Raw genomic sequence first — 72,089 nt, forward strand, 5'->3', positions numbered from 1 at the left:
TGGTGCTCAGTGACCTTGTTAACAGATTTATTCGAGTCATAGTTATGTATCATCGATTATATGGTCTTCAATACATGACTCATGTTTGATGTTTTTTCCATGATCGATTTCTGCTGTAGTTTCACAACAGAAATCTCCTGAGATAAGAAGTCCAAAGGCTTCTTAATGTCGTTGCCCTCTTCGGCTGTCATTGCCTTCTTCGGACCCATGTTATTAGGTGAAGAAAAATAGTGTCTGTTGCTAGCCTAATACCCGATTAGCTAGTTAGCCAACTAGCCACCTCGCCCCATTCCTTCAGTCTGTCAGTTCAAAAACTGTCACCAAACTTGTCCTCCAAACCTCCAAACTTTACCTCCAAACGTCTGTAAAACTCACAATTTAGCCTCCGATTCCAGCATTCATCAAATATTTAAAACTCAGTTTTAAATAGCAAGTAATGAAATCCACAGTAAACATTCTCAACATTAGCATTGCTCCCAGGTTTGCTGGGTGAGGCTGACAGATAAAATTATTGCATGATGCACTGCAGCTCAGGAAACACAAAATAATTAATTAAATGCTGTTTCCATTTTTTATAAATCAATGGCACAATTAATTATTGGATGTTGTATGTATGTATTTAATTTCTCCTTCCATAATTCTCTAGAACATATTAAAGACCCATTACTGAACTTTGGCAGATTTTCTCACTTTGGAGCCCCCTAAAGATAGTTTAATCAGTATTTGTCTGCATCCCGTCTCTTGTCTGAGCTCTCTCCAGTCAGTAAAGTGTTGACTCTTGGCTTTTCTCTTGTTTTTTTCTCTGTTTCTTTTCCTAATGTCCATTTGGGTTTCTTTGCTGAATCAGCCACATTGTGTGTTCATGTGGCATGATTTTGATTATTCACTCTCCATGGTGACCTGTGTGTTTGCTGTTTTTTTTTTTTTTTTTTTTTTTTTTATGTGATCATTGATTGTCATTGATTGCCACTGACAGAGTGCCTGAATGTTTACGTTTATGGTTGTGATTGTTTTTGATGTTACCCGTCTGGTAGACTGTAAACTGAATTGCCCTTTGGGGATATATTAAGTTATTTCAATGTTGAATCTTGTTCACAATGGCAATCCATTTGCCAGCATGTTGTGTGGTGCCATAAAGCAAAATGTTCCACAGTTTGACACCAGGGACAGATATACAATTAATCTTAACATCTGTCTGTACCTTGGGTTTGCTAAACATTTAATTTCCTCTAAGTTCATAACATTTCACCCTCTCTTTAAACAGCCTCTGGATACAAAATGGCAGATATTTCTTTGTACTATAATTTACTGTAATACTAATATACTTTTTTGTATATGTAATAATTCAAGTTTAATTTCTGTCTATTCCCATAATATGGGCTTCCCTGTGAAAACAAATGAAAAGGCATATTATTGGAGAAATTTTAGTTCTGAAGACATTTCATGGGCTTAGGAAGTTCTATAAAAATGTAAATGAATAATATTTTCTATTGATATGAAGACATAAAGCCTTCATCTTGTCACTGATTTATTTCTCAGTTACTCCTGATGATTCTCAGTTTTCAGTTTTCTCTCCCAGTTTCTGTTGTACATAAAAAAATTAAATGGCTGTAGAGAAAACTGATATGGAGATGGGATAAAAGTTGAATCTAACATGATGGGATTGAAAAGACGAACATGCTTTTCTCCTTACAAATATATGAATAATAGAAGATGATTGGTCGAACTTGGACTGACCTCAGCGTCTGGGTTTGGCTTCTGGCGGTTAAATGAACGCTGCATGAAGATGCAAGCTGTTAAAGCTGAAATGAGATTGTATGAATTTTTAAACTGTTTGATTTGATGTATTATGAATGGATAAAACTACTGTGTGTTGAACAGATTCACTGTCAGACCTTTTCTGTGTTGGTCACTTATAGAAAAATTGTGATGCGAGGCAGAAAATGCACTCTGCATGACAAAATGGACTACCTATGTTCTCTTACATGCTGCTCCCACTCAGCACAAATCCATTGAAAAAACACGGAAAAGATGGCTTTGCCCAACGTCTAATCAACATTGCGATTTGGATGAAAATTGAAAAGATGCATTTTTCATGATGTACAAAAGACATTTTTTCCTCTTTGTCTTCCTTCTCTCTCTCTCTTAACTTCTGAGTTATTTGTCTGAATTTTAGAACTCGCAGAGATGTGCATACAGGGAGGCATGGCTTACTGTAGAGATCTGCAATGGGCAGGAATTCCCACGTGTCACATGGGACCCCCCACAAACATCGCGGGATGGGGCAGGATTCACACAATCTCGGGTCCTGCCTCCCTCAAATGTCTTGACGCAGATTAAGGTTAAGAAGGAGTTGGAAGGTAAGGTTAAGTTGGTTGAAAGTAAAATAATACATGCGCATTTGCACCAGAATTTGCACTAAAAAGAAACATCGGACTACTTGGGTCCCCTGGGAATCACTCGGACACCTGGGTGAAGAGAGTCCTGTGGGAGCGTCTTCTGCAGGTCTCTAGCTTATTGTTGCTAGCCAATAGGAGCAAACTGCATGTTGCTGCTTTGACGAAGGAAAGACATAGCTTGGATTTCATATCTGCATAAAAGCTATTATGTTCCAAAAGTTTCTTTATATTATATTTATATTATATATATATTTATCTTGTTTAGAATATCAGATTTAAAGTATGTGAATGTGTGTAAATTATACTGGTTTAAACCATTAGCAGTGATGAGCATGTGAAAACATTGATCAGTTATTTAGACAGGATGAATAAATGCAAAAATGATTATAAAACGAAGTTATAAAGCATGATAAAAAGAAAGAAATGCTCTAGATAACAAATCAACTAAATTGCTTTAACACTGTACAAATCTTGATGATTTGAACTGTCTTACTACAGTCTTATATTGTATGTGCGCATTTTCATCAGGTCTTCATGAATAGGCTGGAATATACATTTAGGGAAAATTCATCAAATTTTTTAAGCTTAATGAGTCATATCAAAAGAAGGTCTGATTCTAGAGATTAACATTAACTCACTGATAAAAAATGTGAAGCATCTTTTTTTGACATTATAGGCCACAGGAACTGTTAAAGATTGACAGTGGTCTACAGCCAGTCAGAATGCAGAACACAATGCGATGTAAAAAAAAAAAAAAAAAAGTGAAACTGCGAGGCTGCGGAAAGTGAACCACATTATAGCGAGGGACCACTGTGTACATATATATGTAATATGTACTGGGCAATGATTAAAATTTTTAATCCCCGATTAATTGCATGACATGTTGCGATTAATCGTGATTAATCGCATTGTTAAGCATAAATTGTCTCCGGCTATATAAAGAAAATGCAGTAAATTTTGGTTTACAAACACTACATCAGGGGTCTCCAACCTCTGGACCTTCCACAGTGCCACTAAATATATGGCTAAAATATTTTTTAAACCTATCTTTCTTGTCATTAGGTTGGAAACCAGGGACTTTTTTTTTCTTTTACTTTACATCATTTTCCACAAATATCTACATCCCTTAGAAGGAAGTCTGTCTATCATCTTCTTTTTATAAAGGTTTTATGTTTTCCTTTATTTTAAAACCTAAAAATGGAAATAAAAATGTGGTTCTTCAAAAATAACAAATATCTTATGGTGGCTCTTCATTAAAAATTTACATTAAGTTGCCTTTCTGAAAAGGTCATATATTGCAGCTCTAAACGAGTTTTGTTTAGCTGGCTGGGGTAAAAATGGCTCTTTAGATTGGAAAGGCTGCAAACCCCTGCACTAAACACAGACAGGTTTAGCAGCAGTTTTCTCTTTAAACAGCAACAGTTAAAATATTTCTTCATATATATTTATAAAATCAAATATTTATGTCAAAGAAGGATTAGATGTTCAGGATTTACTAAATAAAAGGTAAACATTCAGCAGGATGAATTTAAAGTTGTGAAGCTGGTTCCTTCTAAACACAGAAGGAACAATATGTGATGAATATCAGCCATCAGGTGAACAGACAGAAATCAGGATTAGAAACTCACAGCTTCACAATATGCACAATAACTTCCATCCATGCACCTTCAGTGCTTCATTATCCAGATTTCTGGCCTATAAATTATCTAATCTTTTATTCTTAGATTGACTGTTTAGCTTCACCTCTACACCTGCAGCCTCGCTACCAGGAGTTAAGGGGTTAACATCTCATTTCCGGGTGTAGTGTCAGATGTGCAATTGAACACAGAAAGTCCAGAATCTCAGCTACCAGCTCAGCAAAACCATTTCTATGACAACCAAACACAGTTACAACAACAAAGTCCCAAAAATATGTAAACACAGATGATGTCTCCCCATGAACACAAACCAACGACTCCTCTACTGAAAGCTCACATCTCACAGATTCCACAGCTGGAAGTTTCATCTCGCAATGACCAAGACTCACCAAACCAGAGGCAGAAGAAGACCCGATTTATGCTTTACATTTGTAAAAGTCAGAAAGCATGTCTTACCTTTGCTGTCTTGCATAAATTAAAACCGCATTTATAATCGTTAACGCGTGATTAATGCGTTAGTGCTGGGCACGTTAACGCAACGCTAAATTAACGCCGTTAATATTTTTAATCGCACGTTAATGAGTCCAATGCGTCCTTCCCTGCTGCAGTGGTGCGTCTGATGTAATCAGGAGAGAGCGGGTTTATTAAAATGAAGAGTTTTCTGTCTGGAACTTAAGAGAGAAGAAAAAGAACCGATGTTTCTCTTTGTGAAAACCCATGCAGATGGCAGAACATTGTGATTTTTGGACGGGAAACTTTTTATTTAATTTTTTTTTTTTTTTAATAAATGCGGTTAGCTAAAGACAGTTTGGAAACTGATATTTTTGAAGAGGTCCTCAACTTTCTGTCTTAATGTCTTGGAATGAACAATTAGTCTCAAAATCACACAAATCTAATACAAATGAACAGACCAAATACAATTGCTTGTCATCAAATGTTAAAAATAATCCATCAAAACCAATTGCTTATCAAGTGTTTGCCACAACTGACTGTAGGCTGTGACAAAAAGAGTCCAGGCGCAGGGTTTTGGAGGTTGCTATTTATTTAGGCCAATGCAATGCAAGATCCTGCACTAACAATGCAAGATATGAGATGTGAACATTTGTCAACCAGTAGAGTAGAGAGTTTATGAGTAAGGCGCCAGAATGTAGGTGTGTTGACTGTGAATGTCAACACACCTTCATTACAAAATAAAAACCATTTCAAATATAAAACAATCAAATATTCAAGCTTGCCCAAACTGATGAGAAGAACCTATTCCAAACATACACTTCCATGTTATTTTTAAACTCAACATCGGTCTGGAACACAGGTAGGTGGAGCACCAGTGAGCATGTGTTTGTCTCCAGAAATCTGGCCGGTCCATCCTCTGGGTGCAAAAATGTCAGCTGTGGCTAAATGTCAAAGCCTATTACTGGGATTTGCTGCAGGCCTGTTGCAAAAATGAGGACATCCCGAAGAGTGATCGGAAGTCCACCTGTATAGAAATGGACAAAAACTTTGTGGATCATAGCCAATAGTAATCAAATTTTAATTCAGTTTTATTTTATATAGCGCCATATCATAGTAGTTATTTCAGTGCATGTTTTTTATATTGGAGGTTGTATGAAGGTAATATCCTTTTGATTAGATCATTTAATTCACAGAATATACAGAAATATTGTAGCAATCGGCCCAGGGACCCATACCTTCTATTCCAGTAGCTAATTCTGCCAAATTAATATAGGTGCAATAATGTATCTGCTTGGGCCGGTTGTTCAAAAAATTTAATCCGGATAAAAGCTATCCGGATTTCGTAATCCATTTTTTCAGGACCGCGGATCACGTAATCACGTGATCAGGTGATCACGACAGTGTCTATTACCACTGAATGTGGAAATTCTTCCTCCTGCTCTAGCAAGCCGACATTACCCCTCTCAACTGCTTGTTTAGGATCTGTGTCTGACATGTCCTAAAATCACAGAAGGCCTTGATAATATACTGAAAAGCATGAATGGTACTTTTGTGCTATGAATCCACCCCAATACAGCCATTCACAAAAAGAGGGTCCAAATAGAACACCGACTCTAAAGATACAGCATGAATATGAGTCATTTTCCTGCATCATAATGACTACAGCTTTAATAGTTATGTTTGATATATGTATGTTATTTGAAGGTGTTCCTGAAGACAGGACACTTGAAGAAAATAAAGTAAAAGACTGCGAACTTTAAAACTGTAGGCACTATTTTGTGGAAGAAGGGGAACAGATTTGACTAAAAAGCCATTTGGGATATCACGTTATATAGAAAACTGTCAAAACTATCCTTATAGCTGGCCATGCAGAGCAAGCTATAAAACCAACATCTGTCTCTTTTTTTTTACCATTTAATCAGGGTCGATCCATTGAAAGCTCTTTACTTTTTAAAAAGGCACCCTGTGTAATAATTACTTACATGGGGTAAATTGCCTATGAGTCTACTGACAGTTGTTAGATATTATTTTAAATTTGTCTTTAAATGTATAACTTGTGCATGACATTAATGAAAATAATTAATTGCAGATTTGCAAGTTGGAAAGAATAACACACACACACACTTAACAAGAAGATTGTGTAATCTTGGATTAACATGCGTTGCTTTAGGTTTCTAAGTTAAGAAAATGAGAAGCTGACATTTAAAGATTCAAACTGGTATTAGGGAAATGTCTGGCCTGCAACATGTGGATGCTTTTGGCCGTACTTCTGTTTTTGCAGAAACAGAAACCTCAGAGGGAGCTGAAGCAGACAGACGAGTCTAATAGCAGAAGATGCAGAGAAACTCTGCCTCGCAACAGTTGATTAGTTAGTTATAGCATCCAATCACTGTTTAGTTTAGACAAGGTTTAATTACTGGGTTCAGGGAAAGCAGCAGGGTTCTGATTTTGGCTATCAGCAGCAGAACTCCTTCCTCTGTAACCAGAGAGGGTGAGGTAGTCTCAGAACCCAGAATTCTGTAACATTTCCAATTAATTGTAAGAATAAATATCTTGACTTTGAGAGAAGTTTTTTGTTCTCACTGACCAAATCAACGAACATGCGTGGAAGGAAAACCACAGTGTTTTCTCCAACACAGTCTATCATAGTATGGATACCAACCAAAAACAAACGTTTTCTTCCTCCTTCTGCAGCCCCATTCTATTTCCGTCCCCCTCTTCATGTGCATTCCCTATCTCTTCCCCTCCGCTTTCCTGTTGAATTGACAATGCAATAATCTTAGATTAGCATGTGTGTGCATGCGGATACAAAGAGGATAAGACAGTTAAAAAAGCTTATGCATGTTTCATTTAATTACACAATGTTACAATGTTATAGCCTATGTGACATTTGAGAGGTCCTGGGAGTTAATTAATTTGATAGTGGTGCACATTTAGTCTGATGTACACAGTCAATCTTCTTAGTAGTACATGCTTTTATAGCAGAGGGGCAGAAAGAGGAGAGCTCCAGTTGGTGGATTCTCCTACATCTGTCCAGTCTGCAAAGGCAAAACTCACCTTGTTCACCTGGGAATTCTGCTCTTATTTTATCAATGCACTCTCTGGCATAGAGGGGGACACCACAAAAAAAGAGAAAACTATAATTGTTTTAAATGATTAAAGGTTTCCATTAAAAAAAAAAAAAAAACAGAGAATTAATTTAACCCCACTTACTTATGCTAAAAGATTTTTAAAAAGTCCGCTAGTTTCTTCAAACATAGGTGACCTAGTTATTCTAATAAGCTACAAGGATAGCCTACATCAGTGGGCAGTGGGTCACCCTCTGAACTGTCCCCATAGACAACACATACACACACACACGCACTTTACATTACATTCAGCAGATGCTTTTATTCAATGCGACTTCCAAATAAGAGCTTTACATTAAGTGCATAACACCATGATAGGAAACAACAAGATGTCTCATCAAACTTGTAAGGGCTGGTGATGAATCACAAGTGCTATAAGTAAGTACATCGCGGCCAATGGCAGAATCGAAAAGAGCACGTAATCTAATAACAGATTATCTTGTACATTATCAAATACATTGCATTCAAAACTAAAATACAATTCCATTATAATATCTTATAATATGCTATACTTATAGTAACAATGTGTTATTTAAGTGCTGTTGTATTCCCGGAACAAATGAGTCTTTTCTTGAAAGTGGACAGACAGGTTGTTTGTCTGACGGATGTGGGGAGATGATTCCACCAGACAGGAGAAAAGTCTTGAATGTGAGCGGGCGTCCCTGAAAGAGCGAACTGGCAGACGGTTCTCAGAGGCAGTCTGTAATTGGTGGTGCTATTATCATATTATAACACATTATAAGTGTGTTTATGCTGACTGTCACAGTGTAGCCTTTGGTGCTTTTGAGCTACATAGCAAAGGGAAACATAGTGACCATTTAAAAATAGCTCTTGAGAAAGGGAATCATTGTTTTGGAGTCAAACGAGAGTGTGTTTTTACAAAGCACCTCACACATTTCCATGTTCTGACAGGTTATCCACCTGATGTGGCTCATGATGTATTTGAGGGCATTTTGCCTGTAGAGTTGGCTTATTGTTTGTCATCGCTGATTTCGAAAAAGTATTTTACCATCAGTGATTTGAACAATGCGATATTGGCCTTCCCCTATAAGTGGTCAGACAAATTAAATAAGCCTCACATTGTACCACAAAACTTCTCGGCTCGGAAAACTTTTGAAGGCAGAACTGGAGTTTGCTAAGGCTTCTTTCCTTTCTTGTTGGTCATTTGGTGGCTCAAAATGAACAAGCCTGGTTGGTGTTAATGAATTTAAAAGACATTGTTGAACTCATTGTTGCGCCAACACATACTGATGAAACCATGGTTTACCTTAAAAGTAAGATTACAGAGCACAGACAACAATACCAGGAATCATTTCCAGCAGTCAGACTGCTGCCCAAGCGTCACCTAATTGAGCACTACCCTTACATGATAAGGTGTTTTGGTCCACTGGTAGTGCTATGGACGCTTAGGTTTGAAGCTAAGCATAGTTATTTTAAGCAGACTGTCAAGCATACCAGTTGTTTTAAAAACATTCAACTGACTCTTGCTACAAAGCACCAATTCATGATTGCATTTCACTTGAAGTCATCTTCCTATTGCAATGGAAGTACCCAGTGCATCTTTTGAATCAAGACATTGCTTTGGCGGTAAAAACAAACTATTTAAATATAACTCAAGTCCATCTTGCAAAAGTAGCCACCATAGGTGGTATAACTTACAATGTAGGCATGATAGGTGTACATGGGTCAACAAGTGGCATGCCAGAGTTTGCTGAGATCATTCACTTGTCTATCATAAAAAAGGAGCTGCATCTTATAGTGAGACTACTGTGCGGGTGGTACACTGAGCATTACAGAGCCTGCGAAATAACCACATCACCAACAAGAGAGCTAAAGCTTTTGGAGCTTAAGGAAATGGCTGACCTTTATCTTCTTGCCGAGTACTCAGACGCATGGTGACATTAAAAAGGCATATTGTTATTAAAGGTCTGTTCTTTGAATTAGAGGGGGGATTCTATCAAGATCACTATAGATAAACTGTAGTTTAGTTAGTACATATGTATTAAGTGTTGGATGGTAATTTTAAAGAGTTAATTTTTTGGGGTAGCATAGACAAATGTATACATTTATATTTTAATTCACAAGCAGCAAGTTTCACAAGTTTTAAAAGTAGGGTTGGGCAATACAGACTTAAGCATTTATCACTATTCATTACTATATAATTTTGGGGAAAAAAACATAACATACCCTTATAACTAAATACTCATCTCAAATTGTGCATTTATCGATCCAAAACGGCACCAACAATGCAGGGTTTGGCAGCCAATTGTGCAAGACCAGATGCATTTATTTGCCAATGTAGATAAGTACAAAGTAAACCATGTATTCACTCTGTAGCAACACCAAACAAACATGCATTACTTTAAACTAACTCTAATGTAAATTCATCATGGGTTTCATACTTTCAAAAGACTGTTATGGTTGGGGTTTTAAGATTTTTGGTCAAAACATTCTTGGTTTCAGTATAGATTACTCCCCTTACCGGAGCAAGGGTCTTACTCTTGAATGTATTTTTCAAAAAACCTTGGTTGTTTTTGGTTGTTCTTTTTTGCAGTTTGTTAAGCCTTTCTGTCAAATTACATATTATTACAAATTACATATTAAGTCGCAGGGCAGGAAGCAGCATCTCCTTTGGGACCGGGTAGAGAGAAGTGGTCATCTATTCTTAAATCTGCCCTTCTCCAATTGATGGCTTATCCCTTGTAACCTTTGCTTATCCTTGTAAGCTCCTGCTGCTGTTTGTCCTTGTAATGCAGTGTGAGGAGCACAAAAGGCTCTGAAAAACTTTCTTCTCATGAAACTTCACTACTTAACAAAAGCCGCTAGTTTTTTTTAATGGTCTTTTGTCATCTCTGCTGCTCCTCCGTCACACGCTGGACTACGCTTTGCCACACATGAGACTGTATTGTGTTGATAAAGTGTGCTGCACAGTTGCACAAAATGAGTCCCCAGCTTTTTTTTCCATTTTAAATCAGCCTTTTTGTTCATTCCTGTGAAAGACAATTTCTTGTCGTACAATTATTTATCCTTGTATATCTGTAAAAAATAAGATATTGCCCAACCCTATTTGTCTGTGTTCTGTGGGTCTTTGTAGTTATTATTATTTAGATCTTGCATGTTTTGTTAAAAGAAAAATCTTTTTTTGTTTGTTTGTTTTTTAATTAAGTCTTATTTTATGTCCTCTTTCTTTTTTTATTTTACAGAGTGAGAAGAATGAACAAGCCTTTTCTCTTGAAAGTTGTCCTTCTGGACAACACCAGCCAAAGGCTGACCCTTTCAAATGGATGCACAGACACAGTTGATGAACTTGTGAAAGAAGTCCAATGTCAGTGTGGGCTGACGTCAAATGTGAGAATTCAATTTATGGACCCACTTTTTGACAATGAATTTATGAATCTCACCAAAACACGTGAGCTCCAGCAGAGAGGCACTATCAAAGTCATCCCTCTTTCATAAGCATCGTCTTCAGTTTCCTCATCTTGTTCATATTTTGCTGCCGCCCCATTGGAGGAAGGTTCGTTATCAAGTGTGGACAGACATTGTTTCCTCCCCCAGTTCCAAATCTTCTACCTCAAAGGAAAGTTGGCCATCTACATATATTGTTCCAGAATTTTCCTACGATAGGGAGTTGAAGCTTCAGCAAGCAAATAAAGAATACAGGGAATAGGAAAAAGATTCACTCCAGATGTCAAACTCCGATCAAACATCCTTGAGGCGCTTATCCAAGAGATAGTCCGCAATAGGGTTTATGTAACAAACAGTTCAACAGTGTTGGAGAGGCCCTTATCTCAACGCATCCCTGTTTGTCAGAGGGAGGCTCAATAAGTGGCTATGTAGGATGGAAAAACAGTTTGAAAACTAAGCTAGCACACTACCACACAGAGTTGAGGAAGCTTGGGTGCCCTGAGGTAGTAGTGAAATGCAATGGCCAAACTGCTTATGGAATCAAAAAACCAAAGCGAGGTGAACTATTCCCCCGCATTTCCAACTGGTGAAAGTGAAGTTAGTTTGGAAAAAGTTAGAGTGGAACTACTAGCAGACATAAAGAAGAGAAAAGGCCAAAGAAAGTTAGAGCAAAGATGGACAAGATGTTCGCATATAGAAGAGATGAGGTGGTGCGGGATGCTCCAATGGGTCCAAGATTTCAAAGAGACGTGGCCAGCCCTGTTTTGATGTAGATGAGGTATGTTTTTTTTTTATTTTAAATTTTTTTATGTCCCCCCCATAGATGAGTGAGGGGGAATAATTGAATGAATAAAATTTTGTCATGGAACCAGCGTCCCAGCACAATGAAATTTTACTTCCAGTACAACCCGTCCAAGAGCAAGACAAATGACAGACATAACATGAACAGGATCAAGCAGACTGAGGCAACAGCCACATGTGCGGCAAACCTTTTAGCAATTAAAATTTTATTTAAAAAAAAAAAATTTATGGAAAATTATAGATTCCAGAATGGTGATGGATTATATTTTTAAAGGTCAAGTTACTACCCTAGTGCCAAAAGTCGCATTATCTGGCAAAAATATGCTGTGTGTCTGAATAAAAAAATGAGTGTTCTAAAATCATATATAAAAAATTGTGTATGCTTTATACTTTTGATTTTCAGATAAATGCTGAGTTCAAGAGATTGACGACCCTTCCAATTCAGTCACGTTTCCTGTCTCAGCTTGGACATTTTATCAGACAAACTACTCGCCCTGTATCAAAAATAGGGGGACAAATTGGGGAAAAGCTGAAGCAACAGATGGATAACTTAACAGATGTAAGGGGAGAGTGACATGTAACCTATATTTTGGCAAATTAAGCCATGTTGCTATATATATATATATATATATATTCCATTTTAAGAAATCCTGTTGACAAAGGAATTTTTGTTGAGGTGCTCCAATTTTTTATTGTGTACATTTAGTATTGCTTCACTTTGAAATATTGATCTTCCAAGTCCCACATCAAGCTCAAATCAGGACAAACCATGTCTAAAAGGGCCTAATAGATGTATATTGGGCAAAATTGTGTTTAATGTGGTGTAAACCATTAACTTTGCCTAGCAAGATGAATCCCTTGCACGCTTTGTGAATTTACAAACTCCAAAAAAAAAAAAAAAAAAAAACAGGTTGAATGTACATAACCAAAGTTTTTGGGGTCCTTTTACTGGTAAATAGACAAAGACCTGCAGAAGTATATTTTTGATTTGCTACCACCAATGCTTTTTATATTTTTTTGTCTTTTTTTTTCTCTTTTTCTTTCTTCAGAATTCTTAAATGTTCCTCAAATACTGTAGTAGTTCTGTGCTTGTTTTGACTGTAATTCCCACTGTTGCCAGCAGGGAAGCTTGGTTTTGGCTGTTAATCTAGTCTGGCTTTGGCTAACTAATCTAACCTGGCAGAACCCAAATTAATTTGAGGTCTACACATTATCAATCTCCCGTCCAGTCTGTTTGAGTAATGAAAGGATAATTGTTACAACTCTTTGAGATGGTTGGGTGAGGTGCTACCTTAGCACCCATGTATCATGCTTTTGGCAAATGAAAGCGAGTTTGCTTTGGTTGGGATATTCTCCGTGTCAATCATACACTCCACTTCAGGTGCAGTTTTGTGAATTAATTTGTGAATTGTAAATTAACAAAACTCACAGGAATTCCTCTTACTGTGTAAAATTAAAGTTAATCTACTGTGAGAAAATGACAATTAGATTTTTTTTAGCCAGAGTATAACAGGATGACTATTAGGAAAATATGAGAAAGAAAAAGACTTAATGTGTTTTTATGCATCAAATATGGTTAAGACTAAACTAAAATCTTATCTACATCCAGGGATCCAGCGATGAAGATGTAGATGCTGGGAGGGAGTGCATTTTGAAGGCACTGTGTATCTACTTGAATGAAGACCCTCAAAACTTGATAAAAGAGCATGTGGTGAGTAAAAGTTGCTTGTGTAGGAAGCAGGTTTTAGGTGAGGAGTCGCAAATTAAATGTAGAAGGGTCCGAATAAAAAAATAAATAAACCCACCACTCAAGGATGGAAAACTTTTTTTTTTTTTTTTTTTAATCTGTTCCTTACCAGCATACACTACATTTGCTGAAAACAATGTAGGTCTGTGCATCAGTGCATTTAAATTTTTAAAAGAAAAAAAAATGGAACTTTCAGGGTTTTTTAAATATATAAAATTGAAATCTAAAGTTTCTTGTTAATACAGAGGGATTTACTTTTTCTACAAAGTTCTCCTTATCGCTTTCATCAAGTGATGTCACTGTTAAATTTTTTACTTCAGAAATCACTTATTGGCATGCTGCTGAGGAGTGATTGTATGGACCACAATCCTAAAGTGTACTGTGCCTTTTTAAATGAGTGATTTTCTGCCAGTGTTAATTCCACTTTTCTTTTATCTGTTCAGGCTTTTGGAAAAAATAGACTGGGAATGAACAGTTGATGTTGGAATATGCACTTTACCAGTAGGAAGAAGTTGTTTTGGTAATTTTTTTCCATAATATTTGCTCAAGTATTCCAAAAAAAATGAACAATTCTCATTGTACAAAAGACTACAAAATATTGTCAGTTATTGAACAACAGGTCACATCATGACTCTGTGTTGTAATCAATAAAATGTTTTGAGAGGCAATTTTTTTTTTTTTTTTCAAATATCATCTACTCTGATTTAGATTCTGTAAACTTTATATACAAAACTAATTTGTCAGACCACACCATGCATCACCCACTTTTTCCATGTGTGCTGTCAAGGAGTATAAGAAGTCTCTGTCACTTTGCAGGGAAACAGCGAGGCCCTCTTTGAGATCTACATGGAAGAGACTACAGTGGGAATCTTCACTGCCAAACAACATGATGCCCAGTCCAAGCCAGATAACATCGGTATCATCCTGGAAGGCCAAATAGTCATCCAAGAAATGGACAGTGTTCCATTAGCCATTTCCATCCTCTTTGGACTGCTGTATGCCCTAACCATGGACTATCCTACAGAACTGAGGTACTTCTTTGAAGTTGTCCAAAAGGTGATCATGGAGCTTGATGGGGGCACCCTGTCCAAAAAAGCTCAGGTTCTAAAAAATAGACTTGCTGAATAGCAGTTTAGGACCTTTCTATTTTGCACTGGCCGTTGAGCTTCATTTCTTGCACAGTGCAACAGAAAAACTCGTTGATTGGTTTTATTATACAGTTGTTGAAGTGTTTCTCTTAACAGTTTAAGAAAAAGGCTGGGCTTGTTGGTCACTGTCACATTTGCAGCCTTGTTCATTTCTTGTAGCTTCAAGTCAATCAATGCAATTCTTTCTTATAAAATACATAACTGGAGAAGTAGTTTTTTTTAGCAGTTTTCACTGTCCAAGTTTTTATTTTTTATTTATTTATTTTTTTTTACTATCATTTTTATCTACCATTTATTATCATGTGGTATATTAAAAATATTATATGATTTTCTGCTTCTGGATATCAATTAGGGGACAGAAGACAAGTATCAGATTGTGTTTTGAGCAAAAATTTAAACTATAAATTGAATGTGACAAATATGTCATGTTGGGTTCTTATGGTTTAACTTGTTGAATAATGTTTTTAGTAGTGCTGGGCAACGATTAAAAATTTTTATTGCGATTAATCGCATTGATACGCGCAAAATGTCTCTTTTAAAAGAAGGCCTACGGCTATATAAAGAAAATGCAGGAAGTTTTGGTTTACAAACACTACATCAGGGGTCTCCAACCTGCAACTTTAGAGCTGTAAGTGGCTCTCTGGACCTTCCACAATGCCTCTAAATACGTGGCTAAAATATTTTTAAAAACTATCTTTCTTGTCATTAAGTTGGAAACCAGGGACTTTTTTTTCTTTTACTTTACATCATTTTCCACAAATATCTACATCCCTTAGAAGAAAGTCTGTAGCTGGCTGAGGGAAAAATGGCTCTTTGGACTGGAAAGGCTGTAGACCCCTGCACTAAACACAAAAAAGACTTTGCATCTGTTTTCTCTTTAAACAACAACAGTTAAAATATTTCTTCATATATATTTATAAAATCAAATATTTATGAGAAAGAAGGAAGACATGTTCAGGATTTACTAACTAACAGGTAAAAAGTCAGCAGGATGAATTTAAAGCTGTGAAGCTGCTTCCTTCTAAAGAAGAAGAAACAACATGTGATGAATATCAGCATCAGGTGAACAGACAGAAAGCAGGATTAGAATCTCACAGCTTCTAGATGGTGAGGAGAGAGATATATTCATAATATATCCATGGACCTTTAGTGCTTCATTGTCCAGATTTTTGGCCTATTAATTCTCTAAAGTTTTATTTTTAGTTTGACTGCACTTGCAGCCTCCGCTACCAGGAGTTAAGGAGTTAAAATCTCGTTTCCGGGTGTAGCGTCAGATGTGCAACTGTAAACGTGTGGTATCCACAGAAAGTCCAGAATCTCAGCTACCAGCTCAGTAACACCATTGCTATCACCAACAAACACAGGTAAGACAACAAACAACTCAAATACCAGGTACACAAAGTCCGAAAAATATGTCTCCACCTGACAGCATGAACACGAACAAACGGCTCCTCTACTGAAAGCTCACATCTCACAGATTCCACAGCTGGAAGTTTCATCTCGCTATGACGAAGATTCACCGAACCAGAGGCAGAAGAAGACCCGATTTATGCTGCACAGTTTGTAAAAGTCAGAAAGCATGTCTTACCTTTGCTGTCTTGCATAAATTAAAACCGCATTTATTAAAAAATAATAATAAATAAAAGTTTCTCATTGTCTTTTGGGAGCAGTTTTCCCATCCAAAAATCATCATGTTCTGTCCATCTTTATGAGTTTTGACAAAGATAATTGTCGATTCTTCTTCTTTCCTAAGTTCCAGACAGAAAACGTCTCTTCATTTTAATAAACCTGCGCACTCCTGATTACATCAGACGCACTGCTGCAGCAGGGAGGGGAGACAGGTCAAAGCTAGCTGCCAGGAAAAAAACAAATCTTAATGCGCGATTTAAAAAAATTAACAGCGCTAATTAAGCATTACATTAACACGTTAACATGCCCAGCACTAGTTTTTAATAAATTCTTTCTCCTCTTAGCTGAGCCCAGCATTGCTCATATTTAGAGGCACAGATTGTGTGTTAAGATATTTGTGTTTTGAGGCTTTACAGAGTTGGTAAGACAGTGTTTGACAGAGGGGAATTGAAGGTGACAGGCAATTAGAGATGACAGGCAGAGATAACAAGTTAGTCTATGCTCTATTAAAATGCAGACATCTTTTTGACAGCTAATATGGCCCAGCAAGTATTTAAATGTCAAGAAAGGGGGCTTTTCCTTGCCTTTCATTTTGCTGTAAGCTTCATAGCAGCTGTGTCATGACAAATTTATTCACTGGAAATGCAAGTCTAAAACAAGAGACTTTGTGGTTACCCAGAGAGTGCAGGGGGCCCCTGAGGCTTTGACAGTTCAGAGACAGTGTGATTTTTTCTTTATTTTTTAACTTATCCTGTCCAGCATGGTAGCTAACAGAATGATGGTCTGGCTGCTGTGCTATGCGGAACAAATTTGCTTTGCCAAGGGGAGCTTTATGGGTGTAAGGCTTCTCTTGATAATCTGATTTATTTATTTATATAATCTTATTTATTTTATTTTGAATTGTGGAATTTCTGTAATCTTGACCTGACCGGAAGGGACAGAAAAAGAAGGAGACTAGTGAAGAGAAATTTAAAAAGAAAGAAGAAAGAGGAGACAAAGATAGAACAAATAGAAGGCAACTACCCTTCAATCCAACCTAACACCAGACAACCACCTGCTACACCTGTAAAGAAGCACAACAGAAAACTCCCTACTGCTTTTTCAGAAAAAAAAACTCTACTTCCTGCTCTCAACGAAGGCAGAGACTTTTTCTTCTCTCTCCCTCCCCACACTCTGTCCTGCCACTTGTCCTGTCTTATCTGAGCCTCTCTCTGCATTTCTGTTCTAAATCTGAACCATCTTGAACAATGGATCTGATCAGCTGGTCTCTCAATGCAACTGACCAAATTTATTCAAACCGAAAAACGGGCGTAGGGGAGCCCGCTTGTCCGCGGCTGGATATGTGATGGATTCCTGGGGGGGAGTGGAAGGTCATGTGTCTGTCCATTCTTTCCGCTGAGGACGTTGAGGACATTTACACATTTGGATTCATGATAACTGGATTTCTGTTGTTTGGAGGGGGCGGTTTCCTGATGTATCACAAAATTCTGACTCTGTCGGCGACCACTGGCAAGCTGCCGGATTTCTTTGCCGGTGTGTGCCGAGTTATAAACAATCAGATTGTAGTCTGTCATGTGTTTCTTATGTTGTGAATGTCTGAATTATGTGCTTTCATGTACCGAGGTCTGTTTTTTTTTTTTTTTGTATCTCTACACAGGGCCCGTCAAGGCCCAATGTAGAGATGCCTCTTTTTCTAGCCTCACCCGATTACTCTCTGCCTGATTCTGTTTGTTCTATATGTTGTTGTCTAATCTTGGATGGGTTTGTACTGGAAAAAAATTTCGTTGCACCTGATGCAATGATAATAAAAGTTTCATTCATTCATTCATTCATTCAAAGCTTACAATCATCAGGAGTTTCTAAAAAAATAACAAATCCATGTATCAATAACAAAAGTACCAAATACAGACAAAAAAAACCTAAATAAAAGTAGCTTTTAGTGTACAGACTTCTTTATAAAGGCTACCCTAGTCAGCCTCTAGCCTCCGTAGAGGCGTGGTCACATTTGCACGATCACACTCATCTCTGCTCACTCCTGACTTCTCATACTCAGCAAGCTGACACAATCACTTAGTTGTCCAGTGGGTTTATACATTAAGAGCTACTTTTGTTTAGGTTTTTTGTGTTTCTGGCACTTTGGTTGTTGTCGTGCTACATGTTTGATTTTTGTTTTGTTTTTTTTATAGTTTTATTATTGTGTTTTTATTATTTATGTATTTATGTTAGGAACTCCTGATGATTGTTAGCTTTGCTTTTTTTGTAAAAGACATAGGAAATTATCTGCTTTGTTTCTGTACAGGTGTAGCATCAAGAGGATCCTTATAAATCTCCCCTTGCCACAATGCTGGACAGGACAGTTTTGAAAAAAATATATTAACATTACAGAAAAATGTGATTATTTTTTGTTTTCACGACGAGAAAAATGTAGAATTTGTAGCATCAAAGCAACTGCATTGCTTTGCTAACTTCATTCTAACCTTAAAGTTAATCTTCTCTCAAAAGTGTCTTTTTCCTCACAAGTTCAGCAACTTCAAATAGAGGCTCCTCCTACGGGAAAAATCAGAACACAGTTACTGAAACGAGGTTGCTGTTTGTTAGGCGGCTGCACAGGAGAAGGGTAGTCAGGATTACTTGAATGATGTCTCTAAAGAAAATTACGTGGAATATCTTGTGATTTAATCAAAGCATACTGACATAATCTCGTTCATATATAAATGTTTTTATTACTAAATATTGTAGATTTAATGTTGTTAACATTTACATTACGTTATCTTGCTTTTTTTTTTTTTTTAATTTTATAAACATATTGGGCCCAAAAATACAGAAAAAGATAAAATCTTAATTTAAAAAGTACTATTCATTGTTGAAAACCCTTATGAACACAATGTTTTACCACTTAGTGGAAAAAAATTACAAATATAACTCAAGGAAACACAAGAAAAAACAAGGTCTGTTGATCTCAGTTACATACACTTGGACAAACACACCTAAGATCCGGAGAGATCCAAGAGGATACAAGTCTCCGTATGCACGGCATATCCGGACTGTTTCCGGGTATATACGTGAAGATCGGTCTGTAACAGATCCTATTATAGGATACCCTCCGTATACACATCTATAACATATCCTAGTATAGGAAATGCCGCAGATACACATCTGTGATAGATCCTAGCATTGGATACCCTCCATATACGCAACTTTAAGAAATCCTAGTGTATGATATTCTCCATATACACATCTCTCGCAGATCCTACGTCATATTCTCCGCATTCGTATCTGTGACAGATCCTATGAGATATCCTCCATACATACATCTGGAACAAATCCCATAACCCAACTCATACACAACTTAATTTTGCCCTCTCTGGTGACCTGGTTCTTATATCACCAGTCAGTGTTTGTTAATTTAGACAACTGACTATTTATGTTTGTGATATAAGGAAAAAAGAGCAGAGTTTGTTATTAAGGAATTGCTCAACATTTCAGTATCATGGATACTTTGATTTGGTTTTATTTTCTCTCTTTTACTGTAGTGTTTTTAAAATTTTATTAAAAACAGTGTTGGATTGGATTTGTGACTCTTCTTTTGTTCACCTCAGATAATTTAAAAATAAATTCACTTTTTTTTTCTTTTTGCTAATCTTTTGCACATGCATCTTACCGGTCTACCTCACAACAGTTTATGTAGCACACTGCACATTTATGTACATATGATAAAAAAAAAACTTAGTAAGTTATCTATCTTTATGTTTATCTTCTATCTAGTATGGCATTCAGTGCAGACGGCAAAGTAAGAATTTCATTGTTCAGGGAAACTTGTTTCCTTACTAGGCAAATGACAATAAACACTTTGAATCTTGAGGACCTCTAAGAAGTGGACCAGTGGAGCTGTGGACTGTTGTGATGTGTTCAGGTTTGCCACCAACACTAGGTTTACTACTGCTTTCAAGGCCAATAATGTGCTAGACCCAACATTCCACAACAGCCCCAGAAAACCAGCCACTCACCCTCCCCCAGCAGAGATGTGGCCTCTTTGAAGCTGCTCACCTCTAAAGGTCCCCCCACCCCCACCAACACCTCTCTATCCTGGAGAGAGGAAAACAAAATGTCTTTAAGAGCCTACATATACTTGGAGCCATATTCCAGCACTAGGGTAGCAGTGGGGGCTTATGTCCTGTAAATACTGTTTGTGTTTTGTTTTTGTTTTTTTGTTGTTGTTGTTGTTTGTTTTTGTGTGTGTGTTTTTTTTTTTTTACTTTTATTGTTTTTGCTAACCCCAAGACAAATTCATTGTATGTGCAAACTTACTTGGCAATAAAGACCTATTCTGATTTTGAATTTGTTTATTAGTCTGAGTTGCTGAGTAAAAATAAGAAAATGAATTGAAGTAGCCATTGAAGTCAACTTTAGTCATCAACATGCTGACACCAGTCACTGACTTGTCCAGTGGGTTTTTATACTAAGAGATAATTCTTCTTTTTATTTTTCCTGTGAGCTAATATCTGGTCGCTGTTATGCTACTTTCATGATATGTCTTTTTCATTTGGTTATTATTTAAGAACTCTTTATGACTAGCAGCTCTGTTTTTGCTTTTTTGTTTGTTGTTTGTCTGTTTTGTTTTGTTTATTTATTTATTTTGTTTGTTTTTGTTAAAAGTTTGAGGAGATTTTCTGGTGTTTTTTATGTACAAGTGTAACAGTTTGTTGTCTGGTGATGGTGTGGATTGAAGGGTCGTTTCCTTCTGTCTGTGATCTTTTTGTCTCCTTTCTTCTTACCCTTTGCTTCTTTTTGCTATTTTCCATCTTGTTTCTGTCCCCATCCTGTCAGGTCCAGCAAGATTACATAGATTCCATGATTCAAAGTAAATAAATAAATCAATCAGATTATGAAGAGGAGCCTCACCCATAAGCCTCCCCTTGGCAGAGCAAATTTGTTCAGGATGATACATCACCCAGATTATTATTTTGCTGCTATGATGCTGGACAGGACAGGTAAAAAAAAAAAAAAAACTGTGTTGTTGTCAACTTTGTGTAGGAATATTAAAAATACAATGCTACAAATGCTACAATGGTGGACAGTTAAGAAAACATGAATATTGAAAATATGGTTTGTTACATATTTTTGGAGAAACAACAAATCTTATTCCAAAATCATTAAAAAAATGGCAAAAAAGGTAATCTTTAAGTGATTAATACTGTTTTAGACTAAACATATCCTTGACCTTAAATGCATCTCAGTGATGACAGTGGAACAACAAAAAAATATAAAAAAAAAATAAATACCCAGTCAGTGTCCAAGTAATCATCTTTGTTTGTTAGAAGATAATAATCTCCTGCTTAAACAATTGAACATAAAACATACAGAACATAAACTGTATAGCAAGGGGATCAAGTATTAAGTGATATTCAATGAGACCAGTGAGTAAATTAAATCTGGGAGATATACATAAACATATATGAAAAATCCAGGTGTGCATATCCAAATACATTTATACATTTAACCATCAGTTAAAGTAAAGTGAGGAAAGAGTCATCTCAATGAAATAAGAATTTTTCCAAGTAAAACTTAGTTTTTAAGGCTTTTGAGTTCTCAAGACCACTGAGGTTGGAGCTGTATTGAAAAAAGGATCTTGTAGAAACACTGTGAAGTTCGGCTTGCCGTCAGCCCTTTTCCTTTTATGAACATGAAATTTCCCTGAGCAACATACTAACAGCAGGTCGCCGCTCACTCTGACTGTGGGCTCCTACTCCTCAACTGTTGCCCATGCGTGTGACGTCATCGGCCAGCGCCAATGTAGTTCTGCGCTGCGCTTCTCTTTATTGTCGTGTTTTCCAGTACAGGTCACGTCAATAAATTGTAAAAGTATTCTTTCGGAGAAAGCAAACGACTCTTCTTCGCCCAGACTCAGAGGACACCGAGATAATTGTCCGATGCCAACGGACGATTAATATTTTAATTCACATATTTGGCTGCCCAACTGGAGCCAGTAGCAGAGCCTGCCGTCCAGTCACATCAGACATTATGTGGAAGTAAGTTGATACTCATTATTTTAAGGCCTTTAATTGTTTCAGTTGTTATAGAGTAGTGAGTTACTTAAGTTTAGCTTCGCAGACAAACTTACTGTTATACCCATGTCCGTGAAACTGCAGTAACTTTATTTGAAACTAAGATGCTAACCGCCAGCTTTTGTGGGTTTCATTCATAGACGTGAGGCCCATCGGCCATTGTTGCGAGACATCCACGTGATCGCCATCTTGGACCTGGCAAGTAAGCTCCTCATTAACTGGGTGTTGTAAATGGCTTTATTGTTTTTGTTCTTTTTTTTTTTTTTTTTTTTTTTATTTTAATATGCATTCATTTATACTATGTAAAGCACTTTGTGTTGCCTTTGCATGAAAAGCGCTTTATAAATAAAATTTGATTTGATTTGATTAAATGAATACAAGTGAACGGTTGTTTCATTTAAACTGGATTAAATATAAAACGTTTGTAAAATTTCTTTTGTGTTTTAATATTTATTTTATGGTTAGATCAGTTAAAACTGTTTCTTAATTGTTCAATAACCACTGACAGACAATCAATTGGGTGCTTATTGGGATTAAAGTAAGTTAAATACATAATGGGTGGACAAAATTACTGTCAAAAGAAAAGTTAAAACCGGGAGTAAATTTGGTTGGCTTCTTTTTTGTTTGTTTGTTTGTTTGTTTTTTTCTTTTCTTTTCCTGTGTAACATAATAGATATTTATATTATAATTCTCTGGTTTAAAAGGTGTCCCTATATAAAGTAGTAAAGCCTAATTTGTTGTACATCAATACATCCAGATTTTTATTATCATGTAGATTAAAAAAATGGCACAGAATGTAGATTTTACTCAGTATTTTGATAGCCATTTTCATTTTAAAACACCAAACAACAAAAACTAACACGATCACAGACTCAGACCTGTGTTTGTAACTATAAGAGACTAATGATGGAATTAAGCTTTGTTCAAATCGCTGGAGAACTGGAGGTCAACTGGTGGTGGTAGCAGTAACAGGAGGAGCTGTGGAACCACACACTTCACAGCATTTATCTACGGCCAATCTTTAAGCTGTTTACTAAGCCTTTTTGTTGTTGTTGTTGCTCATGTGGAGTATATTGGGACAATATTGCATGTTCACTGGCGAGTTATTAGTTTGAAGTTCCCTTAGATAAAATATGTCCACAACCACACAGAAACAACTTATTTTAGAATTATTTACCACTGTAATGAGGTGTAGATTTATTTATTGACCTTCTTCCTCTTTTTACAGAAAGTTTCTGGAACTGTCAGCATGTCAGTTTCTAGAACTGCTCGTGTGCTGACGAAGACCAGAGGGCGGGCCCACATTACACCGGTTTTAGAATCACTGCATTGGCTCCCCATGTGTTTCAGGATCAATTTTAAGGTTCTCTTACTGGTTTTTAAATGTCTTAATGGTCTTGGGCCTTCTTATCTTTCAAATTTGCTTTTACCTTATGAACCCTCGCGGCCCCTGAGGTCTTCCGGTACTGGCCTCCTGACTGTACCTAAAGTCAGGATGCATACTCACGGAGAGGCAGCTTTCCAGTGGTATGGTCCTCGTCTGTGGAACAGCCTGCCGGAGGAGCTCAGGGCTGCAGAGAATGTTAAAGTTTTTAAGAACAGGCTCAAGACCCACCTTTTAAATTTAGCTTTTACTTAATATTTATTCATTGTTTTAACCATGGAAAGCACTTTGTACTGCATTTTTGTATGAAAGGTGCTTTATAAATAAAGACTGATTGATTGATTGATTGATTGATGAGGATCGCGAGGAGACTAGAATGCCTGTACACCCTGAGGTGGTTGGATATGTACACACGAAAAACACTATTTTAAACAGCTCAGTACAACTATGCTTGGTAGATCCTTGTGACGGCGAGAAAACTGTTACTTGATAAAACGTTTTCTGTATGTTGTGCAATGAGCAGTATGTATCTAAGTGTGTGTGTATAAATATGTAGCTTACAGGTAGTACAGAATCAATACAGTACAGAATGCAAGTATGACGGCTACGTCCCACAATGCACCACGTGGGATGATGTGCTTTCCCAAGTTCTCTTAATTGTTTGATCAACACCATCTTGTCCTTTTTATCTTTTGTTGACACTAGTGAAATTAATGTTCATGCAAATAAAATGTTTTTCTGAAGGGGTTAAACAATAAGGGACTAAAGATGGAAATTAGCTTTGCTAAAGTCATTCATAATTACATTATAAATGCATATTAATATGCAACGTCCCATTAAAATAAAAAAAAAGAAAGAATAACTCAGTAGGTGATGGAGAAACTGGTTGAACTGACATAAGCCATGGAGAACAGATTGGGAGCAGTAACATCAGCAACTCTGAACCCCCCCCCCGTTTAAATCTCCACACATTGTCCCTATTTTAGGAAAAAATGGTAAGGCTGTATGTTAAGCTATATGGAACCACTGCCTTAGTTAAAATATGTCTGCAAACACAGGCACAAACAAAAAACAGCTGTACAAGCCGCTGTAATGAGGTGTTTCAAAAGTTTGTCAAAATATTTTTTCTCACATGATCTAAATTTGATCTGTTTGTGATATTGGCTGTTTTAGCGTGAGGAAAAAAGGATCCACATGAGTCTGGAGGATGGGCACAAATACAGAGGAAATGAGAGGTAAGACATCTAAAACCATTTAATAGTCTGTAAGTTGATTACAAGATATGTATTTTCTATGCAGCATCACCTTCAGTAGTTATATATTCATCAGATCATAGACTAATGATGCTTTAGTCCATCTTAAATTGACTCAGATACAAAATAATGACACTTTGATTTTACATAGTCACCAACAAATTTTCAGAGCAGATTTTGTCATGTTTCATGTGCTTTGTTGTGTTTTCTATGATGTATTCTGCAGATTCACGTCTGAGCACAACTCCGGTGTCACAAATTCAGTGTTGTGGACAATTGCAGATGAAGAGGAATGTGACACCTCTTTGATCAGAAGTAAGTTATGACTCTAAAATTGGTTTAAGGTTACTTCTAAAAATAATGCTTATCTCTCCAAAGAAAAACAATTTGTTGAAAAGATCTTTCACATATGTGTCACTTTTTGTGTTCGTAGGAGCAACAGATACTTTGAGAACATAAGGAGGGAATCTAAGTTGTCAGAAGACCAAGTGGAAGAGGATCGGAGAGCCAAAGCTCTCAACAACCGAAGAAATTGAGTGAGTTGAATCACTTATAGATTTATTTATTTTTACGTTCCTTTAGAATGCATCAGATTTCTGATTTGCTTTTGTATCACATTACATTGTTGTAGTCAGCAGTTTTATCTCTGGATACAACAACTGAAATGTGTTGTATGAACTGTGAATAAAGATGAAATTTCTGGCAGTGCAGACGCAGTAAAATATTTTATTATGTTCATTTTTTAATGTATACATTTAAAAGTGTTCTCATTGACCTATAAATGTCATTCTCCATTGAGAGTAATATCTAATGTTTTCTGTTAAAGCTTTTCAATTCATGCCGATCTGCTGCTTGCTCCATCTTAACCAATGAGGAGTACAGATACCTGGAACGGGCGCCTGCATGCATGATGAGCGACGAGGAGACGGACACTGAAGACAAAGACGTGTGGAAAGCATATCCACCTGAATGGAGGGCAACAAGACTCACGGACATGTTAGAAAGGTGTCAGCACCACCTCGTTGACCTACAAAAGATCTCCTCCAGGATGGTGCACCGGAGAGTGCCCAGTGGCGTATATAGCCAGAGGCAGCCGCTGAGAGGAATCAGATCCATTTATTAGAAATAAAACTGCATGCTTTAATTAAGAAAAAAAACATTGGCCTGTTTTTCTTGTCTGACATGTTTTCATTCAGCTATGCAGTTATGTAGATGCACCTGATTTGTTAGACTGCTTCATTCTGTTCTGTTCCCACTGTTCAGTTAATAATGGTGATATTTTTTATACAGTTTAATCTGACAATGTCATTTAATAAATGCTTACTGAAATAGTAATGTGTAATTTGGTCAAATGATTTGTACAACATGATGATGGTACACAAAGTAAGATTAAAGACACATTATAACTATTGTGATGTTTGAAACTGACTGTGTGATTTTAACGTGCCTGCTAAGATCTTAAAAGATAAGAACTAGGTTAGTACTTTCACATGAAAGGTTACATGCCAAACCATATAATTAATGAAGAGAACTATTAAATCAGACATATTGCATAAATGAAAAATCCGCGAATACCCCATGGGCATCCATCACGGATGTTTGACGTATTTCCCGTGATCTGTGAACATGATCCGCCAATGATGCGGTCAGTATCCGAGGGGATCAAAAATTGGATCCCGGATGAAAATCCGGGATTTTGGATCTTTAGTGGTCCGGACCCGGAGAGATCTAAAAATAGGATCCGTGGGGGATGCGGCGGGGATTTCCCCGTATCTTGTCCGTATTTGCGACAGTTACGGACAGATAGCGGTATCGGATCGCTCCATATCTTGGTACTTTTCGTCCAGTGATATTTTCCATGGTCCAATCAACTTTCAACAAAAACTGGGAAAGAGTTTCACATCTGAACTTTTCGGTGAGGCTAACTGCACCTCCATGTGACTAACTTTTTTGTTACAGCTGTAAGTCACATGAGCCGATCATACCAGGGTAATCACTGTCCCCTAAAGAATAACGTCTCTGCCCTCTTAAGCAAAAACAGTAGGCTATAATAAGTGATGTATAAGGACAAATTTATATTGAAAATATATGGCTACTTAAATATTATGTTAAAGTTTACCAGCAAGTTAGTAAGTGTCCTCTGATATCTGGATCAACAGATGCTAGCTTTAGTCTCAGATTTGACTCTCCATCCATTCCTTTTTCTGTTTTTACTACAGCAAGTGAGGAGAAGCCTTTCAGAGTCTCGTAACTTACAGATTAGTCAAAGTGTAAGGGGCCTGGCAGAGGCATTATCTTTGGATCTATTATCACACTGGTATGACTGGATTATGCAACATATTCACAGTGGCAGTAACAAAAGAAAGTAAAGTAAAAAAGGTAAGGTAAGTGTCACTTGAGAGCACATATTTGAAACTCTCCCAGTTTTACTACAAGAGGGATCACAAGTATCACCTATGTCAGAGAACTATGGAACTAGTGTTGTAGAAAAATTACCAAGAGTCTGAAAGAGGTAAAGTAATTAGAAGATTTATTATAGGGAGAGTATAAAAATACCAACAATTTCACTTGCAAGTTAAGAGCGTCGTCCAGACTCGGGCGCGACAGTCGAGAGAGACTCTGGCTCTTGCATCATTAACACTGGTTTTTATTCAACCTGGTTCCAGCTGAAGATCAGTCTCTCAAACTGATAACAGGAGAAAGGGAGACTGAAAGGCGCCATCCTCGCCCAATCAGGCTATCATTTTCTAAACAACTGTTTTCTATCAGCTGCCTATCAGTCTCATCTCTCTCCCACGTCATGAATCTGAAAGAATGATCAGTCTGTACAATGACCCAACAGGAGAATAATAACGTCAATGTTTTATATCAGTAATGTTCTATATCAGAAGGAAAAGAAAACATACGTCATGAGATGTAACTGAGAATACAAATGATAAATGAATGCATTTTACAAGTAAAAGAATGATTACACTTGTAGTTATTGTATGAGTTAATATGATTGATTACCATATGCATTAAAATTACTTCCACACTAGTCTATTTATCTTGAGAAGTCATGCTTTTTAAATTGAAATTGTCCAACACAGCTTTCAGAATACACTGAAATATCATCCATTTATGTTGTAATTATAAGCTTGTCCCCTGGGAGTTAGTGGAAGTAACTGGACAGCGTCTCAATACACTGTACCCCCCAGAGCGTTAAAAGCTCATGTATGCTCCCTTTCCAAACATAAATAGGTATTTCTGTTTCAAACGCCACTGTCCTCAAATGCTATTCATCCGTTACATTGATATGGTTGTTAGGGAATATATCCACCAGAGGGCAGTGCAGAGATCAGAATTTATCTCCGATTTCAGATGTCAGTTTCAGACAACAAAAGCTCATGGTGATGGTGGACAAGAGTAGTAGAAGTACATTCTCAAAAAGAGGCATTAAAGGATTCAGCACAGCAGATGGTGGTGGTCTGTGCAGCCATTAAATACAGTGCACCTTCCTCTTTGTTCCTTTCGCTGGTTGCACATCAGCTGTAGTGCTCATCACTGTCCCCTGCAGTTTACGGTATTCTATTCTGTTTGCTGCGTCGGACATATTTGCAAAAGCTCTTAAAAAGGAATAAATTATGTACATAAAGGAGATGGGTGAAAGACTCTGGGTGTGTCCCAATCAATAAAAGTATGATGACATGCACACATCTGTTTTTTTTTTTTTTTAACTTGTCCTGTCCAGCATCATAGCAAGCAAAATGATAATCTGGTTGCTGTATCATGCTGACACAAATTTGCTCTGCCAGGGGGAGGCCGATGGGTAAGGCTCCTCTTGATAATGTGATCAATTTATTTATTTATTTATTTATTTACTTTGAATCACGGAATCTATGTAATCTTGCTGGACCTGACCGGAGGGGACAGAAAAAGATGGAAAATAGCAAAAAGAGCAAAAGGGAAAGAAGAAAGGAGACAAAAACATCACAGACAGAAGGAAATGACCCTTCAATCCACACCATCACCAGAAAACAAACTGTTACACCTGTACATGAACACACCAGAAAATTTCCTACAACTTTTACAAAAGCAGAAACACACAAACAGAAAAAACAGGGCTGCTAGTCATTAAGAGTTTTTAAATAATAACCAAATCAAAAAGACATAACAGTGACCAGATACTAACTTACAGGAAAAATACAAAAAAAAAAAAAAAAAAAAATTTAATAATTATCGCTTAGTATTAAAACCCACTAGACAACTCAGTGACTGTGTCAGCATGCAGAGCATGAGAGACAAGGAGTGATCAGTGATGAAGAGTGGTGAGTGAGATCATGCAAATGCGACCACACCTCCACGGAGTCCAGAGGCAGACCAGGGCCAGAGGCCCGGGCCCCCAGCAGCAGACCCGGAGCACCAACCCAAGCCACCCCACCACAAAGACACATACGTATGTTAACATGATTTTGGATTTTGGAAGAAAAAAAGTATGTTAACGGATCGGAGCTGCTATTAGGCAGCATGTAGGAGGGTCATATACCTTAAAATAAATAAGCATACGTTCTAATTCATGTGCAGCCAGAGGAGGATCCTGCGTTGGATGCGACCAAGTTTACAGGTGGGGTTAAGTAAGGAGTAATCAAAGTAAAATCAAGAGTTGGAAATTCATTCTGTAAATTAAGGCAGCAGAACAATCACCATCAAAAGCTGGTACGTCACTACGGGTAAGTGCAAAACGCTAGTGCTCAGTTTGGATCAGCACTTACCCACGATAGCTTGCACTACAGAAGGTAGTGCTTAGTGCGCACTACACACGACCTTCCAGAGCACTCATATAAGTTTGAGACACACTTTCTGTATTCATCTTTAGCATAACACATAAATGGCCCTGAGGGTAAATGGCAATGGGAAAAATGTCATACTCTTGTTTTATTTAGCATATCAACATGCCCACACACACACAAAAGACAAACAAACAAACAAACAAATGAAAACAACATTCATACATGCTATGTTTTGTGAAAAAAAAAAATGATGCAAACTATTGATTCAGTCAGTTTTCCTCAGCTTGATTGAGACTAGAACTGGCGGTTTCTCTTTCCCATCTTGTTGTTATGACCCCTGATACATTTTCTCACTCACCAATTCCTACTCCACCAGCTTCTGCAGAATATAAATATACCAGATGAGACTAAGATGTGGTTCACAATCTTAAAAATCACATCAGTAAAGTGTTTGCAGTAACAATTGGATTATCACTGATCAAACTGGGGTTACCTCTGCTCTGTCTGAAACTTCCAACATTTGTCTACACTGTAGAAAACCAGGCCTCAAAATCTTGCATCGTTAACTTGGTTGACCACTGAGCATCTCCCTGAAACTGCACATTTTAAGACACCACTGAGTAGTTCATCGCTTTTTGTGCTATTGTGCTACTGTGTGACTGTAACACTCACACACTTCAGTGGGCACATGGAGAGCAATCTGTATCTACAATGTGCCTGAAGCGTGTTTGAGCGCAGCCACACATTGCAGCCGGAAAGAGAATATGGTTCACAACATTGTACCAAAACCAAATTAATATATCTAGGATACAAACGTAACACACATGACATAGACTTATACCACAGAAACTTGGGCTGAATCACTTGAGATATTTTAATACTAGGATTCTGAGAGCTTATGAAAATTTTCCCCCCAGCCCCTTGCAGTTTCATTTCACACCTCATTAACAATATGTTCTTATGTAAATGCCCTATTAGCGCAGTTTGACACACCAGTGCTGCAGCAGAAAAGACATGATCTGCATTGTAGAGATGTGACGTTCATGAACGAATCGATTCTTTTGAACGGCTCTTTTAAATGAACGATGGGGAACCGATTCGCAACTGTGAGCCGTTCATTTATGATCCATTCTTTTATATACAAGTTTTTTACACTGCCTTCATCAAATGAAATCAAATAAAACTATTTATAAAGCGCTTTTCATGCCATATGCAACACAAAGTTCTTTACATGATTAAAAACATAAGAATAAAAAACACTCAATTAAATCTTTCACACAGTCACACGCACACACGTATACACACACACACTAAGCCCAACACCACCCCACCCCCCTTCGAGCTAGAAATGAATGAATGAATAAATAAGTAAATAAGAAGTCGTACAGTTTAGTAACATGAAAATAAAATAAATAACATTTGTGACATCATAGAAGTCTGATGTCCAACACGCTCCATTCATGTGAAGCGTCTATGGGCAGAGAGTTTTGTTTGGAAACAAATACTGTGAGTTCTATCCAAAACATTTACTAGAATTTGCACTGACTGCTCAGGTTTATCCTTTTTTAATCTATATTTTTCCTATCATTTTTTTATCTTGCATAGTAGATTTCATATAGGTACATATTTTGACTGTTTGTCATTCTTATATATTGTGAAATTTTGTAAGATATTGTGAGAACGAGCCAGTCTTTTGAATGGCTCTTTGAAAGGACGGCTCCTCAAGATCCGCTCCCTTCAAAGAGCCACAAAATCCCATCTCTACTGCATTGGCTGTGACTTATAAATAGCTGTTTTAGTAAATAGTGTAGATTGTCATAAATAATCTTGCCTTCTCTACTCATCCATCACACATGATAGCACACATTGTCGGCACCATGCACGTGGCTAACACAAGAGTGGCGTGGAGAGAAAGCAAAAATGTTTCCTCCATAAACTCTGGCTAGATGTTTCACTTTAGAAAACCCCTTTGAGTTTGCGTTCGGTTTCAGTGGGTTTCCTGATGGACCACATTGCAAAACGTAAAAATGTTTTATTTGGTGGGCATGGTATAGGCATTACCAGTGCTAGAAGGCAGAGGTGTGGCAGCAGGTGACCAATGCTGTTACCAACGAGTGCAAAACATGCCAGAGGCATCATGATATCTCATTTATTCCTTTGCTTTAAATTATAAAATGACATGTACAGACACTATAAGATTGGTGCCCATTTATTTAGTGTTAAATAATATTTCTTTCTAGTTCCTGGGTGTTCCAGCTGGGTCTGAGGCCAATGACTCCACAGCACTGTGCCAGCCTTGTCCTCAAGGGAGGAGAGTGCTGCAAGTGCAGAAGGATGCAATGAACACTACTAACAAAGTGGCCAAGGAGTTACAGGAAATAAAAAATAGTCTTGACAGAACTGGACAACACTCCTAAAGCTCTTGAAATTTAAAAAAAAAAAAAAAAAAAACACACACACACAAAAAAAAAAACTCCACTTCTTGCGTGTTTCATTAGTGTTGCATCACTTCTAGATGCTGCAGCCTCAAGTCTGTGTGCCACTACTGTATCTTGGAATGAATGAGTCATGGGTGGTAACAGGCCAAAAAGCCACTACATTGGTGAGTAAAATGTTTGCATGACATATGGATTGGACGTTTAGTGTGATGAGAAATGCTTTAGTTAATGACAACAGATTTAATTTCCAACTTGCAATTTCCTCGGAGACTATTAAGAATTTTACATTTTTTCACTTCAGTTGATTAAATTTAATTTTCACTTCGTGCTCTTATTGCAACATAAGTGCAGACAATAGCGCTGATTACATTGGGGGAAACTGGTCATTGCTGCAAATTGCATTGTTATGCTTATGTGTTCTCCCCCATTGTAGGAAAGTTAATGTTGTGACATACCAATGATGCCATCTAACACGTCTGGCATAATATGGCTGAAGGTTGGCTGTGATATCCCTGATCTGTCAGCCAGTTCCCTCTGGAAAGTTGCCAGTTTGCCAAAAAACCAGTGTTTATCAGCACTCGTACATGAACTGGCACAGTGTAGTTCCTCTTCATGCATCTCTGTCACCGGGCTCAAAGCATCCGGCTCAGGAGCCATTCACCGCCGTGAGCCAATAAGTCATGCTGGTCTATGAAAATCCAGTCATTATGGAGTCTCCCATGTGCCATATCGTCAAGCAGTGCCAGTTAGGTCATTGTGTGTCTTAATGCACTGGGCAGCATTTTATATCCAACCATCAGGTCAATTTTCTGAATAGCTTCAGGTGGTGGAAATGCCCTGATTGTATCCTAACTGATGAGCACTTTTGCATGTCATTTAATCGTAATTATTAATTAGAACTTGATTTGTCTGGCGCAATTTCACAGCATACTGTCTGCCTTATTGTTTAGCATGAATGGATTTTAGAACCTAAGTTTTACAGATGTCAAAAAATATATACATATGCGATCAACATGTGAACATGGCTCACACAGTAGCAGCAGAGCAAGATAAAGAACATCAGACTAGCTACTGAGGGAACAATATAAAGGCGATGGCTAGTTTCTAAGTACAAGAAGCCAACAACAACAACAAAAAAAAATCAACAATGAGCCCTTTGGGAACTAAAGTGTCCAGGGTGTATATCCAAAATGCTTCTCTTTTAAGTATGAGAGAGTTAATGTTGCCACCACATGGGGGCTGCTGGTCCAAGTTCAATACCTACATAACTGAGCGAAGGGTCATTGTGAGAGGCTTGTGGTAAAATGCAGCGCCTCCAGACTTCTGGTGTCATGGTTTCTGATGTTCGATCTGTATTCTGAGATTCTTGTTTTCAATGATCCGGTGGTTTTTCCATTCTATGCAAGGCCACACAGATACTTAGATAGATCACATTTTGGTGTTGAGTTAATAATCCCCTTGATGTTATATGGCTTTCCAGTCCGGGGATGGTTGAAATTGACGTCAGTAAAATTACACATGGTGCAGCTGCTGCATCTTTAATTCCCAGAGGGAACAGACTGTAGAAAAGTTGGGTGGGGTCACAGGTGAATGATAAGCTCTCACACATTACTCTTTTTTTTTTTTTTTTTTAGATTTTGACATCCCTCTGCAGATATTTGTAAAAATCTAAAAACAAAAAAAAAAAATAAAAAAATAAAAAAACTTTTTCACACCTGTGGTTCAATCACCTGATTGTGGTTGCGTATAGTGGAGATGTGTCTCCAATTTCCCTTCATGAAGTCACAAACATTAAATTTTTCAGGAGCAGCTTCAGACTTTATTTGTCTGCTATTGCCTTTTCAGTCCAGCACTCAGCATTACCCTTCTGCAATGTGCATGTTCACCTATTTATGTGATCAAAATTAACCAATGACACGTCTGAAATCAAGACCAGCCAATGAGAGTCTGCACCTAGCATACAACCCTGCCTTTTACTATCATCTTTAGTTGCTAAATTAACAAGAGTAAAATCCAAGTTTAGATGAGATGACACTGTTGAGCAGATCTAGAGCTTTAAAATGATTAAAGTTCAGGGGTGCAGACAACCACAGCGGTGCCACGCTCCATGTAAGAAAACCAAACGTTTAGGTGACTAACAGATTAAACATACAACGTTTTATGAAAATTAACAGATTAAATGTTTATTTTTGACATTTTCTTTACACTAGGCTGAAAGAAGACATGTCCTTGAAGAAAAAGCAAATCCAAACTGACCAGGTAATAATAATAATAAATAAAAAACAACAACAAAAAAAAAAAAAAACATGTCATGTCTCACCTTACATAATACACCAATAATACACCAATTGTTTTTGTTCTTGTACTTGTAAGAATTCTTTTTAATTAGATAAATAGTTTGTTAGGGAGTTTAATTTTACCTTTGCCTTACCATTTTTTTAGTCTTCCATTCATAAGAATAGTTTTCTTTGTCATACAAAAGGCACTGAGGAACATGTGTGCCTTGTTAGTGTCCATATTAATTTAATTTAGGTCACCCACTATACACAGTTTGGGACATGCAGGGAAGTTACTTCTGAGCCATGTTGAAAAATCGTCAAACTGTCTTTCAGAACTTTTGGACAGGTGCACGGAACCATGAAGTGTGCATGTAATTTTTTGCTATGTTACCTGTGTACTGTGTGCAGATAATTAATGGGTTAAGATCAAATTTGAACATCTCTTGACCTATATAATATGTTATATGAAGGATTTTGTATTGTAAAAGTTGTAGATTTGGGCTATCGGTCATACGAATGTATTAAGACATATTTGTAGCCAAAATTGTTGACTCGGATTAATGGATATATCTGTCTCTCATTTTTATGTTGGTAAGGTGATTGAGCAATCTATTTTTGACATTAATCTGTATATCTTAGATAGTTACCATTTTTAACTCAAAGCACATAGAGAGTGCAGACCTCTGCCAAGCCATTGTATTTTATTTATTTATTTTTTTTGCCAATTATTGTGGGCATTTTTTTCTTCTTTTTTTTTTTTTTTTAAAGTTAGACAGTGTAATAGCAAAATTATACAAACAAATACTGGCCAGTACATTATGCGTCACCACGTTCTGGGTTAAGCCCACATGAACAGAAATCTCTGCATGTCTTCACTCTGTCTGCCTGTTTTTTGTAGTCTGACTTACAGAGACAGGCAGTGTCAATGGTCACAACTGCTGGAGTGCTTTTAAAAGGATTACATGTGTGTATCCAGTAGGAGGGCGTCTTTTCTGACCTCAAATAGAGATGATCATTCAGATCTTTTTTCTATCCCCTGACTGAAAAACTCTCGGAGCCCTTCACCACTGCCTGTCTGCCCTTGACAAAACCTTCCACCATCACCGCTACCTGGAGAAAAGGCTGCCACATGCCTGCAGAGAGCTTTCAGCACTTGTGGTAATTGGATCCTGGTCTTCCTCCGTCCCCTCCCATCCCTCCATCGCTCCTCGCTGTCCTCTCCGTGCTGGAGGTGTCATCATCAGTGCTCTAATAAGGCAAAGGCTGCGGACGCCTTGAGCGAATCATTATTCACAGTAATGACTTTCCACTCAGCTCCGAACACATTCGACTCCCAACATACAGGACAAGTTGTATCTGAATTCATGGAACGGGATGATAGTTTCAGGTCTGATGTCATCAGGAACTAAAATACAAAGAGAAAATGGGTTTCATTGTCCTAAAAGAATTGCCATTAAAAAGAAAAGTCAAATTTTTCACCTTAACCAGAATCACAGTAGTGTTGCATTTCTATCTGAACATTTTTTTTTTTTTATCTTAAATAAATATGTTTGACTTTAAAGACTGAGTGGCAGTTGTCTCATTGGATACTCACTGGTTCAATCCAGTTTGCAACAGTCCTTGTTTTTTTTCTTATATAACATTCTGAATGCTTATCAAATCTCAAAAAATGCCACATAGATTAAGCTCATGTACAAAAATGCTAAATAATTGCTTTTTAAAGGGTGGTTACAAGGTTTCTTGTGTAGCTTTACAGATAGCAGCATGTCCAATTGTCAGCAAGTCCCTCACTTTGGTCAAAATTCTACAATTATTGTCTGGACCTCTATTACATTTGTTATGGTACACATTCATGACTCACAGGATCACCCCTACTGACTTAAGTGACCCTATGTCATAACACTGAAGGTGAAGTGTCTTATTGATAATGAATTCTGAAATTCAAAATATGTTAAGGCATCTTTTTTCTTTTACAATCCCCAAGAGAACATTATCAGAACAAACGACTCTTGTCTTTACAAAACAAGAGTAAACATTGGTCTGGCGTTTACCCGCTGGAGAGAGCTCAGAGAGAGGACGGAGTGCAAGACAGATACCGAATTACCCTGTTACTATTGGATTGGTAAGTAAAAGACTAGCTTATTTTTCATATGCAGAATCCTGGATACTTATGTTGTGCCAATGAACATCGGAATTTTATCATACAAAGACCTCTTTTATTCTAGTTCAGTTTTTTTATTCTTGTATCTTACTATATTTATTTGACTAGATCTGTTTATGTCAGTTAGCTGCTATAATCATATGTGGGTAAAGCAAGTTTCCTATACTGGGAAAAAAAATCCCTGCATATGCAAAACACATAGATATAAAGCTTTTTGTTGTTCTGATTGAAATTATTTAGTGATGAAGCTATCCATATTGAAGGTGTGCAACTGATATGCACAGAAACAGAGGACGTTGGTGTTTTAGAAGCCAGGTTAGTGTACCTCTCACTGCAGACTATTATTTACTTTTTAAGTGATTTTATATCATTTTGATTTTTACCATTTTTTGCATTTTGCATTTGGTTTTTTATTTCTTCAGATGATGTGGCATGGGGTCCTGCATCATGTCCGTAACCAACACACATGGACATCTAAAACCAGTTCTTGTCAGCATGAGCCTTTGGAAGACTAGCCCAGAGTAAAAAAATGGATACAACGAGGTAATTTTAGAGATCATTCTCAATGTATCTGTTCCTCTGTAATTGAAGATGTAATGCAACTCTGCTCATAATAATCTGATGTGCTTTTAGGTTCAGCAGCTCTTCAGGCACTTGCAGTGATCGTTCTGGACAAACCATGGCTGAAAGATGTGAAGAAGTATGTTACTTTCTGATATGCCTGTCAGTCTGACATCACTTGGAGTTATGTATAGAGAAGACTTGCAATACTTTACTTTGCAAGGGGAGCAAATATTATGATTTGATATGTTGTAGTAACAATGTCACACTTGGAACAAGCACATCTGAGGCCTGTACTAGAAAGCTGGACATAGAGATATAACATACCTGGGTGGACTTACCGAAACATTTTCTATTCTGATAAGTGGTACTATGAAGCTAGTTGTCAAGTTGTTGACTCAACCCAGGGATTTCCATCTTGACCAGTGCCTGCTCACATAAAAGGGGTGGAGTTTGCAGTATCTGACCATGGAGAAACCCTGTAGAGCAGCCTAATTTACTGAAGAGGAGCAGACAATTATTCTACAGTAATATGAAAAATTCTAACACATCATCCTGGTCAAAAGCAGAAAGGAATACTGGCAGAAAATGACCAACTCTATTAGTGCAGAAATTTGTATACATCATTAATTAATCTACAACATAAACAGACAGCAATCTGATCACTGTTTCACTTTATTAAAGGCCAGTTGCTGCTCTGGAGGAGGTTAGCCATTAAGAATCGTTTGCCATAGTGATTTACCCCAGTAAGAAGTGAACCAGTGCTGTAGGATGGAAAACCTAGGGTTAATCCTGAAGTTAACTCCATAAGAGAAAATCTAGCTTTTAGCACAGGCCTCAGAAGAGCTGAATTATCAAGCTCAAAAATGTTTGCACAATGTCTCCCTTAATTTGTTTTTTTCTTTTTTTTTACTTTCTCACCAGGACAATGTGTGATTTGGAAAGTTTCCAAAACGATGCATCATGTATGCTGGGAAGCGTTTTTCATACAAGCCACCCTGTATACAAGTCTTGGACCTTGCTTGTTGCAATAGACTGTAATCACCACAACCATGACCTTCCAGCTCGCAAACCGTGATGGACACAATATGCAAGTCTTTTTTCTTTTTTGGGGCTTACATTTTGAATGTGTATTTATTAAAATCTCTCTATTGCAGATACCGCCAGCAGTACAACAAGCAATTCAAGAACTGGATTGTATATACTATAGAAGAGGTGAAACAATACAGCAGCATAGAGCTACAGAAGGCCATTCTTAGAAAGCGGCTGTCAAGTGGAGCTGGCCTTCCTAAGACACAAACACAAAGACCAGACGATCCTAGATATTTGGGACTCGCAGTCAAGCCCCCCCACCCACAGAAGAACTTATAAGAGCACATGTTTCCCGGGGAGACAGTGGCCCCCAAAACAAATAAATAAACCTTTGTTTACATGATTGCAAAATAAATCTTTATTTGACATTTTTAAAGTAAATGATAGAACATTCAAAATAATGTGCATTTACATAATAAATAAAGTCTGCATTATTGAAAAAAAAACAAACAAAACATATATATATATATATATATATATATATATATATATATATATATAAATATATGGAAGGCAGCGAACTCTAAAGCCAGTGTAGTGACCTTTGGGGTCAGGCAATGTATTCCTTATTTTCCATAAAACAGCAGCTTGACCCAATAATGACCCTGTTACCATTCTTATGCTCGGACACCACATTTGCAACCACAGTCGGAGAAGTTGCAACTAGTCTTGGCAGCGCTTACAGCCACCAAAGATCACGACATCACTTCAAGTTGTGTAGCAAAGTTAGCTTGACTCAGCAGGCAAGTTACACAGGGACACAGGGCAGAGCCTGAGAGCTGACTGGTTGACACGAAGGTTAGAAATGCCCACCTCATCAGCATATACTTGAGGGAATAATAAGTGAGAAAAAGTAAAAATGTGAAGGAGCCAGGAAAATTATGTGTGCATTAGGAAAAGTGGGAATGTTGGAAGATAAAAATGAATGCATGAAAAAATAAAGGTGGATATAAAATTGATGGATGAGGAATTTAAAAGAAATAAACAATAAGAAAATAAATAAATTTGGAAATAAAAATAAATGTGAAAAAAAATAAATGTGAAAATAAAAGAAAAACGAGTGTAAAATAATAAATCGCTGTGGAAATAAAATAGAAATAGGAGAATAAAAATAAAAATTAGTAAAAAAAAAATGAACAAATTGATAAACTAATCAAAAATATTTTAAAAATGACATTTAATTATTTTTGTCCTCATATATTTATTCATTTATTTATTTATTCTTGATTATGACTTGTTTGGCCCTCCATCGTAGATAATCTAATCTGGGAGGTTTATTTTATGTGACTGCATAAGAAAATAATATTAAAAAAATGTGGTGGACATAATGCACATCATGTGTTCTGTAACACCCTGAAATGAAAATTTAGTAAAAAACACTAAAATATATCTTTTTATAGTTCCACATTTTTGTCAAATGATAATGAAAAAACCTATAATGAGTCAGAATTTTTCACAAAACACATTTAATATCAAAGCAGGGAAAACGAAAGGAAAAACAAAACACACACAAAACAAACAAAAAGAGCATAAGGTGCATTATTCAGACAGAAATCCTCTTGTCCTTCTTGCTGCTGGTCCAAGTTTCAATATGGGCCTAGTTTAAAAATCAGACATCATCCGCATCTCATGAATGAAAATGATTTATGATCATTGATAAGATGACAAATATGAAAATGTATGCGTAAAGAGTAAATATGAAAGGACTGGGGATGTGACTTTATAATGTGGTGGTAGTTATGTAAAGGATAATGCCTGACGAGGTTGTCCATTATCATAAAATAAATGGATGACGCAGAGGCGTGAACCGTCCTCTGCGATTGCCTCTGCGAAGTCCATTAATTTATGATAATGTGACACCTTGTTGGGCATTATCCTGCTTATACCATGGTCATTTACGAAAGAAATAAAAATTAAATCAATTATTATTATGTTGATGTTGTTTTTCACTGGTAAAATCCTAAGTTATTTAAGATTGCAGCTGTTGTATTAGGCCTAATCTGTGGAGGGAAGGGAGGCGATTGCTTAACGTTATGTTACGAGACACAAAATATCATTTCAGAGGGCGGGTACAGCTCTTACAGCTTGTGTGTGTCCACAGGATGATGTGACATTTTGTTTTAGTCACAAATCATTTCCTAAATTGTTTTTATTGCAAGAAATATTATCCACCATTCACTCAAGTCTATCCTAAATCGTTTTTATAATGTTATCCACCATTCACTCTGTATCAAGTATGTAAGTAAGTGTGGTGGAGTAGGGTTTTTCTTACTCCAATCTACCTGCCACCCCATTGAAGGTGCAAGGTGTAGCAAAATATGGCAGTAATTGTGGGGCGGAATAAGGGGCCATTTAGTATGACAGTTGTGTGGCTAGCCTGCCAAAGTGCAACATTACCTCCCCTGCGATCTTAAGTGCCATAATCTCTTTCCTTCTCGGCTGGGGCCGTGGCGGTCCTTGGGTATTTACACCCGCATGTTTCTTTGCAGCGTTGCGGTGTGCTGATTGTTGTGGCTGTGCGGAAAGCCGCATGACGCGCAGTTCACCTTTGCGGTGCACTGCTGGGTTGTGACTGAGTTTGGTGCTGGGGCGTTTATTAGGACATGTGCGTTATTCCTGGGTCTCTTTTCGCTCCCTCGCCATTTTGGAATGTACTGGGAAGACTGCTTTCACTCGTCAGATGGAGCGGGACGTTAATCTGCATAATATGATTGGTGTGTTTTCCTCTTTTTTTAGACACGTACATTAGCGTGCCCTACGTACTGTCTCTGCTTGGATTTCCGCCAGCTCCTCCAGTTCATCGCCCCCGTACGATTTAAACCCCGGCATTTAGGGTTGTTTGGGAAAATTGTCAGTTTTTGTGTCTTAATTTTTATATAGAAATCATTGCTTTTTTCGCCTTACCAACACAACCCCGCCACATAAGGTACTCAAGAAGAAAGATAGGCGACGACCTAGTTAAAATTAAATGCAACATTGCCATTGATCACGACATGTCATAAATATACTGGGCATGTCCATAGTGGGGTTTGAAGGATGGAGATTTAACGTTTGTGGACCCTGACCACTGCTGGTTTGGATATTGTGGGACGACAAAATGTGACTTCATTCTCGTCTTTCTGGACTGACAGAGCCCAATAAGCCTGGAAGCTGCTTTCACAGCAATGCACGTCACAGACATGATCTGGCGTGTCTGCAGCCCGGCATCTGAGTTTCTGTTGCCACTGTTACCAACTACTGTTTAGTCAGCGCAATAATTTACAACAATAAGTCTATTTGGCCGGAACTTCTTTTATAGGTGTCCATTATCACTTTTCAATGGACACCCTCCAGCCAATCAGAATCAAGTATTTACCCAGACCATGGTATAAGTTGGGTTTCATGTACTAAACAAATCTGTCTCATTAAAGTTGATGAGGATGCACAAATCTGACTACATGTCCTGCTTGTCTAGTTTACACTGCAAGTAAATTTATTATATTTGTGCTATGTTTATGTATTTTATAGGGGTCAGACTTTAACATGCTAATTGCATTTTCCAGACATACTAGAGCTTGAGTTACAATACTAATGTCTATCTATTATTTGATTCAATCATCCACTGAATCCATTTAAATTTGACTGCAAAGCTGCAATCAGAGCAGCAGATGTTCACCTCTGCTAGTGTGAAGACAGTAAATGAAACATGTAAAGCTGACACTGGCCGATCCCGCCCTGGTTAACCGTCATAAATTAATTAATAAAGAGTGTGGACAAAAACACTTAGCTAAAATTAACTTAAAAATGAAATTAGCTAATATCACTCTGCTATTAAACCAGGAAAAGACCTGACACTTCCATCCAATAAACGTCCAATTTCATTAATAAATGTAGATCTTAAATAATCAGTAAACTTTTGCCAGAAGGATAGAAAAAATAACCCCTCTAATATATACTGATCAAACAGGCTTTATTAAAAGGTTCTAATATGAACAGATTAATTACCATAATAGATTATTCTACCCTACATAATCTGGAATCCACTGTCACTTATTTAGATGCAGAAAAAGCATTTGACCAAATAAACTGGAAATATTTATTTGCAACATTAAACAAATTTGGGTTTGGGTCATCTTTCATAGACTGGATAAAAACATTATATAACAACCCAAATGCATGTGTGAAGACTAATGATCAAACTTCCGCAAGCTTCTGTTTTCAGAGAGGCACCAGACAGGGGCTGCCCGCTTTCTCCCTCACTTTTTGCTATTTTTATTTAACCCCTATCTGCTGCCATAGAGACAAAATAAAGAGATTAAAGGAATCCATGCCAAAAAAAAAAAAAAAAATAGAACACAAGATAAGTCTTTATGCTGATGATGTATTACTTTTCCTCCAGAACTCACCGACATCTCTCCCCCAGACAATCACACTCATTAACACATTCTCATCAATATCGGACTATTCTAATAACTGGTCTAAGACTGTAGTCATGCCCATTAACTGTGACCTACAAAACATGCCCAGTACTACAAAACAGTTTTGAAAACATTAGATATTTAGGCATAACATTTATCTCAGATTATCAGAACTAACAAAGCTAAATTATGTCCAGCTTCTTAAAACAACAGTGGATGATGTCTCATGGTGGAGGCGCTTATCCATATCACTCATGGGGAGGGTTGCCACAGTTAAAATGATGGAGCTACCTAAAGTCAACTACATGTTTTCAATGATACCCACTAAACCATCCTCCGGCTGGTTTAAGTCACTGGACTCACATATATCTAAATTTCAATGGAACCATGTATCAGTCTAAAAACTTTACAACAGACTAAAGACAGAGGTGGACTGGACCTACTCAACTTTAATTACTATTTCTTACCTAACAAGCTGCAATATGTCTCCAAATGGCTTAAACCTAGCGGTCTGGATGAACCATGGTTAGACGTAGAGCAAGCATTGTGTGAGGATTTAATTATCTCTGACCTGCCATCCATCAGCTCAGCTATCAAACCACGTAAGTGTTTTAAAACCATCAACATCAGTTCCTCTTTAATGGCTTGGTTGGAATTTCTAGAAACAACCAAGTCTTCACTTATTCCATGTAAGCTTTCACCCATCTGGAACAAGACTGACATCTTGCGAAAAAAGATGATTAACTTCACACAACTGAAAAATACAGCAAAAAAAAGTTGTCATTTAATATTCTCACTTCAAAATATGGAATCAGCAGCACTAAATTTTTAGAAAATCACCAGCTTAAATCTATTATGTGTAAAAGAAAAAAAAGTACTATTAACAAATTAAACTTACAGCTACCTATTAGGGTGGCAGAATTCTTAAATCTTAAATATATATATAGACTATTATCTGAGCTAGAAGATTAATTTTCTCCTTCAACTTCAAAATGGGAGGCAGACTTATCCAGGAAGTTGAATTAAAATGAATGGTCACAAATCTGTTTGTGACCATATGTGACACCTTTAAAATTACTAAGCGTTCAAATATGCAAGTAATACAATTCAAAATTCTCCATGGAACATTATCTATTATCAGAGGAGCCTTATACCCATAAAGCTACCCTTTGCAAAGCAAATATGGTTGGCATGACACAGCAGCCAGACCATCATTGTGCTTGCTCTGATGCTGGACAGGCCAATAAATAAATAAATAAAAAAACATATATTGCAGCCCTGCCTTATTCCAGTTTATGTACTCATATATCTCTGTGCAGAAAATGGCTGATTATTAACATTTTCAGTGAGTCACCATAGCTATAATATCATTTGCATAAACACAGTCATTTTAGTTCCTGACGTCCACCTGATATCTTTATTCATCCTAACACATAGTTTGTGTTTTCAGGAAATTTATAAACAATAAAGAGGTCAGGGAACAACTATAACAGGCTCATCTAGTGATGCAACCATCTATCATGCAGCCATGTTAAATCTTACTCAATTAAACAAAAAACATGGCAGTGTAGCCTTACCAGACCTTTGTAGACACTCTGCATTTTTGAAAAGCAGGTGGAACCCTAATTTGGACTAAGCTGGTATAGAAAATGTATGGATGGATGAAGGATGGATATTATATCATACGAACACTCTTTCACCAATGGAGCAGAGGTCTCTGCCAACATTTGGCAATGTTGACATAATGTTAAGGCTTAATTTTAACCAAAGACTTGATTTTTTTTCCCCAATCATGCTGTACTAATCTTTTATATCATGTTTTTTTTTTTTTTTTCATAAATTCATCTCTTGTTATGTTCTCTTTTTTTACCGCTTTAAGAGCCAGGTCTGCCATTTGGTACAGCTAATTTTTGAGCATTTTTTAAATTTTAGAGCAAAATTTCCTTTGTAGCCAATTGTAGTCTGGTGTAATCAGGATTGTATGCCTTGTACAGCTTACAGACAGGAAATGGGATTTAAACAGCTGGTCAGCTGTGTTGAGAAGCTGTAGCCTCTGTATATGGGGCAGCTACTCCATCAGCAGATAAATGAAAAACACAAAAGGTTCTTAATAAAAGCCTGATAGAATCTACACATGATGATGGGACTGACTGAAAACGAGTTCAGTTTCCTCAAGAGGTAGATTCTTTGTTGTGCCAGTTTCAGAACAGTTGCAGTGTTGACATCAAATTTAAGCTGGTTGTCAAAAAAAAGTACCAAGGTACTTATAGGAGGAAACAATTTCAACGCCTTCGTTATGAATAGTACTTTGACTTGAAAGAACTATTCTATGTCTAAAATAAAAAATGAATTCCTTTGTTTTTGTGATGTTTATCTCAAAGAAATTAGAGTCACACCAAGAAATTAAATCAGGGTACAGTTCCATGTTCTGATTCCAGACCGCTGAGAAGAGACAACAGTGCAGTGTCATCTGAAAACTTGACCAAGTAGCTGTGCTCAGACGTCCTTTTGCATTCATTAGTATATAAAATAAAATAAAAAAAGTGATAAAATACAGCCTTGCGGCGAACCTGTTGATACAGTGACACAGTCTGACAGACGGTAATTAACAAAAACTCTATTTCCACATAGTAAAGAAATCTAAAATCCAAAGCACCAGTTGGTGAAGCAATCTAAATTTGTTCAGCTCTAAAGGATGGGACCCACCCTGAATGGCTAACTGAAGGCCAGACAATCCTGATCCAGAAGGATCCCCTGAAGGGAACAGTTCTATCCAACTCGGCCAATAACCTGTCTCCCCATCACATGGAAGCTCATGTCATTCATCATAGCGGCTAAGATAAGTGGGCACATGGATCAATACATGAGCACAGCACAGAAGGGCATTCGTAAAAATACCAGAGGAGCAAAACACCAGCTGCTGGTAGATAGAACAGTCGCTCGGGACTGCAGAACCAGGAATACCAATCTGTGCACTGCCTGGATTGATTACAAGAAAGCCTATGACTCAATGCCACACACATGGATCATGGAATGCTTGGAGATGTGTAACATCAACAGGACTCTAAGAGCCTTCATTGCAAACTCAATGCGGCAGTGGAAGACCACCCTTGAGGCCAACTGCAAGCCAATTGCACAAGTGTTCATCAAATGTGGCATATACCAAGGAGATGCCCTGTCCCCTGTGCTGTTCTACATAGGTCTGAACCCCCTCAGCCAAATAATCACCAAGACTGGCTATGGATACCGACTCAGGAATGGGTCCACCATCAGTCACCTCCCCTACATGGATGACATCAAGCTGTACGCCAAGAGCGAGCAAGACATTGACTCACTGATCCACACAACCAGGATCTGCAGCAATGACATCAGAATGTCATTCGGACTTGAGAAGTGTGGGGGGATGGTGACAAAGAGAGGGAAGGTAGTCCATACAGAAGGGGTCTCACTCCCAGACGGCGGAATAGCAGACATCGAGGACAGCTACAAGTACCTTGGAATCCCACAAGCAAATGGCAACCTCGAACAGGCCACAAGAAAAGCAGACACAGCCAAATACCTCCACCGAGTAAGGCAAGTCCTGAGGAGTCAGCTCAATGGCAAGAACAAGGTCCAGGCAATTAACAGCTATGCCCTACCGGTCATCAGGTACCCTGCTGGAATAATAAGCTGGCCAAAGGAAGAGATTCAGACCACAGATGTGAAAACACGAAAGCTTCTGACCATGCATGGAGAGTTCCACCCCAAATCCATCACCCTGAGACTGACACTAAGCGCAAGGAAGGAGGCAAAGGACTAGTGAGTGTCAGAATCACTATCCAGGATGAAACATCCAACATCCTTGAATACATCAGGAAGATGGCCTCAATGGACGAAGTGCTCAGTGAATGTCTCTGGCAGTGGAAAACAGATCATATGGTGATGGAGGAACCATCATGGGAGGAAAAGCCCCTCCATGGGTTGTACCACCGACAGATAACTGAAGTGGCTGATATTGAGAAATCCTACCAATGGCTAGAAAGGGCTGGACTGAAAGATAGTACAGAGGCACTGATCATAGCTGCACAGGAGCAGGCCTTGAGCACCTGAGCAATAGAGGCCCAGATCTACTGTGCAAAGAGGCCCCTGAGACAATCCGGCATATAACTGCAGGGTGTAAGATGCTGGCACGGAAAGCTTACAAGGAGCGTCATAACCAAGTGGCTGGTATAATGTACAGGAACATCTGTGCGGAGTACAGACTGGAAGCCCCGAGGTCAAGGTGGGAAACACCTCTGAAGGTGGTAGAGAATAACCGAACTAAGACCTTGTGGGACTTCCAGATCCAGACCGACAAAATGGTATTGGCAAACCAACCGGACGTTGTGATGATGGACAAACAGCAGAGGAAAGTTGTTGTGGTTGACATCGCAATACCAAGCGATTGCAACATCAGGAAAAGGAACATGGAAACTGGAGAAATACCAAGGCCTGAAAGAAGAACTTGAGAAGGCCTGGAAAGTGACGGCAACAGTAGTGCCCATGGTCATGGATGTTGCTGGCATAGCACCACTTATGAACAGTTCATACTGAAACCTCGATGTTTAGTTGAAATATCCATTCCTAACATGAATGGACTGCTCAGTGCTACAGGCCGTGCATTTTAAAGCAACAGCTCTCATCTCCATTTTGTGTTTTTCACTTCAGAGCTGTCAGATGACTCTTCTTCTTGCTGTTCTGCTCATAGCTAAACTGTGAAGGCTCATGTATGAATAAAGATTTAATGAGTACAGTTGGTACTTTAAAGAATGGCTCTTATTCTGTTTACAAAATGAATAAGAAAGCTGTTTAACATAATGCTGTGAAATCATTCAGCTCCAACAACATTTTGTTACAGAAGATGGAGTCAAGTTGTATTTATTTATCAATGCAATCAGTCTAATTTTAATGGCTTGATTTAATAAGATTAATCAGTTAAAGAGCTGATAGCACAGATCTAGAGCAACTGATTGTAGAAATAAAGGAATCACCTCAACTGTAGTCACCTAAAGCCTTTAAAAGGTCACATGCTAAGCCTTTTCAGATTAGTGATCTGTATATAAATGCAATCATTATGCAGTATCATTTTTCTTATGCGTCAGGGGTGATGGTGATTGGCTGACTGTGTCTTACACCAGATGAAAACATTTTCCAGACAGCCTAATGCCTCCTATCAATTAACAACAACAATAATAATAATAATAATCCTATTATTAACTATCTATAAATTATTATTAAATACTTTATGTTTAGAAAGAAATCAGGTTCTTTCAAAAGCAAATAAGCTTATCTTGAATAATATAATACAAAGTAACTAAAGCAAAGAACTTAAAGTAAATATGCTGTGTATATTTACTGTAAATCAAAATGTCTCCTAGAATACTACAGGAAAAGCTGAGTCACAACACACTAATGGATGCAATGAAAAAATGGGTCTGATCCCACTGGTCCATGGACCCAGAGGACACTAAAGACTTTGGAAAGTCACTAGCTGGGAAGTACTGATCTGTTTTTAGCACTTTAGGGGGATGGCAGACATGGTTGTACAGTTTACATTTTAAAACCTCAACTGCTTTCTGGGAGTGTTTCATTCTGGAAGCAGTATTTTGTCTTGGGCAAAATAAGTAGATTTTTGTCCTTTTTAAATATAGTTAAACAATTTAAGGTGCTAGATATTGTATGGTTTTTACGTTGTTTAGTGAACATTGTGTAACCTTGCAGAAAAAAATATTTATCTATTAGGATGTCTACTTTTACTGTTGTAAAACCTAACAGCTTAATAAAACAATCAAGTTACAATAAATTAATTCTTTAATAAAATTACACTTAATTCAAATGAATTGCAAATGAATGAGGACAACAAATTTCTATATGGATTGTCTCAGATACACTGCACGACACATTTAAAGGTATTTTCAATTTTCAGAACTCACCATACTTTACAAGCTGTTACAACAAAGGTGGATGGATGCTGGTACAGCCACTCACTCAGTCTGTCATTCCACTCTCAGCCAGTCACTCCACTCCATCTGCACTTCCCTGATCCTCCACACCTGGTCCTGATCTGCTCATCATCAAGCCAATCTGTCACACCTGTCTTCCATTGACTCTCCAGCCCTTATATACTCCACCTTCTCAGTTACTCCTTGTCAGACCTTAAACCTACACATCTTATGGACTCACTCCCTCTCTGCTCCTGCCTTCCCTTCCTCAACCCCCGTTGCATTCTTCAGTATTGGTACCAGTATGAATCTTCCTCTCTGTATTAAAGCATAGTTAACCTGATCTTGTCTCCTTGGAGTCTTGTGTAACAGATGTGGTATTCAGTAGCCTAGATGTTTCAGTGGAAAGATGCAGGAACTTGATTGGGGCATATGGCAAACATGCAAATATAACTGAGGTCCTACAAAAAATTGCTGATGGATTGTGAACACTGCTAATACAGACTGATTATATCCCTTATCTCATATTTATTTGTACTTCAGGATTAGAATGACATTAGTGCAATTAGGACAGCAGCTCTGGACAGCCTTCCACTGTAATGAACGGAAGATTCTTCGGGTGTCTTCAAAACTTGAAGGTATTTTATCTTTCACATATGCATAAGTAATTTCTTTCAAAGTTTATCATTAATCATTGGTAACCAATTAGTCATTTCAGAATTGGAACAAATAAATTACTATTATAGGTCAAAACAAACGTTTTGAGCCTAAAGCTGCACTTTTGTGCTTTTTTTGTTATTTTTGTTCAAATATCTCCTTGCCGATCTACTTGATTTCATTAAAGTTTGTACTTTAGTCAGTTTACTAAACACTTTGAAGTCCTTACAACTATAGAATGGAGATTTGATTTTTTTTTTGTTATAAGTGCCGGGTAACTTAAGTAACTTAAACACTTAGTCTGCAGCTGCATTTGCAGTGAGGTAAATACAAAAAAACTTTTTTCACTTACAAACAGAAAACTTTCCTTAATTTTTTTTATGTTATTTCTTCTATAAATAGCCCAAATATTGTAGTGCTCTTTGTTTACAGTTTAGTCCTTTATGATATTCTATGTACTTTGATATAAAAAGGCTATAAATTGTGAGTTTCCTTTTTAATTGCTATTTAAAATGTTCATTCAAAATCTGGAATACATACACTACCGTTCAAAAGTTTGGGGTCACTTCCCTATTGAATCCCATGGCAAAGTGACCCCAAACTTTTGAACGGTAGTGTACATACAAAAATACATTAACCATGACTCATGACAATCTTCATTTACAATCTGTAAGACCAACCATTTAAAGTATTTGCTTTAAAATCTACTAGATTGTTTTCTGTACATGTCATTTTAATACTTAATTTGACCTGGATGGGTATTTACTTTGCAGGATAAGTTGGAGGTAATCCAGGTGGAAGCAATGGCTCTGATGGCTCTGGTCAATGATGAGGAGATACCAGATGGAAGTCCTTTGGATACACACCACATGATCTATGAGGCAGGTTGTAATGTATTGTGTATGACCTGATGCGCTTGTGAATTTGTTTGGACTGATATGAGAAGCTGAGTGTATTCTTTGAATTTATCCAGATTGTTCTCTTAAATGTTGATGATTTTATAGTTACAGGCCGTGAGAAATGAGTTTGAGTAAAGATAATGTAGGTGTTATTGTTAGTTATAGTATTCTTTATTTAAAAAGTATTTGACCAACAGCTGTTAGTGTAAAAAGTTCATTGAAGATATGTTTTTGATCATGTACTGTTCACCTTGACAAATGTTATTGTCATGTTAGTGTTGTTTTATTAATTCAATTAGGCCACTTTTGAGGACCCTGCATCTGATTACCTACTGTTGTTACTGCAGTTGTTTTTTTGGCTTTATCATTGGCTCGATGATAATGAGGAAAAGAAGTAAAACAAATCTAATGTCAAAAGCTAAGTTTGATTATATCTGGTGGACTTTAACCTGAAAAAATATTGTTGTACATTGAACGTTTGTAAAGCAAATGTTCAGTCATGAGTTCTTGTAATTACATTTAACAAATGGTTTTCATTGTTAAAAATGTTTCTTTTGTGTTGATATAACTTAAACTGTTAAAGGTTTCCTCAAATGAACTGTAACCACTGTGAAGCACTGCGTTGTTACAATGAAAATGTAGTGATTAATCCTAAAAGAAAAAACAAAGTGAGCTAAACTTAGTAGTTTTAATTTGTGTAAAAAGATTCACTTAAGGTAATAGTACTCAGTGCATATGAAATTAATTATTCACTGATGTTAGGTATTTTCAACTTTTTACTTGAGTTTGTAGAACTTAAACAATGAAGGCTGATTTTACTCAAGAGAAAAAAAGATCTATACTTTAACTGTTTGAGTTAAGAAACCTAAACTATTTAAGGCAATTGGTTTCCTCAAACCACTTGAGTTCAACTAACTTATCGGGTTTTACAGTGTAGTTTACAGAAGTACTCCCTGTTTATTACCTCCTCCAAGGTGGAGGTTTGTCTGTCTGTTAACAACAGAACTAAAAATTGATGAAAAGAACTGGCGACTTTCCAAAACCCACTAGAACTGGCATAAGGGTAAGTTTGACACCTACCAACACAGCATTAAAATTATAAAGGTGGTGTTTTACAGAAGACAATTTTCTTTTTTCAAAATATATTATTAAATGTATTTATATTTTTCATCATTTTTTAGGGGAAACAATTAGGGAAAAAAGCATCATTTAATGCTAAAGTAACAAAACAGCACTAGATGTCATCTGATATTGATTTATTGTGTTGCATGTAAACAGCTCAATAATGAAGACAAAACGTCATCTTGGTTATGGATATGGTGATCCAAAAGGTTCAAATGGAGTTCTGGGATGGTATAGAGAGTACTGGGTGGCCTCTTGGGGCTTTTCTCAGGTGAGTCACCCTTTGGCTTGGTGGAGGTCTGTGCTCCCTGAGTACTTCTAGTTTAAATGTGCCATTCAAAGTAACTTCACCTAGATGCCGTTCTTATCGGCAGCATCAAGATATGCAGACTTCTGATTGGGGGAGAAGGTTTAAGTCCCACTCTCTATCATTAGCAACCACTATTGAGTGATGAACAGATGTGCAGAGTGTTGCTAAAGTCAGAAGCAACAGTAGCTGAAACAACTGATATTGCACCATACGAATAAGTAAAATTAATCATGGCTGTACAAGTCAGTACTAGTGACTAGTAATGGTGATTTATTTTCATAAAACTGTCACATCTTGGCTTGACTAACTTTATTGCACCACTGCTGTTTATACTAAAAACGTATTTAAGAAAAGAAAGGATGACTTACATACAGTACCAGGCAAACGTTTAGACATACTTTGCCACAATCGGTGTCCAAACTGGATTTAACTGTAGATGTACTCCTAAAGAGTTATAATGCAGGCTTTGTGCGCATAGTTTAATTTTTTTATGAGGCCATGTGCATTAAATTCTAAAATCAGGCCTGTAACTTTTTTTTTTTTTTTTTTTTTTTTCTTCTCAAAATTATTGAGCTGGACCCTGGGACTGGGTAAGCAATTTGCAATACACTGTTAGGATCTCAATGAGCACAGAATTGATACAGATATTCTGCAGGCTCAGTTGTTAAATTCACTTTTGATGGATCTTCTTTCATGATAGAAAGATAGAAAGGGGCTTCTACAGTGATGTAAGAGAAAATCACCCAAGCAAGTCCCAAACACGCAAGGGAGCTACACTGCCGGGCCGTAAAAAAAAAAAAAAAAAAAAAAAAATATTGCCAACAAAACAAGGTCAAACACCAATATTTCATTACACTGCCTTAGCAATGTCACAAGATTTATTTCTATCCAGTGTTGCATTAATGTTTCACTAAAATCTTGTATAGTTGATGGGAGGGTGCAGAAAGCTGCAGCTCTGAACAAATTTATTTAGCTGGGCTGAGGGATGAATGGCTCTTTGAACTGTAAAGGTTGGAGATCCCTGCACTACACAAATAAACAGATTTAGCAACAGTTTTCTCTTTAAATTCTCCCCCAAACCCTACAAAACAATACAAACCCTGTGTGACAGAGGAGTATGGAAGGCTGGGCCCGAACCCAGACCGTCCACTGACCCAGGCCGTCCCCCAAAAGGCATCTATTTTCTTACATTTCTAACACTCAGCAATCAGTATGGCATTTTTCCAACAACCTTCCAATCTTTTCTAACATTTACGATTATTAAATATGACCAAGTAGTTGTTTAGACTTGATCTTCTATAATGTCAAAAAGTTCTGCACTCTTCAAGCTCTCTGCACTCAAAAACATCAAACAGATTTCTGGGGAGACCTCACCTCTCCTACAGAGTTTCACACATTTTCACAAGTTCTCTCAAGCGTACAAAGGTCAGAAATCTGTGTCATTGTTGGTTATCATCGCCTCTTGTATGGCCTCCTCTCTGACATTTTTATGAAGCTCTCTGGAGGATTTTTCTCCCCCCTGCAGGGGATCTCATGGTTTGTGTTTTTGTTTTCTTTTCAACATTATTTTAACATTCATGAGACTTGAATGATGACAAAACATTGCAGTGTGACAAAACATTTCATGGGCAAAGATTTTGTGCAAATTTTTTGATAGTTGGCAGCAATGGCAGCATATTTCTGCCCAGCAGAAAAAACTGAACTCTAACATTAAACTATTAAAGTTGGCATTCATATGTTATACAACTTATTTCTGTTATATCTATGAACAAAAAAATAAAATAAAACTGAATCCCATATTGTAATCTTAATCATTTAATTGAAATGCGTCATGTAAATAAAAAAAATCTCAAAAATTGTTCATACTAAAAACTTATCTTAGTTTTTTGATTGGTTAATTTTTAAGTTTACTTCTTATTCCATCTTCCCAGTCACCTTGCACACAGCTGCAGCTTTCCACTGTTGTGTACCTTCAGGTTTTAGACAAACACATCTGAAATACTGCATTTCTGATAAAGATTTCTGATTTGGTGCCTCTAAAAGAAACCCTTTGATGTTTGTCTGTGAAACACTGGATAAAGCTAATATCTACATTTAGTACGATTTATGGATAGGCAATGCATTAGTTTTCCTTACAATACAACACCAGTAGTTTATGGTACTTTTTCATCAATATTTATGCCAGTAATGAACCAGAAGAAAGATTGAACTACAGGAAAGACTGAACTACAGGAAAGACTGAACTAGAGGAAAGGGGGACACAAGTATAAACATGTAGACACTTTAATAGAGCTTCAACACACAAAAGGAGAACTGGCACAGAAGAGAACAACAAGACTACACAAGGAACCTGGATGCACAAAGGGTATAAACAGAGGGATGAACAGGTGTAACACTTGAAGGTAATGATGAGACACAGGTGTAGTCCATGATGGCATGAGCAGAGGAATCCTGGGAACTGGTGATCGGTAGGCTGGTGAAACTGAGCGCACCAGTGGAGGAGGAGCAAGCCTGACAAATTTACATCTTTTTTGCAAGGGCAATGTGTGATATGAATTACTATAATTGAACATAAAAACTTGAAAGAAATGCTCTGAAAATGACAATGATGTGGGCAAATTAATTTAAAAAAGGGCTGATTAATGAGACTCCAAAGCAATTTAAAATGAATTCCTATTTTTTAAATGAAACAATAAAGTGCTCAAGAACTTGCATCAAACCAGTAAAATATTAAAACACAACATCATCATCATCATGATCATTATCATGACAGTTGATAGGTTGTCTAAATCATGTATTTAATAATTTTCTATTTAGCAATATTGCAGTATGTAAAAACATACTGGATCCATTGTTTTTACCTGGCAGTACTGATTCCAGAGCATTCCTATGCCTATCCCTGGTACAATTGGGGGTTCCAACATTCATCTGGTCTGAGTTTGCTTTCACAATGCACAAATTCAGTGGCGTGCGGTGAAGTTTATGGTTGGTGAGGCACTGATTTACAATTGTAAGAACTGAAAAGAGCATCTTATTTCAATATTCATTCAACAGCATGCAACTACTGGTAATGCTTCATATCCTTTCAGCATTCCCCTTTCAATTACACTCACACACCCACTATTACTAACTCTTCAGTGAGAAAAGTAACTACTGGCTGTCCTAAAAGTCACTAGAAATCGCTAAATGACATAGAATAGAATAGAAATACATTATTAATCCCTTCAGAGAGCCCTCACATAATCTAATGTGCATAATAGCCTGGTACATATAGCTGTAATGGAGGCTGCTGTGGAGAGGAATGTCATAGAGAAGGCAAAAATGGACAAAAAGACAAGCTAAAAATGTTTAAAAAGGCAAAACTAATAAAAATAAAACAAATTCTTTGGTTAATATTTTCTTTTATTCTAGTTTAATTTTATTAAGTGTAGGTTGTTTTCTAATTAGGAGGCTGCAACATTTTACAACACTTGTTTTCCTCCACACTCTTCATTAATAGACATTAATATCTGACGGTAAGCCAGCGCGAAATCATCCTGCACCAGCTTTAAACGTTTCATTTTCAGCCTGGTCATGAAACAGGTGATCATCTCCTGCTCTGAATGCAGCTACTGCTCTCTTCCGATGCCTCTTCTGATTGCTTTTGGACAGGGGAGGGGCCTGCGCAGCAGCACCCACTCCTCATTGAGAAGAATTTAAATACCTTCATATGCGTCAGTAACCAAAAGTCTCCAATACTACCAGAAAAAGTCGCTAGATTTGTCGCTATTTGCTTTAACACCGTGTTGGTGTGTGAGTACACCCCCTTGAGGTGAGGCAGAGTACTGTTTGCCTCACCTGCTGCTTTTTCTCTGCACTTTATTGTACGATAAACAGGAATATTTCTTTCACAAATACATTAAATACATTACACAGACTTTAGAGAGTCATGGTGTATAACAAATGTTTCAGTAAAGTTCATATTGGCAATATGCTGAGGAACAGAAAACGGCACGTGTCATGCAACCCAGTTTGTATTGGATGGCACAGTCAGAGCTGAGGCACAGCTCGCCCGTGCCTCCACCGGGGTTTCTGCACTAGATTTGATTGGGAAATACTTAAATTAGGCGATTTTTACTTAATAGACTGTTAAAAACATGTTAGAGGCATACTGAAAGTGCATTTTAACACAGATTAGTGTAAAATATTAATATTTATTTCTGCCTCACCTGCCTCCCCTGACTGCACGTCACTGGTCAAATTAAACTTTAGAATAACATATTCCCATCCTCGTCAGAGGTTGTGTTGCATCAAGAATTATTGAATGACGCAGGTAGGGTTACATTTATTTAAACAACACATTTCCAACAACTTGTGCTTCATAAAGTGCTTTAAATAACTAAAATGCAACTAAAATAACTATAATACTACACAGTAATATAATAATAAAATTAAAACAAAAAAAACAATAAATTTTTTTAAAACAAAATTAATATAAAAATTAAATATTTTCAGTCAACTTCTGCTAATAGCCAGTCCGTAAAAACAGACAGGCTTTTAGCACCTATCTTCAGTAACAAGAAAAAACAAACAAAAAGAAACTATCTTCAGAAGAGATTTATCATGTTTGAGTGTTTGTGCCAATCTGATTTTTAGGGGCAGACTACTCCAGATTGTGGGAACTGCTACAGAAAAGACTTGTCATCTCCAGATTTGAGTAGTATCCTTGGAGTGGATGACATCAGCTGGGAACTGGACCTTATAGTTCTTACCGAAGAATGAAAAAAACAGCAGCTCAGAAAGATTACAAAGAACAAAAAACAAGAAGTTAAATATTAAAGTGGATTTTGTAAATAACAGGAAGGTTATATGTTCATTCCATTTAAGACAGTCAGCAGATGAGCAGCTGCATTTTGAGCCAAGTGGAGACAATGAACAGTGGACTGGTCCAAACCAAAGTATAGAGTAGCAGTAGTTCACTCTGCAGGTAATGAACAGGTGGATAACATGTTCAAAGACATTAGACAGAAGGTAATACTTAGCTAACTGTCCCAGGCTGAAAAACCTAGATTGAACTACTGTATTCACCTGTCCACAAAGTTTAAAAACACAGAACATTTGCAATTTTCCCAGAGACACGGCCCCTCTCATCAGCTAATTCGGCATTGATCTTGCATTTTACCTGTACTGTCTTTAGCCAGTAAAAGACAGTCTTCACTTTTCTTCTGTCTCTTTCTCTTTTTCGTTTCCTCTCTTCCTCCTCTTGCGTTTCTTTGGTAAATCAGTCACGGTGCGCGTTTAAAACAGCCCGAAAAACAGTGTTTATATCTGCTTACTAGTGTGTGAAGCGAAACTTGGCGCTATTTATATAGTGCAGTTTCTCAGCCCAGGAACATGCTAAGATTTTTAACATGTTTTTTACAATTAGAGGAGAAAGGACCCAAAGTGCTGTAAACATCTGCAATAAGGATTACCAAAAATGGCATTTTTTGTTTCATTTTCATTTAATTCTAATTAATTTTAAAGACATCCCCTGTTTAATGTCATCAAGGCGACACGATGCAAGATTTAAAGACAATGAAATAAATCTACAGGCCATCTGCAAAGCGGTGAAAAGAGATGTTATAATGTTAAAAAACAGATGAGAAGACAAGACAAACAACAAAGAAAAAAACTTGGTCATCTATTGACTAATTCAGGGAAACTTTCTATTAGAACTTTTACCTTGTTCTCGCTCCATGTCATCACTATTACAATACCAACATAAAAACTTCAATAGCTTCATGAAGTCAATCAGGGACCCTGTGAATACAACAATGGATAATCTATCAAGAGATATGCAACAAGTTTAATAATGAAGTTTACAATTCATTTCAAAGGGTAGTTGACCATGTAAAAGCTGCTCTTGCCAAACAAACAGATCATTGCAATGCAATTCAATCGGACATTAAGGTAAGATTGTTGGCTTGCTTTTTCTGACAAGATGAAATATTTGGAGGGCCAATCAAAAAGAAACAACCTCATCATAGATGGCATCCCTGAATCATCTGAGGAGACGTGGGCAAATACAGAGGAGAAGGTTAGACACATTTTTTTGCTGTCAAGTTGCAGATACAGAGGACATTGAGATGGACAGAGTGCATCGTACCAGGAAATACCAAGAGTCTGGCAGCAACAGACCAGGGTAATTTTAGTGAGATTTCTGAACAGATCTGCAATATTACAAAGAGCCAAGAACTTCAAGGATACCAGGATCTCTATAAATGAGGACTACACTGATGCTGTAAGATACAAAAAGCAAAACTGCTGCCTCAACTGAAAGCTGCACATAACAAGTGTGACATGGCTGATTCAAGACACCACAAACTGATAATTCACCCTGGAAACAGCACTCCAAAGCAACTTAAAGAGACATGACTTATAACAGGTACTCTGGCTCATGCTATTTTCTCCTGAAATACTGTTCTCATGCCAGACACTGATATGCTATGTTACGCATTGCCAAAAAAGGGAATTAAGAATTGCTCACATTAACATAAATAGTATTAGAAATTAGTGATATTACTTAATTATTATTAAATGATTATGTACATATACTTGCTATTTCTGAAATGCATCTAGATCCAACATTTAAAGATACAGAGTTATTATTATTATGTTTGACAGACCCCAGGAAGAATAACTGCAGCTTCTTGCTACCAAAAAAGAAAGAAAGAAAGAAAGAAAGAAAGAAAGAAAGAAAGGTTGTGGTTTGTATGTTTGTATTTGGCTGTTTTTCTTCTAGTCTGAAACTCATCACAGCTTGTAGTTAATCAGTTGTTTTATCCTACTTTTAGGCAAACATGCTTTGAATAGCAGACTAAAGGTGCACTATGCTGCAACATGATTACAGTAACCCCCTACGTAACCCTCACATGGTCCAAGCATGAGCAGACACAACATCCACCACAAAGCGATCGGATTGAGTGTATACGGCTATTTTTCCTAATGAGCCGATTGTGAAAAGGTTTACACCACCTGTCTCGATTGGATTGAAAATGTCAGCTGATCCAATCGAGGCCAATGGGATCATCTGACATTTTTACATGACACATTTTTATTTTGATTGGACGTTCAATTGGATTAAAAATTATCCATGTTAACGTAACTAATGTGAAGGAGTGATTTTTTTTTCACTTTTGTTACAACTTTGTGGAAGTCTGTGTTTTGTATGGAATCTTTGTCCCCTTTACCATCTCACCATTATTAAAAATAAAACTGATTATCTTCCTGGAACTCCAGTCCCATCGCTCCTGCCCAGGTTTAAATTTGTCACCAGAATCTTAGCTAAAAGGGAGAGGAGAAAGATGGAGGAATGTTTTGGTAAAAAAAGCATGAACAATCCATTTCTCTTGGCCTGCTCTTGCAGCAGTGGGGGTATGAGTGACAGAGGAGTGGCAGCAGGAGATTAGGAGCTGATATCTTGTCTCCTCATCCATTCCTGATAACGTAAAGGAGAATAATGGCTCTGCTATTTCTGCTGCTGCTGTATGTTGTTATCAAACTGCTGGAGGCTCCTGTTTAGAGGTCCAGGAGGCGACATGGCAGACCAGTCAAACGGTATCAGTGATGGATTTATGAATTTCCAGCCGGTAAATGTTGGTATTTGTTCAGCCACAGACTAACTGTCAAACTTATGGTCCACAGTCATCTGTCAGTTTTACAGTTGTGTTCCTGGGAATAGCCCAATTTTCTGTAAACACAGCATCAGACATATTAGCAACTGATAAAGTAGCTGTGGTATGCGTAGTAAACACCTGTGGGGACAAACAGCATGATCATGTAGTCACTTAATGAAGAAATGTCCCATATTCTCTCTTTCAGCTCTAGCTTGGACTCCATCCAGTGCCTATTACGCTGCCTCATTTTATGTCTTTTTCAGAGACATTATCTTGATCTCCACCATTGTCTCCTAGAAAAAAACAGAATACAGAAGATGGAATTATGACACAAAACAGGAGTAAAATCAAATCCATGATCACAGTGAAACCAAGACTAGCCCAGCTAAAAGACACGTCATGCAATTTCAAGAACCATCCTTTCTTCCATCCATTCATCCATCCATCCATGTCCATTCAAGTGGGTATAGACGATCCATCCATCATCTATACCCTCTTATTCCGGGGCACAGTCAGAGGGGGCTAGAGCTTATCCAATCTGCTAGAGGCAGGGTTGTCAGTCCATCGCAGAACCTGATCTCTACCCAAACACAACAATGTCTACAGATCATGCTAACTGTTACATTCACCTCTGACAGTGTAGGTGTTCTCTTTGAGTGTGTTATATTATATTAAGACAGTTATGAAGTCAGCCTATTATAACTTAAAGGACATATCGAGGATTAAAGGACTGATGACTCAGCAGGATTTAGAAAAACTGGTCCACGCATTTATCTTTAGTAGACTGGGCTACTGTAATGCTGTCCTCACAGGTCTCCCTAAAAAAGTCCATCTGACAGCTGCAGTTAGTCCAGAACGCTGCTGCTCCATTTCTCACTAAGACCAAAAATGTGGATCATATAACTTCAGTCCTCAGATCTAACTCTGGAACAAACTCCCAGAAAACTGCAGATCTGCTGAAACTCAGCAGTTTTAAATCAGTTAAAAATTTTTATTTGCTACCTATTATATATTTTAAAAAAAAAGGAAAACTAAATTCCTTACACACTTTCTTTTTTGTTTTTATTTAATTTCTTTTAATTTCTTTTTATTTTTCTTTTTTTAAAAAACATTTTAATGCACTTGTTATTGGTTCCTGCACCCCGCTGTAATGCTCTTAATGTTTAATGTAAAGCAATTTGAATTGTTTTGTACATGAAATGTGCTATACAAATAAACTTGCTTTGTCTTGAGTGTGTGTGTGTAATTATTACCTTGTTCCACTTTTTCTTTAGTGATTGGCTGGAGGGACTCCTGTGGAGTATAAAGCCAAGAGGGGCCAGTGTCCTGGCTGCCAACCACCAACGCCAGCACTGTTGCAACTTAGTTTGGTACTATGCTTTTGAGGTGGGAGTCAGGGTTTTGGTTCTGTTATAGGTTTGCTTTGGACTTTAGCTATAGGGCAGCAATCTCGGGGCTCCATTCTTCTTTATTGTTTTTTTTTTTTTTTTTTGCAAAATGTTGCTGCTTGGTAAAGGTTGTGTATATATATTATGGTTCCTTTATTATGAGCCGTTAGTCATTTAGGGACCATAACATTAACACAGACAGTAAACATTATATGCATTTGCAAGACCTAAATAAATATTGCAAAGTATGAGCCAAATGTTGGACTCAGAATCAATCAAAAGTAATTCTTTATTTTACTGATAACACGTTAAGAAGTAAATATGCTACATTAAACAACTGATTGTATATGTAAATAGGAAGAGGCTTGATAGTGTAGTTGCCTGTGCTGCTGAGGCAGTTGGAGATTAATCCAGACAAGTAAGAATATTAACCTGGGTCAAACACATTTCAGTTTAAGACAAAAATCATTAGTTTTACTCATGGACTGTTTTGTCTTTGTATTCTTTGTTGACCTATTTCATAGATTTAATATAGTCTAAAATGTCTGTTATGTATAGAGGGGTAACAGGAAGCTTCTGGTGATGGAGATATTAAACAATTAATCTATTTAAGTTATGTGCAGCAGATGTTCACTGAGCCTAATATCTTCTCATTACAGTCTTTTTACTCTATTTTTGAAATGCAACATTATTCACTTGATTCATATATCGGTCGTAATCTAATTCAGTCAGAAAGTAATGGATGAAAATGATAACTCCGCTAATAAATATTCCTTTTCATGCAATCCTTTATATTTCTAAGTTTTCTACGTGGATGTTTTTACTCCCATTTCATTTGGAAATATGTTTGGAAAAGGTTTTAATCAAGTTCTTGAAAATATATGTACTGGCCATCATTTGACTCACTTAAAAAATTATTTAAAAAAGTCTATCTAGAATGAAATTTAAACAGGCCTCATAGATCCTCATAGATGTAAATCAGCTTGATTTCCATCATTCCTCTCTGGTGGCACTCAGTTTGTACAACTTCAAAAGTACTCAGTCACAACCCTCCACAGTCGCCAGCGGCATTCCAAAGGGCTCAGTCCTGGGGTCCCTCCTTTTCATAATTGATCTATTTCTTTTAAGTTTAATTTTTTAGAAAAAAGAAAAATATTTATTTTCAGTGCTATTTCTGTATTGATTTTTATTTTTGGCAGTTTTGGTCCTCCATAAGCGCTGCTTGTCCACCAAATCCACTTCCATGCTTGTTACAGCCCGGGGCCTAGGTATGACACTCAGATTCTCGTATGTGTTTAGAAACACATGATTGGCTGTGTCATTCCCTGTCTGCCACTTGCCAAATTGTTTGCTGACCAGCCAATTGATTCAGGGCAGCTATGGTAGATCAGAGCAACTTGCCCATTGTGGACTTTGATGTCGGCTTTGTGCTTTGAGTTTTGATCTATATGAATTTTATATGATTTTTATGAGTGTTTGTATATTTTTGGTACAGTTAAGATTTGCTCATTTTCTTGACTTGTTTTTAAATTGTATTTATTCTTTTTTTAATTGGAATTAGTCAAGTGATGAATAACATTACATTAAACAATCATTTCTGTTTTTTTTACCCTTAAAACTACTAGATTGCTGGCATCCCTGAGCACTATCGCTTATATTGTCAACAGTTTCTTAGGAATGACGTGTCTAATTCCTGAGGGGTAAATTTTGATTGACAGCTTACCCTTTATGGGATCTACAGTATTTTTCCAGGCATTTATGTTTCATACAGAATGTTTACAATCCAGCTGACAAATGTAGTGTTTATTCAGAGAGTGGTAAATCCACAATGAGTCATACATGATCATTCTCTAAAGAAATCACTATCACTACTATGATTCTAAGGGCCCTCTAATTTGATATGATAGTTACGATTAATCTTTTTCCTGTCCACGTTTCATCCAATCAGATAGCTTAAATTGACAATAATCTCCAATCAGGAGTAGCAAAAGTTAGTGAGCAGAAAGTTATGTCCATCTGAAAAGAACAAAAGTAATGGTCCTCTATGGCTGGAATAAAGCCAAGAAGATGTTTTTGATGTACGATGGCGCTAAAAACAAGCTGAGCTGGTTTTGTGTGGATAGTAGGTAAACAATATCTTAAATATGTATATATGAGGAAAATTGTAAATATTAAAATTTTTTGTTATTTGTTTGTTTTAATGCCAATATTTTTCTCCTAAAAGCCAATACTTTTTTTGTTTGTTTGTTTAGCAGCTAATTATTGTTTAAATCTGTTCTTTTTTCCTTAACTCTGGATTTTATTTTTTTGCTTATACTAACTGCCATGGACATCTTCAAAATCCATGGCATTTCAGTGGTCCTTCTCGTCTTTTTCGCACCTTTTGTGCAACGGCTGTGCTGACCTGAGGGGGATTGTGTACACATGAGCAGCTGTTAGCTCTCTCTAGGCCACCATGTCTGCCTGGAGCTCGACCCATGGTCCCTGCAGAGCTCAAGTGGAGCTCAAGTGTGTGGCTGCAGAGCTGGAGCGAAAGTCAAGGTGAGGAGGAGACGATATAAACCTTCAGTTTCATCGAGGTCCCTGGGAAACAAGGTGGACAAACTTAGCACATTTGTTAAAACTCAGAGGGAATACCAAAAGTGCAGCACAATGTGTTTCACTGAGACATGGCTGCACGCGGACATCCCGGATTAGTGTGTGCACATACCCGGCTTCAGGACTGTGGGTGGACTGAGACATCATGCGTGAAAAAAGAAAAGGTGGCAAGATTGTAATGTATGTGAACAAATGGTGCAATCCTGGACATGTAGCTGTGAAGGTACGTCTCTGCACACCCAACATAGAACTGTTAGCTGTGAGTATGCCCCCCAACTATCTTCCCAGAGAGTTCTCACGCACTCTGAACATCAGCGTTTACATCCCACCGTCAGCTGATCAGGCAGCTGTGTGTGACGCAATCTGCACAACAATTGCGTAGTTACAAATTAAACACCTGGATGCTTTTCTGTGCATCATTAGTGATTTTAATCATGTCACACTGGACTCCATTCTGCCAACTTTCCATCAGTATGTTGACTGCTTCACACGGGACAGTAAAACTTTGGACCTACTTCATGGCAAACACTTCAACCCCCTACCTCTTCGTTCCACCTGCTGGGTAGATCAGACCACAACCTGGTGTGGTTAAAACCTTTGTCTGTTCCTGTGGTTGAAAGGCTGCAAGTCTCTACTAAGTCTGTGAAGAGGTGGGGTCAGGAAGCCAGTAAGGGACACCCTCTGCCAGCCACATGGAGAGCATATTAATCAGATCATAGACTGCATCACCGATTACATTAAACTTTTTTGTGGATACCACCATCCCAACCAGAACTCTCCGCAGTTTCCCCCAACACGTCCTGAATCACCAGCGACCTGAAGCATTTTCTCAGTGAGAAGAAGCGAGCCTTCAGGGCACTGACTACCTGACACACAGACCTCAGTTTGTTCAGGGAACATCTTGTCTGATGTGGGGGTCGGTGACACAGGAGTACCTCAGGGGACGGTCCTGTCACCATTCCTTTTCACCCTGTACACCTCTGACTCATGCCATCTGCAGAAATATTCTGACAACTTTGCGGTGGTCGGATGTAACAGAAATGAACAGGAGTAGGGACTGGTGAACAACTTTGTGGACTGGAGCAGCAGGAATCGTCTCCACCTGAATGTAAACTAGACAAAGGGGATGGTTATTGACTTTAGGAGGAGGAAACCTGCACACCAGCCCATCAGGATCCTGAGTGAGGGGGTGGAGGTTTAGGACTACCATAAATACTTGGGTGTGCTCTTGGAAAGCAGACTGGACTGGAAGATCAACACAGGTGCTATGGGGGATGAGCAGACTATTTCCTGAGGAAGCTCAAAACCTTTAATGTATGCAACAAACTGTTGGAGATGTTCTTCCAGTCTATGGTGGCCAGTGCCATCATGTATGCTGTGGTGTGCTGGGGGAGCAGCATCAGCTCTGGGGATGCCAGCAGGATCAATAAACTGATCCATAAGGCTGGTACGATGAGTGGACACAGCCTGGAGACACTGGAGACAGTCAGAGACAGGAGCTCTCTAAACAAATTGTTCTCCATCATGAACAATTCCTCATATCCATTACAAAACATACTGGAGGGACAGTGGAGCTCTTTCTCTTTCATTTTACCCAAACATACCCAACAATCCATAATCATTATTGTATATATTCTCTGTGTGAGTAGTTTTGGCTTCTTTTACATATTGGACATATTTATTTTTTATTGGTTTACATTTCTCATTTCTCTGTTTATTATTTATTCTAATCTGATGGCTGTTGCTGTTATGGAAGAAATACCCTCTATCTGTCTGTCTGTCCGTCCAACCGTCTGTCTGTTGATAAACACTTCTCACAATCGGTCGTTAAAACAGGACGATAATTTTATGTAATGTGTGTAATTTTATGTCAAAGTAAATCTAAGATGTGAGATTTTAAATTTACATTCATTATACATTAGATAAAGTATAAAGATGTCCTCCCATAACTCAGAAGTTATTTCATTATTATATAACAAACACCTGCTGAATCTCGTTGTCTTCCACCTGTGAGTAACAGGTGAGGTAATTAAGGAATGATTCTCTTTATTTCTTTATTTATGATCTTTATTTTTCTTTCTTTGAAGTTTTGTTACTGATGTATGCTGAGAGTATCTAAATATGTTTCCATACCAAATTCTTACATATCTTGCTTTTGGTTTCATCTGCACAACAATGAGTAAGGGGCAGTGCCCAGCACATTGACTCTGAAGTAGTGACAAGGCCAATTGGTCACATTGTATTTCTGGGGCATTTTCATAAACAGTAGTTTATCTGTTGCCTACTGTAAAGGCACAAGTGTTTGTCACAATGCAATAATGGGGATAAAAAATAAAAAAGATGCCAGTGGTTATGGACAAGTTCTGAGAAATGCTCTTCAAAACTAGCCAGCATTGTATTTATGACTGACCTCATGTTGATATTCTTCATGCTAGAGCACCTCTAGCGTTCAAGTCAATTTTATAACTTGCAACACGTCAACACGAGCAGCTTCACATTGAGTCGAATGTATGCTAAGAATGCGTGGCAGCAATGATATGCATGCAGACACATTGCTAACAATATTATAGAACTAGTTTATGACAGTTTTAGGCCTAATAAGCTAAGATGCCACGTGGTGACAAAACATCCAGAGCACAAAGATAAGTACGTGGACTTTTTCAGACAAAAAGCTGTAAACTGTTGTGCTCAAACGTTTCTCTTTACTAAAGCTGCATCCATGCTGGTAAATGTTTCATTTGTTCATACAAAGTTGCCTACAGAGAGGCACAGTATAAAAACCTGAACACAACTGCAGAGGAATCAAAACATGGACATGTTTCAACTATCATTAATGACAGCAGCAAGCAAACTACAGGCTATTTCTCTGTCCAATAATACCATCTGCAGGCACATATGTTACATGTCAAATGACATAAGGGAGCAGCTTAATTGTAAGATGGGTGACACCTGCTTTTCTTTGCAGATGGTTGAAGCCACTGACGGTAACAAAGACTGCTTACTTCTGTCAGAATCATGGATGGAGATAAGATTTCGGAGGAATTGCTTTTCTGCAAACCAGTGTCTGGCAGAGCCACCACAAAAGAACTGTTTAAAATCAAAGAAGCCAATCTAAAATGGAAGGACTGTGTGGGCATCTGCACAGGTTAGGACTGGGAAGCAAGGAAGACTGAGAGTGCTTTTAAACCATCTCCCTCTGTGTGCAGTGGACGCACTACATGATACACCGTGAAGCACTGACCAGAGCTGAATGATTCAATGATCAGTGTCATCACCACAGTCAACTACAGAAAATGTCGGAATTCTTTTGGCCTTGTGCAAGGAAATGGACTGACTACACAGCTGTTATGTTTCACATAAAGCCCCAGTTGCTGTCACTAGGAAAGGTGGTGTCCAGGATTTTGGGATTCTGACATGGGATCCACATCTTTTTGACAGCATAGCTAGATTTGTTCCTAGTCAGTTCTTTGAAATAGAGTCACTAGATGGGTCTGAAAACTTTGCATAAATGGCATGTGCATATATGTATATATATATATATATATATAGTTTAGATAGGTGTAAGCTTGCATTTTGTAGGTATAAAGGGTTCACTACTCCTCTTCCAGTGTGTACAGATAAATTTGGTTGGTAGTTCATTGGTTGTTAATGATGACAGCTGCAGCACAGTGTCAGCTCTCTAGTTTCTGAATGAATCCATCCAGCTGATTGATCTTTAAGCTGCAGAAGCTCTGGGTTACACTCACAGTCTTATCACTGTTCTCTGCTGCCCATCAGATGGACTCCATTAGCCCTGCCCTGCTGTTCTGACAGAGATCTGTCTCCATCAGGTCGTGCTCTCTGGGCCTCTGCCGGCAGTGATTATTGCTGATGCTTTTCTATCATCGATTAGCTTTCCATAGAGCCATCAGTCAGTGGCCAGCGGTGTTGTATGAGATTTGTCTGGAGGGAGAGATCAACACGAGCCCTGTCAGGTCTCATCTGGAATCTGTACCAGTGCAGGAAATTAAAACTGTCCATTTGAAGGGAATAGAGTGCTGGGGAGGAGATGAAGATGGTTCAGCCAACATAGAAAAGGTCTGAAACCGACACCTGACAAATACCTGTGAGAACAGACTCTGTCAAGTTACAGAGGAGGATGCTGGATTAACTCTTTCTTCATTTGTCTGTGAGAAACTGGTTCCACTGGTCCAATATCAGGGTCCTACTGCAGCTGCCACATTACTAATGACGAAGTTACCTTTTGAAAACAATTAGTGGTAGCTTGCTGAACCTGTAGTTTGCTGCTGTAGTTTGTAAAAGAATAAATGATAGTCTTCACAGTTAGTCAATGTATTTATTAAAATATACATTGACTTATATTAACCTCAATAATTCAGTGATTAAAACAAGGTAAAAAACATTCATGACTTCATCAGTTCAGTATAAATAAGAAAATTTTATACGTGAGAAGTGAAAATGCACATATTATTAGTCTTTAAGTAATTGCCATATGTTTCTGTGAGTTTACTTACATTTTGTCTCATATTTTGAAGCAGAATCCTGAATCATTTGTGCACTCTTGCACATTTATAGAATGATTTTCAGGTTTTTCAGTCCCCTGTGATAATGCAACAGTTATACAAGTTTAATCTGTGTATTTAAGAGGTAGTGACCCTAAAATGTGTTTTTGAGCTGTAAACAACAGAAAATCAACTGACAGAAATATAAAACAAAGAAAACAGAAGAGGAAAAAGAAAATATGTAAATTTAGTAATTTAGCAATGACAATTAAAGAAAAGGGGAAAAGAGGAAAGAAATGGGGGGGGCTTGATTCAACTAAATAAAGACATTTCTGTATTGTGGCCTTAGTTTGGTTACTTATAATAATAATAACAACAAGTTGAAGGCTAATCGTAGTAATAATAATAATAATAATAAAAATAATAATTAGCAGAAAACTATAAATAAGGGGGAAAGTGAGGGGATTTACTTGCAGATGTTTAATTCAGATTGATTTCTTTCTTTTGTAAAATTGCTAATGAGATTTTAGGTTTGTTATTTTTAAGTTAAAATTGGGTGATGATGGAGTGAAATGATTTAAACCAGTTTTCAGTGGGAGTTCTTAGAAGCATTGAGAATAGATAGTTGGAAGAGTTTCCATTTTAACTGTAGCAATCCAACCAGAAAGTGAAAGTGGAAGGGTTAGACCAGCAGATTAAATCACTTTCAGTCTTTTTTAACAGGGGTGCATAGTTGAGATTAAAAAGCTCTGACAGGGGAAATGCTGATACCTAAATATTTGTTATTACCAGTGTGAAGTTGGAGAGATAAATTTGGAGCTGTAGAATCCCAAACAGCTAAAAACTGAAAGTTGAATAAAGGTCAATAGTTATCAAGAATGTCTGGGTCAAAATTACTCTTCTTTAGAAGGGACCTCACCACTGCTGTTTTACAGGCAGAAGGGAAAATAGCCATCTGAAAAGAGTAATTTACTATGTCTAAAAGCTCGGGCTCAAAGGAACCATAAATGTTTTTAAAAGCGGTGTGGGAATTTGGTCTAAAAGGCAGGTTTTTGGCTTTAATTCTTAAAAAAAAAAGAAAAAAAACAACTTTGCATTAGCCTGGACAATACTCTACAGTGTTTTCTCAGGTAAAAACAATGCTTCAGATATGTTTTAATAAAAATTTTGTTGAGATAAAAGGCTGAATCTGATAGCATTGATTTTCCTTCTGAAGTGGTCTGCAAAGTCCTCACATACAGCTTTGAATGGTAGCTTTGAGGACTTGTAAAAAAATCTGTGTTTATTTAAAGATCAATTGTTTTAAAAAAGGAATTTGGGATTGTTTCTATTGTCTGCAATGGGATGATGTGTACTAGGATATGAAATAGAAAATATGGTTTAGTGCACAATGACAGCAGTGGCTTATAGAGGGAGGTAGTGCAACTTTCATTATAGTTGGAGGGCACAGAGAAAGACGGGATAGAGGGTGTTCCAATGCATTCATGGCAATGCACCCCAATATCAGACAGAACACAATCCCGCTGCTCTTCACACACACACCGTCGCCTCCAGGGTTTGAATTATGGGGGAGCTGAGGGGAGCTTGGCTCCCCTGAAAGGCAGAGGAGCTCCTCTAAAGAGATTCAGCTGATACGTTCAGGGGAGCACTAAAAATCTTCCAAACAACGTGGATGATCCGTTCTGTTTCCTTCAGCATGGTACACAGCAGCATTGTTTGTATGTTGTGTGCTGTTAGCGTCCACAAAATCACCTGAAGTGCTTCTTTTTGTGGATAAAGAACTCTCTGTTACTGTTTCTGATTAAACAAGCTGCATACTGTAGTTTTTTTTTTAATAGTAATCATATTTTTGACCACGCTACGTGCACTAATTTAAATGCCCGTTCACGTGACGTGTGAGGACGCGGTGCACTTGCGAAAATAAGGCTCCCCCGAAAGCCTCAGTGTAATTCGAGCCCTGGTCGCCTCCCACCTAGGACCAAGACTCACACTATGGAGGGCCATGCTTTTTGCTGTTTCACTTGTAGCATGCTCTCCATGACAAATACTCCACAGACTCTACGAAGTTTTAAAAAGGGATTTAAAACCTTCATTTTTAAGAGACATTTTAGTTCCTAAACTTGTATTTCCTGTGTGTTGATGTGATTTTATTTGTTTATAGTCTTTTTTTCCTTGTAGCCCTTTGAGATTGTGATTGTACAAATAAAATGCATTATTATTATTATTATTATTATTATTATTATTATTATTATTGTTGTTGTTGTTATTATTAATATTATTAATATTATATTGGGCAAGTTTTTTTCTTCATTTGTACCATGATAGTATGATGTGATGTTTCAATCCATCTGCATTTGCATCCTCCTGACTCCTAAGTTTTTGCTGCGTGATTTTCATGTTTAAAAAAAACAACAAAACAAAACAAAAAAACAAAACAAAAAGAAAAAAAAAACAATTTGTGGATTTTGTTTTTGGGGGTTGCCACTGTTGAGGTTCGCCTATGAAGTGCAGCAATTTCTGCGTAATGTTGTGCCAATTAATACCTGCCTTTCAGACTAAACTAAAGTTCTAATTATTGGCCCTGAAAGCAAGAGACAGATCATTTTACCAAAGTTTCAAAACTTAAAACCCTCTCAGCTTATAAGAAATCTGGGTGTCTTTTTCGACTTTTAGCTGGATTTTATTCCACATATTAGAAATATTATATATAAACATTACATATTAGAAGACAGGGTTTTATCATCTTAAAAACATTGCAATAGTTTGCCAATTTCTCTCTCTTACCAGCATCAAAGTGCTGATGTATGCGTTTATTTCTAGTAGAATACATTATTGTACTGCCCTGTTCTCTGGTCTTTCTAAAAAGAGTATTTTTAAACTATATTTACTTCAGAACTCTGCTGCACATGTTCTGATGAGGATCAGAGAGCAGCAACGTATTACACCAGTTTTAAAATTGCGCCATTGCCTCCCTCTGCATTTCAGGATTGATTTTAAGGTTCTTTTAATTGTTTATAGATGTCTGCGTGGTCTTCTGCCTTCTTATTTATCTGAACTGCTTTTACATTTTGAGCCATCACAGACCCTGATACCAGCCTTTTAACTGTTCTTAAAGTCAGACTAAAACCTAGGGCTTGTTCCATTATTATGGTACTTGTCTGTGGTACAACCTGAAGAGAATCTCAGGGCTGCAGGGACTGTCCATGTTTTTTAAAAGAAGCTCAAAACCTATCTTTCTTAGCTTAGTTTTTAATTCAAATTTTATTTATATTATTTATTTGTTCTGTAGTATATATTTATTTATTTAGTTTCTGTTGTGGAGGACTTTGTGAAGTTGTACTTCAGCATAAGTTTCACAAACCAGGAGTTAATCTTTTGGCACATCAACATCACATTATCATTAGTAGCTATCAAGACTTTGAAAAGAATCTGCAAGGAAATAATCTATTCCGCATAAAGAAGAAGGTGAACCTGGAGGAAATTGCTGCTTGTATAAAGCGGGAAATGGCTGGAACTGGTACCATTACGACTTTATTCTTATAAAATTACATTTTTTTTTCTCATAATATAGCTAATATATATATTTTTTTCTTTCAAATTACAACTTGTTTTCACGTAATATTACAACTTTATTCTTGAAGCCTGTGAAAAAAAATATTCTTTATGTGGGCCTAATACTCTGTTGTACAAGCCAGATGTTTATTTCTACTAATATTTTTACACTAGTTAAGACACCAGAACTGAACTGAACTGACACCAGAAGTATATCCCCAACGTGTAATGGGAACACTTTTTCACATTTACATGTCCCTGGACGTGACATAGGGGACATGTAAGCAACCAGTTAATTTTAAGTAAAGATGGTGCAGAATGAGTAGACACAGGACAGAAATCTTTTAACAAATAATTGAAGAAACAACCACAGAAGCAACCACTGAATAAAGTGCTGAACATAAAATAACTTGAACTTTAAAACATTAAATAGCAAAAGACAATAAAATCAGTAAAATAAAAACAATACAAATAAAAACAAACTCATACTGGGTGAAATGCCAATGAAAGGAGGTGGGTCTTAAGAAGGATTTAAAACTGGACAGTGATGAAGCCGGTCTGACCTGCAGTGGCATAGAGTTTTACAGCTCTGGTCCCGCCAAAGAAAAAGCCCTGTTCTCCCTGAGCTTCCTCCACGTCCTTGGTACCTCCAGCAAGATTTATGAGAGACACTAAAGTATAAGTCATTGCAGTGATCTAGCTGTGTTGTTTTAAAAGC

General features: G+C 37.4%; 1 long non-coding RNA gene across 1 annotated transcript; it reads left to right on the forward strand.

The window, feature by feature from the left end:
• Positions 1-24,976: 24,976 nt before the first annotated feature.
• Positions 24,977-25,542, forward strand: LOC121646993. Its single transcript, XR_006011735.1, has 3 exons — positions 24,977-25,031; positions 25,276-25,364; positions 25,483-25,542. It is a non-coding gene; the product is annotated as an uncharacterized LOC121646993 (long non-coding RNA).
• Positions 25,543-72,089: the final 46,547 nt, after the last annotated feature.

This window comes from Melanotaenia boesemani, chromosome 10 (assembly GCF_017639745.1).
Source record: "Melanotaenia boesemani isolate fMelBoe1 chromosome 10, fMelBoe1.pri, whole genome shotgun sequence".
NCBI lineage: Eukaryota > Metazoa > Chordata > Actinopteri > Atheriniformes > Melanotaeniidae > Melanotaenia > Melanotaenia boesemani.